The 68,157-nt window shown below is 34.8% G+C and overlaps 7 protein-coding genes and 1 non-coding gene across 8 annotated transcripts; 6 read left to right on the forward strand and 2 right to left on the reverse strand.

Moving 5' to 3' along the window:
* Nucleotides 1–23,118: 23,118 nt before the first annotated feature.
* LOC122605937 (ARF guanine-nucleotide exchange factor GNOM-like) lies at nucleotides 23,119–30,433 on the forward strand. The gene is made up of 3 exons (XM_043778902.1): nucleotides 23,119–23,291; nucleotides 25,751–26,553; nucleotides 26,641–30,433. Exons 2-3 carry the CDS (start codon nucleotides 25,837–25,839, stop codon nucleotides 30,163–30,165), a joined length of 4,242 nt encoding a protein of 1,413 aa, XP_043634837.1. The 5' UTR covers nucleotides 23,119–23,291; nucleotides 25,751–25,836; the 3' UTR covers nucleotides 30,166–30,433.
* An 817-nt stretch (nucleotides 30,434–31,250) lies between these two features.
* Nucleotides 31,251–31,323, forward strand: TRNAA-UGC. Its single transcript has one exon. It is a non-coding gene; the product is annotated as a tRNA-Ala (tRNA).
* A 1,274-nt stretch (nucleotides 31,324–32,597) lies between these two features.
* LOC122603242 (uncharacterized protein At5g39570-like) lies at nucleotides 32,598–35,311 on the forward strand. Its single transcript, XM_043775900.1, has 2 exons — nucleotides 32,598–33,626; nucleotides 34,935–35,311. The coding sequence occupies exons 1-2, from the start codon at nucleotides 32,658–32,660 to the stop codon at nucleotides 35,016–35,018; spliced, it is 1,053 nt and encodes a 350-aa protein (XP_043631835.1). The 5' UTR covers nucleotides 32,598–32,657; the 3' UTR covers nucleotides 35,019–35,311.
* Nucleotides 35,312–36,235: 924 nt separating this feature from the next.
* On the reverse strand, nucleotides 36,236–37,228 carry LOC122605999 (transmembrane emp24 domain-containing protein p24delta7-like). The gene is made up of 4 exons (XM_043778968.1): nucleotides 37,010–37,228; nucleotides 36,708–36,917; nucleotides 36,559–36,635; nucleotides 36,236–36,433 (listed from the first exon to the last, which is right to left on the reverse strand). The coding sequence occupies exons 1-4, from the start codon at nucleotides 37,163–37,165 to the stop codon at nucleotides 36,289–36,291; spliced, it is 588 nt and encodes a 195-aa protein (XP_043634903.1). The 5' UTR covers nucleotides 37,166–37,228; the 3' UTR covers nucleotides 36,236–36,288.
* Nucleotides 37,229–37,824: 596 nt separating this feature from the next.
* LOC122605998 (phosphate transporter PHO1 homolog 9-like) lies at nucleotides 37,825–41,613 on the forward strand. The gene is made up of 10 exons (XM_043778967.1): nucleotides 37,825–38,395; nucleotides 38,885–39,152; nucleotides 39,269–39,317; nucleotides 39,392–39,463; nucleotides 39,545–39,674; nucleotides 39,771–40,150; nucleotides 40,231–40,380; nucleotides 40,475–40,627; nucleotides 41,015–41,293; nucleotides 41,380–41,613. Exons 1-10 carry the CDS (start codon nucleotides 37,825–37,827, stop codon nucleotides 41,611–41,613), a joined length of 2,286 nt encoding a protein of 761 aa, XP_043634902.1.
* Nucleotides 41,614–48,854: 7,241 nt separating this feature from the next.
* LOC122605663 (phosphate transporter PHO1 homolog 9-like) lies at nucleotides 48,855–52,350 on the forward strand. The gene is made up of 10 exons (XM_043778618.1): nucleotides 48,855–49,386; nucleotides 49,571–49,826; nucleotides 49,918–49,966; nucleotides 50,053–50,124; nucleotides 50,204–50,333; nucleotides 50,537–50,916; nucleotides 51,002–51,151; nucleotides 51,264–51,413; nucleotides 51,700–51,978; nucleotides 52,064–52,350. Exons 1-10 carry the CDS (start codon nucleotides 48,861–48,863, stop codon nucleotides 52,298–52,300), a joined length of 2,229 nt encoding a protein of 742 aa, XP_043634553.1. The 5' UTR covers nucleotides 48,855–48,860; the 3' UTR covers nucleotides 52,301–52,350.
* Nucleotides 52,351–55,769: 3,419 nt separating this feature from the next.
* LOC122603830 (phosphate transporter PHO1 homolog 9-like) lies at nucleotides 55,770–59,552 on the forward strand. Its single transcript, XM_043776653.1, has 10 exons — nucleotides 55,770–56,428; nucleotides 56,516–56,771; nucleotides 56,859–56,907; nucleotides 56,991–57,062; nucleotides 57,134–57,263; nucleotides 57,688–58,067; nucleotides 58,148–58,297; nucleotides 58,395–58,544; nucleotides 58,882–59,160; nucleotides 59,253–59,552. Exons 1-10 carry the CDS (start codon nucleotides 55,891–55,893, stop codon nucleotides 59,487–59,489), a joined length of 2,241 nt encoding a protein of 746 aa, XP_043632588.1. The 5' UTR covers nucleotides 55,770–55,890; the 3' UTR covers nucleotides 59,490–59,552.
* Nucleotides 59,553–64,666: 5,114 nt separating this feature from the next.
* LOC122603831 (transcription factor MYB106-like) lies at nucleotides 64,667–66,916 on the reverse strand. Its single transcript, XM_043776654.1, has 3 exons — nucleotides 66,577–66,916; nucleotides 66,204–66,333; nucleotides 64,667–65,616 (listed from the first exon to the last, which is right to left on the reverse strand). The coding sequence occupies exons 1-3, from the start codon at nucleotides 66,707–66,709 to the stop codon at nucleotides 64,782–64,784; spliced, it is 1,098 nt and encodes a 365-aa protein (XP_043632589.1). The 5' UTR covers nucleotides 66,710–66,916; the 3' UTR covers nucleotides 64,667–64,781.
* Between the last annotated feature and the right edge of the window lie 1,241 nt (nucleotides 66,917–68,157).

Below are 68,157 nucleotides of genomic sequence, written 5' to 3' on the forward strand. Positions count from 1 at the left end.
CAAAAAACCGACTTTTACGGTTTGGTTTGGTTTTATTTGTAAAAACCGACTATATAAATCGAGTCGAACCGAAAGTTTAATGATAATCTCAAAGTTTAATTTGCCAATGGCAGCTTCAATATATTTATAAAAAATCTTGCTTGCTTTTACGAACGGATATATGCAAAATATCTTTATTTTGACTTTAGTATGATATTTGATTAAATAACAATAATAATATGAAAAAAACGTTGGTTAAGTAGCGGTACCGTGTTATTACATGAATGTATGATTCAACTCAAGTGTTTCTTAGTCCAGCTCGTCGTTGTTGTCTTAGAGTGAGCTTTTTTTATGTTGATTGATTATTAAATTCAGTAACGCATGTGTGTTTTTTTGGTTATACTATGCGAACAACTTCAGGGAAGGGAATGGACGGGAAGGGACACGCGTAAGTTTTTTTTAAGGGTATTTTTGAAATTTTAGGGATAAAGTGTTTAATGGTAGTATATATTAAAAGGGTAAATTAAGAATTTTAAAGGTAGAGTGTTAAATTTTTTAGGGGTAGTTTGTTTATATAGATAGTATAGATATAGATATAGACTAGAATAATAAAACTGATTATAGTCAATTGGTAAGTATATTAACAAAGTTTTAAACTAAAGTCCATAAAGGTAATTATGTTGTTATTTTAGGGACTTTTATTGTAATTATAGAAAATGAAAAAGACATCAAGTCCTTCGTCTGCTCGCCGCGCGTAACTCCATATTTCCTCCATTTAAAATCTACATATGAGCTTTGATTTTCATTGTTTTTTAACTTACATATTCATAACTAGGTGGTTCACATGCCGCTCAGCGGCGTCGATGTTTGAAGCTTGTAGTCATATTTAGTCGGATGTTTTTAACGGTGGCTTTAAAAAGAACGCAAAAAATTTTAAAAAATTTCATAGGAAAAATTATAAAATTACAAAAAAGTCGTAAAAAATATGTTAAAAAAAACCAAATGTTACAAAAAAAAGTACAAAAGTTATAACAATAACCAAAAAACAAAATTGGCACAAAGTATTAAAGAAATTGTAAAAGAAAACCCAATATTAAAATAAATACAAAAACCTAAAACATAAATGATATAAACAAAAAATAAAAATTTAGAAATTCAAAACCCCAAAAAAAATTTTAAAAAATTTGGGGTTTAATTATATAAAACTAAATTTATATACATAATTTGAGTGGATAGAAAAATTCAAAAAGAAAATAGGAAGGACTGGGAAAAAAAAGGAAAAAAGAAGGAGAGTCAAATTACCAAAAAGGCAAAACTAAAGACAAAAAAAATTAAAAAAATAAAGAGGGGTGGTGGATGGTTTTGAACCCAGCATCTTTCCTTCCAAAGGTGAAGGTCTCAACCACTCCACCATTTTAGTTTTCTGAATTATAATTGCTAAACATATTATATATACTGAAAGTGCAGAAAAGGATAAAACCTTCAACAAAGCAAATCTAAAGACAAAAAAAAAAGAAAAAACATAAAGAGGTGAGGAAAGGTTTCGAACCCAACACCTTTCCTTTTAAAGGTGGAGGCCTCAACCACTACAAATTTCAGTTTTTTGAATTATAATTGCTAAATATATTATATACACTGAAACTGCAGAAAGAGACAAAAAACTACTGTTCACATTCAACTCCTTTTTATAGAAGGTAATCACATAAAGCCATACAGGTGAATTTTTATATGTAAATACCGAACAAAAACCGAGACCAACCCAAACCGAACCACGAAACCGAAAAATCGAACCATTCAATAACTGATTGGATCGGTTTGAAAAAACTGAAAACCGAATTAATCGGTTTGGGTTTCGGTTTTAGGCAAAAACCGACCCAAACCGATCCAAGCTGAGCCCTAATCTTAGGTGTGTTTTAGAGAGAAAAATTGATATAATAGTCAAAACAAAATTATAACAGTTTCATTATAAAAAACGACCTTACATGACTTTATACTAACGTAAAATTATGAACAATATATATATATATAGGAAAAGGTTCAAATGAGAACCCTTTGATTTGGAAGAACCATGAGAACCTTTTAATTATAACTTGGTGTTCATATGTGAATAGTCTATGTGAACAAATTTATGCACATATGAACATGTCAAGTTATAATTAATATTAACTATGTTCATATATGAATGTTTCTCAAATGTATGTGAACGAATATGTTCACATATACCTATCACATATTAATATCAAGTTATAATATAGTGGTTCTCATGATTCTTCCAATTTAAATGGTCTTAATTGAACCTTACCATATATATATATATATATATATTTATATAATAAAGAAGGACCTTTTATCTACAGTACCCGATGCTGACTTCAACTAACGTCAATAATTTCGTCTTATTCCTAATTTGTCTTTTTTGTTTTTTTATATTTTTATATTTTTTTAATTTTTACGATAATACACTTTTAGAGTTTCTTATTTTTACCACTTAACTTTTAGGTTTTATGTAACACCCATCATTTAAAAACAAGGATTTCCAAGAGCTTTCACCTAACGGTGTCAAAGAAAGCGGAAAAACATTTAAAAGTCCAAACCAATAATTTCAGTTTGGTTTATTCATCAAACGGTGTTACTAGCCATATCATTGAAACAAGTCTAAATGGAAATCCATCGGTTGCCCAACATAAAACAACCGATCACAAGTCAATACAATTCATAAATATCTAAACATAAAATTCAAAGGTCTAAAGGAGCAGCCACTATGGGTAAACTATAATCCTTTTCGAACAATCTACCCATGCCTCGCTCTTTATTCGTCAACACTCAAAGCTTTCTAAACCTGAAGGAACAACACATTTCAAGAAACAAGTGTTAGCTAACGAATTAGCTAAGTAAGATAACACGAGCTTATAAAAACATTTGTCCAATTAAAACGTATTAAAAGTCATATTTCATCATTAAGGCACATAACATCTCATATAGCCATAAACATCATTCGTATAGGATTGTTCGTCTTAGATGTGCCTAATCATCTTTTCATCATCACATATAACATCATTTCAGGTGTGACATAAGTCACTCATATCATATAAGGTGTAAGTTTGTGTGTAGGCGGTCAAAAGACCTAACGGGGACCTCACACCCGACTGGATGGATAAGCCTTACGGCGGTCCATCAGTGTCGTTAAGGAATGGCAAGCCAATCCAGGAGTAGTCCGTATGTTCAAGACATTGGTGGTTAATCACGCCACCCGGAGATACTCTAACCACGTAATTATGTTGCAAGGAGCCACCCAAGCAACCATATACGTACTCACCGGGCAAGGGCAAGTACGGGTTAAGCTTAACACTTTCATATCATATACGAGCTCGATTTACATTACATATAGTTCAGGAATCTACATTACCTAAACATAACACATAATCATCTTTTACGTTTGGGCCCTTAACGTGCACGTGACATGGCAACTTAAAGAGTCTAGTGAACTAGATTAATAAGCCATACAAACATGCACCATACAATACATCTCAAAACATATCATATCATATCATTTCATTTCATATCATAGGGACTGCATATCAGGCCTCAAATGTCATTTACATAGCCCATATCACCTCCCATGTATCCCGATTACCCATAAACGATCAAGATATCAAATGGAAACTATTATAAGAAACCATCTTTTGTTGAACCCTCAGCATGTCAAAGTAGTGTATCTTACCTCTTAGAAGCGTACAAAATGATAACGTAAGTTACCGAGCTTTGCAAGTATTCCCGACTACCTATAATCATTGAACGATATAATAAGCTAAACAAGTACCTACTTACTTTTGTTCATGAATCAAGCCTAAGTATCTATAAACATGACCCATTACAAGGCTTGATGCATCGAACATTCGATTAGTACTTTAAAGCTTACAAAACTCGACGAAACTCGACATTCACTCACTATATTAACCTTTCTGGAAACTTGACATCACAATCATCTTTTGAAAACATAACCATTAGAAAGTAGACTCTCTTACGATTCCGTGGATAGCTTATTTGTTAAAAACGGAGTTACGGTTCAAAAGTTATGGCCGTTTGAAAATTCCGTCGCTATTGCGTCGCAACTACTAAGTTGCGTCGCAGCTATGTGTCACTGGTTTCCAGTTGCGCCGCAGCTTAGTAACTGCGCCGCAGCTAGCCCCGTTTCAGCACAAACCTCATTGTTTAACCTCCAAAACTTAACCAAACACACCCCAAACGACCCCAAACCTTATGAACGACTTTTAACCCTCAAAATTCATCATTTTAAGACTCTAATGATGTCATGAAAACAACCCTCAACATCCAATTGATTTGCAACACAACAACAATCATTTTAGGTTACCGAATCGATTAAAACTCACGTTTTTGACTCCAATCAACCCTCTAAAGACCTAGATCAGTTACGAATCGAATCAAGGGATTGAAAGGACATGAAATCAATGTTATTATACCTGGGATACCTGGAGATTACAAAGAGAATGTAGAAACTTGATCAAAACACTCTCGAATCAACCAAACGAAGATGAAATCGAATAAGGAATTGATTATGGCAATGGGGAATGGTTAGGGCTCAAAGAGGAAAGGATAATATGAGTAATTAGAAGCTAATGACCTGCTCCAAGACCCTAATCCCGTTTTTTAGTTTCCACCTATATCAAAACTAGTCCTTAGGCTTCCTTATGGCTCATATTTAACTCAAAACACCTATTGGGAATACTTACAACACATTAAATACTTTAAGCACATCAAAAGACATATAAAACATATCTTAAGCACTTTAGCACATTAATCATTAAGGCACTAAAGCTTGACACATATAACACATTAAACACATATAGTCATTAAATCATGTATAGGCTTAACGGACACGTAATGTTGACTTAACGACTCAGGTCAATTGTTAAATAAAAAGTTTGGGATGTTACAATTACCTCCCCCTTAAAAGGATTCCGTCCCCGGAATCTCATCAGAAATGAACAACTCTGGATACTTCTCCTTCATCACGGATTCCGTTTCCCACGTTAGGCTTTCACCATGAGTGTGCTTCCATTTGATCAACACAAGGTCAATCAATTTCCGGCGTAGCTTCTTTTGCTTCCTTCCAAGTATGGCTACCGGTTCCTCAATCATTCTTTTACTCGGATCAATGCTTACATCTTCAATGGGAATAACACTAGATTCATCCGCCAAACACTTCCTCAAATAAGATACATGAAATGTACTATGAATTCCATCTAACTCAGGAGGTAATTCCAATCGATAAGCTACATCCTTGATGCGTTGGAGTACCTTAAATGGTCCAATGAATCGTGGACTTAGCTTTCCTTTCTTACCAAAACGAATAACTCCTTTCCAAGGGGAGACTTTCAGCATCACCAAATCACCGACTTTGAACTCAATTGGCCTTCTTTTTTATCGGCATACGTTTTCTGTCTTTCTCTAGCCACACGAAGTGCTTCCCTTGCAACATTAACTTTTTCAGCTGTGATCTCTACAATTTCAGGACCCGTAATTTGCTTTTCACCGGGCTCCATCCAACAACTTGGAGTCCTACACCTTCTACCATAAAGCATTTCAAATGGTGGCATTCCAATACTTGCATGATAGCTATTATTATAAGAAAACTCAATCAGTTTCAAATGATCATCCCATGCTCCACCATACTCTAGTACACAAGCTCTCAACATATCCTCCAACGTTTGGATTGTTCTTTCGCTTTGCCCATCAGATTGAGGATGATAGGCGGTACTCAAGTTTACTCTAGTACCTAATTCTCGCTGAAGACTTTTCCAAAAACTAGATACATACCTCGAGTCTCGATCTGAAACAATAGATAGTGGTACACCATGTTTGGACACAATTTCATCTATGTACATCTTTGCCATCTTGGCTAAGGGTACATCTTGACGTGTTGCTAGGAAATGAGCACTCTTCGTCAATCTATCCACAATAACCCATATCATATCATTACCCTTAGGAGTCCTCGGTAACTTAGTCACAAAATCCATAGTTATATGATCCCATTTCCATTCTGGAATTTCCAACTGATGCAACATTCCATATGGCTTTTTATGATCAGTTTTCACACGTGCACAAGTCAAACACCTTTCAACAAAATGGGCAATTTCTCCCTTAATGTTTGGCCACCAATAAATAGGCTTCAAATCCGCATACATCTTTGTAACACCGGGGTGGACTGAATATCTTGACCTATGAGCTTCTTCTAGGATCAATTCTCGGTTACCATCAAGCAATGGTACCCAAATTCGACCTTATACGTTTGGAAACCACGGCTGTTCGTTTCCATGGCAAGATATTTCTTCTTTCCAATACTCTCTTTATCAATGTTATCCTTCATCAAAGCCTTCACTTGAGCTTCCTTGATACGATCAAGTAACCCCGACTTGGCTTGAACAACCATGCTCATCAATCTACAAGAGAAATTCTGCACCTTCCTACTTAATGCATCCGCCACCACATTGGCTTTACCGGATGATATTTAATCTCACAATCATAATCTTTCAGAAGTTCCATCCATCTCCGTTGTCTTACATTCATTTCCTTTTGTGTGAACACATATTGCAAGCTTTTGTGGTCGGTGTACAAAGTACACTTAGTGCCATACAAATAATGCCTCCACAACTTCAAAGCAAACACCACAGCAGCCAACTCTAGATCATGGGTCGGGTAGTTCTTTTCATGAGGCTTCAACTGACGTGAAGCATAGGCAATAACCTTGTCCCTTTGCATGAGAACACAACCCAAACCTGAAATAGAAGCATCACTATAAACAACAAGATCATCGGTACCTTCGGGTAAGGCGAGGATTGGAGCTTCACATAACTTGGTCTTTAACGTTTGAAAAGCCTTTTCTTGAGCTTCAGCCCACACGAACTTCACCCCTTTCTTTGTCAATTCAGTCATGGGCTTAGCTATACGAGAGAAATCTTGAATGAACCTTCGATAGTAACCCGCTAAACCAAGAAAACTCTTGATCTCAGTGGGTGTCTTTGGCTGTTCCCATTTAGAGACAGCTTCAATCTTTGAGGGATCAACTCTAATACCTTCGGAAGAGATGACATGGCCGAGAAATTGAACTTCTCGAAGCCAGAATTCACACTTGGAGAACTTAGCATATAATTTCTTCTCCCTAAGAACCTCAAGGACGGCTCTTAAGTGCCCACGGTGCTCGGTTTCCGACTTAGAATAAATCAGAATATCGTCAATGAAGACAATCACAAAATGATCTAAGAATGGACGACATACCCGATTCATTAAATCCATAAAAGCGGCTGGAGCATTTGTCAACCCAAATGGCATGACAAGAAACTCATAATGCCCATATCGAGTGCGAAAAGCTGTTTTAGCTACATCTTCCTTTTTGACCTTTAATTGATGATAGCCGGACCGTAAATCAATCTTGGAGAAGTAAGAAGCACCATGGAGTTGATCAAAGAGATCATCAATGCGTGGGAGAGGGTACTTATTCTTTACCGTTCGCTTGTTCAACTCACGGTAGTCTATGCACATGCGCATAGAACCATCTTTCTTCTTAACAAAGAGAACCGGAGCTCCCCAAGGCGAGGAACTTGGTTGTATGAAACCTTTGTCAAGTAAATCTTGAAGTTGAGTCATTAACTCCTTCATTTCTGTAGGAGCTAATCGATAAGGTGCTTTTGCAACAGGAGTAGCACCGGGTACGAGTTCAATTTGAAAAGTGACCTCACGGTCAGGAGGAATACCGGGAAGATCATCCGGAAACACATCAGAAAATTCAGAAACTACTTCAACATTAGAAATGGAAGACTTTTCTTTTCGTGCATCAATGACATAGGCAAGAAAATGACTCTTGTTCTGTCGGATACACTTGAGAGCTTTCATCATATTGATGATCTTTATGGTTCCTCTTTTCTTATCACCATACACAGAAATGATCTTACCATCAGGAGTAGGAAAACTCACGATCTTTTGGGAACAAATAATAGTGGCATTATTTTGAGATAACCAGTCCATACCTATCACTACATCAAAGCCAGCAAGAGTAGTAGGTAATAGTTGGACTGGAAAGGCACGACCTTCAATCTCAATAGAACAATCATCGTAGCCCACACATATATCACTAATAGTACCGTTAGCAACTTCTACTTCTATGGAGCAATCAAGAGGAGTAGTAACTCTTCCGAGCTTAGGAGCAAACAACGTAGACACAAAAGACCTATTTGCACCCGAATCAAAAAGAACAGAAGCAGGTTTTGAATTAACAAGAAAAGTACCGCTTACTACCTCATCGTTATCCTTAGCAGCTTCCACTGTCATCTGAAAGGCATGAACTTTTGGCTTTGGAGCAACCGTCTTCTTTCCATCGTTCTTCATCTGAGGACAATCAGCAATCTTATGACCCGTTTCTTTACACTTGTAACAACGAGCCTTGTCTTTACAATCAACTGCAGCGTGCCCCGGACTACCACACTTATCACACCTCTTGGTCTTGTCAGAACATGGACCCTCATGATGGGTCTTGCAAGCTGAACACCATGTGCTACTCTTTTTCTTATCCTTATCCCCATTCGAAGTAGAACTACCTTTGAACCTCTTGTTAGAATTCGAAGACCCATTGAACCTTCTCTTGAAACCGAATTTCTTATCATCATCTTTTGAAGCCATTTTTTCAGACTTAAAATCATCATCCAACCTCTTAGACTCCTTAATAGCGGCAGACAACGTAGTGTGTTGCCTACAAAGGCCGCGATAGCTGGCAGGAAGACCATCACAGTAAGCTTCGATCTGATCTATCTCTCTTGGTACCATACGACCTACAAACTGGAGCTTTTCTGTAAATGAACGGGCATACTCACCTATGGCACCTGGCTTAGCAGTCAAAGCTCTGAATTCCTTCTCGATCAACCTTAACTCACGTGTACCCACATATTCTTCCAAAAACTTTTCCCTGAATGTACCCCAAGGCATAGCAGCAAGCACCTCAGGAGTCAAGGAAACAGTAGTTGATCTCCACCAGTTGCGAGCATTCTTTGTTAACACGCGGGTAGCACATAACACCTTCATATCATCCGGACAGTAGCACGAAGCAAAAACCACTTCAATATCAGTCAGCCATTCCATGGCACCCACTGCATCAAGTGTGCCATCAAATTCCTTAGCACCACACTTCTTAAAGCTTTCATATTTAAAGTTATGGACACGAGGAGCAACCATAACACGAGGCTCCACCCCATTTTCCACACCATTCCCTTCAGCTACCTCATTACTAGGAGCAACCAATGACCTTCCAGCAGATATCTCAACACGATTCGAGCGATTGGAATAGTTTCCATCCGTGTGCTCGTTCCTTTGCAAGCTTGCTTCCTTTTCAGCCCTCAATTGAGCCAATTCCTCCTCATTCCTTAACAAGAGAGCTCGAATAGCCCTCAATTCTTCATGCATTTCAGCTTGAGTAGGAATTTGTTCAAGTACCGGGTTTGCTCGATCAATTTCAGACCTTGTGAGTTGCACACCCGGAAGTGGCCTTCGAGGAGGCCTTTGGTTGACATCATTTCCAGCCCCATTTCGATTCGATTGGCCATTGCTTGGAGCTCTCTCACGTCGACTGTTAGTACGAGTGTTAACCATGATGTCTACAATGCAACGACGTCGGTTAGCAAAGGTTAGAGTGAGAATAAAAAGATTAAGGCTACTAAACATAAATATTAAGAACAACATAACACATATAAGCCTCAATTTGCACTCTCTCTCAACCCCAAACCCTTCCTAAAGCATCTCATTTCAATGGCTAAGCATACCTACTTAAGCCCTATCCTTTCTCATGCAGTTTAAGTCCAAAATCCTATGGTCTTGGTCGAATTTTGGTTCACTTAAACCAATTCTCTGATACCAACTTGTAACACCCATCATTTAAAAACAAGGATTTCCAAGAGCTTTCACCTAACGGTGTCAAAGAAAGCGGAAAAACATTTAAAAGTCCAAACCAATAATTTCAGTTTGGTTTATTCATCAAACGGTGTTACTAGCCATATCATTGAAACAAGTCTAAATGGAAATCCATCGGTTGCCCAACATAAAACAACCGATCACAAGTCAATACAATTCATAAATATCTAAACATAAAATTCAAAGGTCTAAAGGAGCAGCCACTATGGGTAAACTATAATCCTTTTCGAACAATCTACCCATGCCTCGCTCTTTATTCGTCAACACTCAAAGCTTTCTAAACCTGAAGGAACAACACATTTCAAGAAACAAGTGTTAGCTAACGAATTAGCTAAGTAAGATAACACGAGCTTATAAAAACATTTGTCCAATTAAAACGTATTAAAAGTCATATTTCATCATTAAGGCACATAACATCTCATATAGCCATAAACATCATTCGTATAGGATTGTTCGTCTTAGATGTGCCTAATCATCTTTTCATCATCACATATAACATCATTTCAGGTGTGACATAAGTCACTCATATCATATAAGGTGTAAGTTTGTGTGTAGGCGGTCAAAAGACCTAACGGGGACCTCACACCCGACTGGATGGATAAGCCTTACGGCGGTCCATCAGTGTCGTTAAGGAATGGCAAGCCAATCCAGGAGTAGTCCGTATGTTCAAGACATTGGTGGTTAATCACGCCACCCGGAGATACTCTAACCACGTAATTATGTTGCAAGGAGCCACCCAAGCAACCATATACGTACTCACCGGGCAAGGGCAAGTACGGGTTAAGCTTAACACTTTCATATCATATACGAGCTCGATTTACATTACATATAGTTCAGGAATCTACATTACCTAAACATAACACATAATCATCTTTTACGTTTGGGCCCTTAACGTGCACGTGACATGGCAACTTAAAGAGTCTAGTGAACTAGATTAATAAGCCATACAAACATGCACCATACAATACATCTCAAAACATATCATATCATATCATTTCATTTCATATCATAGGGACTGCATATCAGGCCTCAAATGTCATTTACATAGCCCATATCACCTCCCATGTATCCCGATTACCCATAAACGATCAAGATATCAAATGGAAACTATTATAAGAAACCATCTTTTGTTGAACCCTCAGCATGTCAAAGTAGTGTATCTTACCTCTTAGAAGCGTACAAAATGATAACGTAAGTTACCGAGCTTTGCAAGTATTCCCGACTACCTATAATCATTGAACGATATAATAAGCTAAACAAGTACCTACTTACTTTTGTTCATGAATCAAGCCTAAGTATCTATAAACATGACCCATTACAAGGCTTGATGCATCGAACATTCGATTAGTACTTTAAAGCTTACAAAACTCGACGAAACTCGACATTCACTCACTATATTAACCTTTCTGGAAACTTGACATCACAATCATCTTTTGAAAACATAACCATTAGAAAGTAGACTCTCTTACGATTCCGTGGATAGCTTATTTGTTAAAAACGGAGTTACGGTTCAAAAGTTATGGCCGTTTGAAAATTCCGTCGCTATTGCGTCGCAACTACTAAGTTGCGTCGCAGCTATGTGTCACTGGTTTCCAGTTGCGCCGCAGCTTAGTAACTGCGCCGCAGCTAGCCCCGTTTCAGCACAAACCTCATTGTTTAACCTCCAAAACTTAACCAAACACACCCCAAACGACCCCAAACCTTATGAACGACTTTTAACCCTCAAAATTCATCATTTTAAGACTCTAATGATGTCATGAAAACAACCCTCAACATCCAATTGATTTGCAACACAACAACAATCATTTTAGGTTACCGAATCGATTAAAACTCACGTTTTTGACTCCAATCAACCCTCTAAAGACCTAGATCAGTTACGAATCGAATCAAGGGATTGAAAGGACATGAAATCAATGTTATTATACCTGGGATACCTGGAGATTACAAAGAGAATGTAGAAACTTGATCAAAACACTCTCGAATCAACCAAACGAAGATGAAATCGAATAAGGAATTGATTATGGCAATGGGGAATGGTTAGGGCTCAAAGAGGAAAGGATAATATGAGTAATTAGAAGCTAATGACCTGCTCCAAGACCCTAATCCCGTTTTTTAGTTTCCACCTATATCAAAACTAGTCCTTAGGCTTCCTTATGGCTCATATTTAACTCAAAACACCTATTGGGAATACTTACAACACATTAAATACTTTAAGCACATCAAAAGACATATAAAACATATCTTAAGCACTTTAGCACATTAATCATTAAGGCACTAAAGCTTGACACATATAACACATTAAACACATATAGTCATTAAATCATGTATAGGCTTAACGGACACGTAATGTTGACTTAACGACTCAGGTCAATTGTTAAATAAAAAGTTTGGGATGTTACAATTACCTCCCCCTTAAAAGGATTCCGTCCCCGGAATCTCATCAGAAATGAACAACTCTGGATACTTCTCCTTCATCACGGATTCCGTTTCCCACGTTAGGCTTTCACCATGAGTGTGCTTCCATTTGATCAACACAAGGTCAATCAATTTCCGGCGTAGCTTCTTTTGCTTCCTTCCAAGTATGGCTACCGGTTCCTCAATCATTCTTTTACTCGGATCAATGCTTACATCTTCAATGGGAATAACACTAGATTCATCCGCCAAACACTTCCTCAAATAAGATACATGAAATGTACTATGAATTCCATCTAACTCAGGAGGTAATTCCAATCGATAAGCTACATCCTTGATGCGTTGGAGTACCTTAAATGGTCCAATGAATCGTGGACTTAGCTTTCCTTTCTTACCAAAACGAATAACTCCTTTCCAAGGGGAGACTTTCAGCATCACCAAATCACCGACTTTGAACTCAATTGGCCTTCTTTTTTTATCGGCATACGTTTTCTGTCTTTCTCTAGCCACACGAAGTGCTTCCCTTGCAACATTAACTTTTTCAGCTGTGATCTCTACAATTTCAGGACCCGTAATTTGCTTTTCACCGGGCTCCATCCAACAACTTGGAGTCCTACACCTTCTACCATAAAGCATTTCAAATGGTGGCATTCCAATACTTGCATGATAGCTATTATTATAAGAAAACTCAATCAGTTTCAAATGATCATCCCATGCTCCACCATACTCTAGTACACAAGCTCTCAACATATCCTCCAACGTTTGGATTGTTCTTTCGCTTTGCCCATCAGATTGAGGATGATAGGCGGTACTCAAGTTTACTCTAGTACCTAATTCTCGCTGAAGACTTTTCCAAAAACTAGATACATACCTCGAGTCTCGATCTGAAACAATAGATAGTGGTACACCATGTTTGGACACAATTTCATCTATGTACATCTTTGCCATCTTGGCTAAGGGTACATCTTGACGTGTTGCTAGGAAATGAGCACTCTTCGTCAATCTATCCACAATAACCCATATCATATCATTACCCTTAGGAGTCCTCGGTAACTTAGTCACAAAATCCATAGTTATATGATCCCATTTCCATTCTGGAATTTCCAACTGATGCAACATTCCATATGGCTTTTTATGATCAGTTTTCACACGTGCACAAGTCAAACACCTTTCAACAAAATGGGCAATTTCTCCCTTAATGTTTGGCCACCAATAAATAGGCTTCAAATCCGCATACATCTTTGTAACACCGGGGTGGACTGAATATCTTGACCTATGAGCTTCTTCTAGGATCAATTCTCGGTTACCATCAAGCAATGGTACCCAAATTCGACCTTTATACGTTTGGAAACCACGGCTGTTCGTTTCCATGGCAAGATATTTCTTCTTTCCAATACTCTCTTTATCAATGTTATCCTTCATCAAAGCCTTCACTTGAGCTTCCTTGATACGATCAAGTAACCCCGACTTGGCTTGAACAACCATGCTCATCAATCTACAAGAGAAATTCTGCACCTTCCTACTTAATGCATCCGCCACCACATTGGCTTTACCGAGATGATATTTAATCTCACAATCATAATCTTTCAGAAGTTCCATCCATCTCCGTTGTCTTACATTCATTTCCTTTTGTGTGAACACATATTGCAAGCTTTTGTGGTCGGTGTACAAAGTACACTTAGTGCCATACAAATAATGCCTCCACAACTTCAAAGCAAACACCACAGCAGCCAACTCTAGATCATGGGTCGGGTAGTTCTTTTCATGAGGCTTCAACTGACGTGAAGCATAGGCAATAACCTTGTCCCTTTGCATGAGAACACAACCCAAACCTGAAATAGAAGCATCACTATAAACAACAAGATCATCGGTACCTTCGGGTAAGGCGAGGATTGGAGCTTCACATAACTTGGTCTTTAACGTTTGAAAAGCCTTTTCTTGAGCTTCAGCCCACACGAACTTCACCCCTTTCTTTGTCAATTCAGTCATGGGCTTAGCTATACGAGAGAAATCTTGAATGAACCTTCGATAGTAACCCGCTAAACCAAGAAAACTCTTGATCTCAGTGGGTGTCTTTGGCTGTTCCCATTTAGAGACAGCTTCAATCTTTGAGGGATCAACTCTAATACCTTCGGAAGAGATGACATGGCCGAGAAATTGAACTTCTCGAAGCCAGAATTCACACTTGGAGAACTTAGCATATAATTTCTTCTCCCTAAGAACCTCAAGGACGGCTCTTAAGTGCCCACGGTGCTCGGTTTCCGACTTAGAATAAATCAGAATATCGTCAATGAAGACAATCACAAAATGATCTAAGAATGGACGACATACCCGATTCATTAAATCCATAAAAGCGGCTGGAGCATTTGTCAACCCAAATGGCATGACAAGAAACTCATAATGCCCATATCGAGTGCGAAAAGCTGTTTTAGCTACATCTTCCTTTTTGACCTTTAATTGATGATAGCCGGACCGTAAATCAATCTTGGAGAAGTAAGAAGCACCATGGAGTTGATCAAAGAGATCATCAATGCGTGGGAGAGGGTACTTATTCTTTACCGTTCGCTTGTTCAACTCACGGTAGTCTATGCACATGCGCATAGAACCATCTTTCTTCTTAACAAAGAGAACCGGAGCTCCCCAAGGCGAGGAACTTGGTTGTATGAAACCTTTGTCAAGTAAATCTTGAAGTTGAGTCATTAACTCCTTCATTTCTGTAGGAGCTAATCGATAAGGTGCTTTTGCAACAGGAGTAGCACGGGTACGAGTTCAATTTGAAAAGTGACCTCACGGTCAGGAGGAATACCGGGAAGATCATCCGGAAACACATCAGAAAATTCAGAAACTACTTCAACATTAGAAATGGAAGACTTTTCTTTTCGTGCATCAATGACATAGGCAAGAAAATGACTCTTGTTCTGTCGGATACACTTGAGAGCTTTCATCATATTGATGATCTTTATGGTTCCTCTTTTCTTATCACCATACACAGAAATGATCTTACCATCAGGAGTAGGAAAACTCACGATCTTTTGGGAACAAATAATAGTGGCATTATTTTGAGATAACCAGTCCATACCTATCACTACATCAAAGCCAGCAAGAGTAGTAGGTAATAGTTGGACTGGAAAGGCACGACCTTCAATCTCAATAGAACAATCATCGTAGCCCACACATATATCACTAATAGTACCGTTAGCAACTTCTACTTCTATGGAGCAATCAAGAGGAGTAGTAACTCTTCCGAGCTTAGGAGCAAACAACGTAGACACAAAAGACCTATTTGCACCCGAATCAAAAAGAACAGAAGCAGGTTTTGAATTAACAAGAAAAGTACCGCTTACTACCTCATCGTTATCCTTAGCAGCTTCCACTGTCATCTGAAAGGCATGAACTTTTGGCTTTGGAGCAACCGTCTTCTTTCCATCGTTCTTCATCTGAGGACAATCAGCAATCTTATGACCCGTTTCTTTACACTTGTAACAACGAGCCTTGTCTTTACAATCAACTGCAGCGTGCCCCGGACTACCACACTTATCACACCTCTTGGTCTTGTCAGAACATGGACCCTCATGATGGGTCTTGCAAGCTGAACACCATGTGCTACTCTTTTTCTTATCCTTATCCCCATTCGAAGTAGAACTACCTTTGAACCTCTTGTTAGAATTCGAAGACCCATTGAACCTTCTCTTGAAACCGAATTTCTTATCATCATCTTTTGAAGCCATTTTTTCAGACTTAAAATCATCATCCAACCTCTTAGACTCCTTAATAGCGGCAGACAACGTAGTGTGTTGCCTACAAAGGCCGCGATAGCTGGCAGGAAGACCATCACAGTAAGCTTCGATCTGATCTATCTCTCTTGGTACCATACGACCTACAAACTGGAGCTTTTCTGTAAATGAACGGGCATACTCACCTATGGCACCTGGCTTAGCAGTCAAAGCTCTGAATTCCTTCTCGATCAACCTTAACTCACGTGTACCCACATATTCTTCCAAAAACTTTTCCCTGAATGTACCCCAAGGCATAGCAGCAAGCACCTCAGGAGTCAAGGAAACAGTAGTTGATCTCCACCAGTTGCGAGCATTCTTTGTTAACACGCGGGTAGCACATAACACCTTCATATCATCCGGACAGTAGCACGAAGCAAAAACCACTTCAATATCAGTCAGCCATTCCATGGCACCCACTGCATCAAGTGTGCCATCAAATTCCTTAGCACCACACTTCTTAAAGCTTTCATATTTAAAGTTATGGACACGAGGAGCAACCATAACACGAGGCTCCACCCCATTTTCCACACCATTCCCTTCAGCTACCTCATTACTAGGAGCAACCAATGACCTTCCAGCAGATATCTCAACACGATTCGAGCGATTGGAATAGTTTCCATCCGTGTGCTCGTTCCTTTGCAAGCTTGCTTCCTTTTCAGCCCTCAATTGAGCCAATTCCTCCTCATTCCTTAACAAGAGAGCTCGAATAGCCCTCAATTCTTCATGCATTTCAGCTTGAGTAGGAATTTGTTCAAGTACCGGGTTTGCTCGATCAATTTCAGACCTTGTGAGTTGCACACCCGGAAGTGGCCTTCGAGGAGGCCTTTGGTTGACATCATTTCCAGCCCCATTTCGATTCGATTGGCCATTGCTTGGAGCTCTCTCACGTCGACTGTTAGTACGAGTGTTAACCATGATGTCTACAATGCAACGACGTCGGTTAGCAAAGGTTAGAGTGAGAATAAAAAGATTAAGGCTACTAAACATAAATATTAAGAACAACATAACACATATAAGCCTCAATTTGCACTCTCTCTCAACCCCAAACCCTTCCTAAAGCATCTCATTTCAATGGCTAAGCATACCTACTTAAGCCCTATCCTTTCTCATGCAGTTTAAGTCCAAAATCCTATGGTCTTGGTCGAATTTTGGTTCACTTAAACCAATTCTCTGATACCAACTTGTAACACCCATCATTTAAAAACAAGGATTTCCAAGAGCTTTCACCTAACGGTGTCAAAGAAAGCGGAAAAACATTTAAAAGTCCAAACCAATAATTTCAGTTTGGTTTATTCATCAAACGGTGTTACTAGCCATATCATTGAAACAAGTCTAAATGGAAATCCATCGGTTGCCCAACATAAAACAACCGATCACAAGTCAATACAATTCATAAATATCTAAACATAAAATTCAAAGGTCTAAAGGAGCAGCCACTATGGGTAAACTATAATCCTTTTCGAACAATCTACCCATGCCTCGCTCTTTATTCGTCAACACTCAAAGCTTTCTAAACCTGAAGGAACAACACATTTCAAGAAACAAGTGTTAGCTAACGAATTAGCTAAGTAAGATAACACGAGCTTATAAAAACATTTGTCCAATTAAAACGTATTAAAAGTCATATTTCATCATTAAGGCACATAACATCTCATATAGCCATAAACATCATTCGTATAGGATTGTTCGTCTTAGATGTGCCTAATCATCTTTTCATCATCACATATAACATCATTTCAGGTGTGACATAAGTCACTCATATCATATAAGGTGTAAGTTTGTGTGTAGGCGGTCAAAAGACCTAACGGGGACCTCACACCCGACTGGATGGATAAGCCTTACGGCGGTCCATCAGTGTCGTTAAGGAATGGCAAGCCAATCCAGGAGTAGTCCGTATGTTCAAGACATTGGTGGTTAATCACGCCACCCGAGATACTCTAACCACGTAATTATGTTGCAAGGAGCCACCCAAGCAACCATATACGTACTCACCGGGCAAGGGCAAGTACGGGTTAAGCTTAACACTTTCATATCATATACGAGCTCGATTTACATTACATATAGTTCAGGAATCTACATTACCTAAACATAACACATAATCATCTTTTACGTTTGGGCCCTTAACGTGCACGTGACATGGCAACTTAAAGAGTCTAGTGAACTAGATTAATAAGCCATACAAACATGCACCATACAATACATCTCAAAACATATCATATCATATCATTTCATTTCATATCATAGGGACTGCATATCAGGCCTCAAATGTCATTTACATAGCCCATATCACCTCCCATGTATCCCGATTACCCATAAACGATCAAGATATCAAATGGAAACTATTATAAGAAACCATCTTTTGTTGAACCCTCAGCATGTCAAAGTAGTGTATCTTACCTCTTAGAAGCGTACAAAATGATAACGTAAGTTACCGAGCTTTGCAAGTATTCCCGACTACCTATAATCATTGAACGATATAATAAGCTAAACAAGTACCTACTTACTTTTGTTCATGAATCAAGCCTAAGTATCTATAAACATGACCCATTACAAGGCTTGATGCATCGAACATTCGATTAGTACTTTAAAGCTTACAAAACTCGACGAAACTCGACATTCACTCACTATATTAACCTTTCTGGAAACTTGACATCACAATCATCTTTTGAAAACATAACCATTAGAAAGTAGACTCTCTTACGATTCCGTGGATAGCTTATTTGTTAAAAACGGAGTTACGGTTCAAAAGTTATGGCCGTTTGAAAATTCCGTCGCTATTGCGTCGCAACTACTAAGTTGCGTCGCAGCTATGTGTCACTGGTTTCCAGTTGCGCCGCAGCTTAGTAACTGCGCCGCAGCTAGCCCCGTTTCAGCACAAACCTCATTGTTTAACCTCCAAAACTTAACCAAACACACCCCAAACGACCCCAAACCTTATGAACGACTTTTAACCCTCAAAATTCATCATTTTAAGACTCTAATGATGTCATGAAAACAACCCTCAACATCCAATTGATTTGCAACACAACAACAATCATTTTAGGTTACCGAATCGATTAAAACTCACGTTTTTGACTCCAATCAACCCTCTAAAGACCTAGATCAGTTACGAATCGAATCAAGGGATTGAAAGGACATGAAATCAATGTTATTATACCTGGGATACCTGGAGATTACAAAGAGAATGTAGAAACTTGATCAAAACACTCTCGAATCAACCAAACGAAGATGAAATCGAATAAGGAATTGATTATGGCAATGGGGAATGGTTAGGGCTCAAAGAGGAAAGGATAATATGAGTAATTAGAAGCTAATGACCTGCTCCAAGACCCTAATCCCGTTTTTTAGTTTCCACCTATATCAAAACTAGTCCTTAGGCTTCCTTATGGCTCATATTTAACTCAAAACACCTATTGGGAATACTTACAACACATTAAATACTTTAAGCACATCAAAAGACATATAAAACATATCTTAAGCACTTTAGCACATTAATCATTAAGGCACTAAAGCTTGACACATATAACACATTAAACACATATAGTCATTAAATCATGTATAGGCTTAACGGACACGTAATGTTGACTTAACGACTCAGGTCAATTGTTAAATAAAAAGTTTGGGATGTTACATTTTATCACTGTAGTCTAACTTTTTGTGTACAAATATAATTACTTTTAAAGTTTTTAATTTTTATCAAATAACTATTGATTTCAACTTTAATCATCAAATCTTTTTTTTTATATATACTTTTGATCTTCTATTTTAACCCTTCTAACCTATTTTTACCACTTAACTTTTGGGTTTTTTAACTTAAGTCTAACTTTTTGTATACAAACTTAGTTATAGTTTACTTTTAAATTTTTTAATTTTTATCAATTAACTTTGGGTTTCTAACTTTAATTATCAAATTTTTTTTAATTTTTACTTTCTATCTTTTATTTTACGGCTTTTAACTTTTACGTTTTACCATCGAACTTTTGGTTTTGACCACCAATTTTTTTACCTTTGACTCATTATGGTAAGTTTTAAGTTTCCAAACTTAAGTAATGTTGTATGTATATATGTATACATGACGCAACGTCTGAGTTCAAAAAAACTATTTTTAAAATGATTAAGAAACCCATGATCTAAAATTTGTGATTCAAATAATAACGAGATATGTCACCCGGGCGTTGTCCCGGGAGACATTACATTTGTTAACGATTTACTCGTAATAGAAAAGAATTATTCAAAAGATAATGCGTTACAAATAAGTATGCGTTCATGGACCGAGGTTAAAAAACCACAAACTTTTTGAAAAAAACATGTATTATTCAAATAATTAAAAATAAAAAAATGGACATTTGTCAGTTAGAAAATGATCAATAAAAGTTTTGTGTGAGTAAAAGTAGTTCGCATAAAAGTTTAGTCTAAAAGTGTAAGAGGCTTAAATGTTGTGGTAAAATTAAAAGAAAAACAAAAAGTACAAAAATTCAGTGCTAAAAGTGTAGGGGTTAAAATGTTGTGGCGAAAAAAAAAAGAATAAAAAGGTTACCCTTCTTTGCACTTTACAGTAAAAAAAACAGTGAAAGTTTTGTGTGAAAGTAAAAGTACTTCGCATAAAAGTTGAGTGCTAAAAACGTAAGAGGCTAAAATGTTCTGGTGAATATAAAAGAACATAAAAAAGTATAAAAGTTTAGTGCTAAAAGTGTAAGGGATTAAAATGTTGCTGTCAAAATAAAAAGAATAAAAAAGGTACTATTGTTTGCACGCGATAGTTAAAAAACAAACAGTAAAATTTTTGTGTGAAAGAAAGTAGTTCGTATAAAAGTTTAGTGCTAAAAGTATAAGAGACTAAAATGTTGTGGTTAAAATAAAAGAAAATCAAAAAGTACAAAAGTTTTGTGCTAAAAGTGTAAATAGTTCAAATATTGTGGTGAAAATAAAATGAATAAAAAGTTTATTATTCTTTACACGTTTTTTCGTATATTTCTTTTTAATATATATGTTAAATAGTTTGTTGCTAAAGTGTAAGAGGCTAAAATGTTGTGATTAAAATAAAAGATTATCAAAATGTATGAAAGTTTAGTGCTAAAAGTATAAAAAGTTAAAATATTGTGATGAAAATAAAAAGATTCAAAAGTTTACTAAAAATTATTAAATTTTAGTGCTAAAAGTGTAAAGAGTGAAACTATTGTGGTGAAAATAAAAAATATTAATCTTTACACGTTTTCCGAACTTTAGAATAAAAGAAAATAAAAAAGTATGAAAGTTTAGTGCTAAAGTGTAAATAGTTAAAATATTGTGGTGAAAATAGAAAGAATAAAAAGTTTACTAAAAAACATTATAGTTTAGTGCTAAAAGTGTAAAGTTTGAAACTTTTATAGTGAAAATAAATATAATAAAAAGTATACTATTCTTTACTAAAAAGTATTATAGTTTAGTGCTAAAAGTATAAAGATCGAAACTTATGTGGTGAAAATAAAAAGAATAAAAAGCTAAAAGTGTAAAGATTGAAACTTTTGTGGTGAAGATAAAAAGAATAGAAAGTATACTAATCTTTATTAAAAAGTATTATAGTTTAGTATTAAAAGTGTAAAGATTGAAGCTTATGTAGTGAAAATAAAAAAGAATAAAAGAATAAAAAGTATACTATTATTTACTAAAAGTGTAAAGATTGAAACTTATGTGGTAAATATAAAAAGTATACTAATCTTTACACGTTGATTATGCAAGGATTAGGATGGGTATATTGTACCGGCATCATATTACTCATACGTGGTGAGTTGATAAATATTTAATTGTGGTACCGGGGCTAGGATTTCCTCTATTACCCTTATTTTTAAGATAAAAACTTAAAACTTAAAAAAAAAAACTTATAATCCCCAAAAATTTAAAAAAAGAGATAGGTATGGATAAACATTTAAAAACCAAAAAAGTGAAAAAAGATATAGGTGGGGACAAAAAAAAAAAAACACTTAGTTACTAAAAAAAATGGAAAAAGATATTGGTGGGGACAAAAAAATAAAACAAAAACAAAAAAACATAGTTACTCTAGGTTGCATGAATCTCCAAGATTTGTTTTTAAGATAAAAACTTAAAACTTAAAAAAAAAACCTTATAATCCCCAAAAATTTAAAAAAAAAAATGGGTATGGATAAACATTTAAAAACCAAAGAAGTGGAAAAAGATATAGGTGGGGACAAAAAAGAAAAAAAAAACACTTAGTTACTAAAAAAAATGGAAAAAGATATAGGTGGGGGCAAAAAAAAAGACACATAGTTATTGTAGTTTGCACGAATCCCCAAGATTTGTTTTTAATATATATGAGATACGTCATCCGGGCGTTGCCCCGGAAGACATTATATTTATTTTATTTCATATGAGGTAAAATTTATAACATATTTTCAAAAACATTATATAGTGTGAATAACTGAGTTGATATTAATCTTTTAATTAATAATCTATTATTAATCAAAGAGATTTGACGGTATAAAGCATCAAAGGAAATAAAATTAAAAACTAATAAGTATTACAAATTAATAGTCAGAGATGATTACGTGTATATATTTAAAGTGTACCTAATACTGTTATAACGTAATAATTTACGTGTGATAAGATGAGATAATCTTAAAAATGTAACAAACTTTAAAAAATGATAATGTTCAATTAAAATAAGTTATTTTTGTAAAACAAAGATCAAAACATAAGGCCCAAAACTAAAGGTGGACCAGAGAAAATAAAATTGGCCCGTTAATCAAGCCTAAAATTTAAAAACTAAAAACAGACCCAAACTAAAAACAGACCCAAATTAAATGAAAATGACCCGTTAAGAATATAAAAACAGGCCCAAAAAAATTAAAAATGGCTAATTACTATTCTTTACACGTAAATTGATGTTTTGTTTTTAATATATATACCATATATAATATGACAAAAAAATACAAAAAAAATAAAATAAATAAATACAAAAATAAAATCTTAGACAAAGAAAGAGAGAAGGAAGGCGATCTCTGCAAACACATATCTGACATTTTATATTTTAATAGTTTTTATTTGTTTGTTATTACCAACGTCAAATCAAATATCAATCTCCAAAAATCGAAATTTAGAATTTCAATCTGACGAGTGGCCTCACCCGGCGTCGGAATATTTTTCTCACCTACGGTAATTATCTCTTTCCATCCTGCAAATCATATACAATTTACATTTTTATCTATACATCACGTCCAGTTTTTATTTTATTCTAAATTTTGTCCTTTTAATAATAATTATAATTTGTTAGGAACACTGATGCTGTGCGATCTGTAATTATGTACTTTGATAAATTTTTAAATTTTTTATTAGCTTGAGTTAGTAGTTATATAATTGTACCACTAATTAGCTTCAAAATGACATGATTATGCATCTCATACTCTTGTAATTTAACTACATTATATATTATAGAGATTATTTGTGGAAATGTATGTGCTTTGTGGCGGAGAAACACTCGAGTTGAGTTAAATAAAAGCCATTAGGAAGTGTCTTACTCGATGTTGCATTTCGCAGATCCCGTAAAGTTATGCTCCTAAGTTTGTTGTAATATGGTTATACAGACTACTGGGATGTGTTAATTGATCGAGTAATGCCGTTAGCAATGTACTTTACTTTGAAAAAGAAACGTGCTTTTATTAGTTTCGTGTTCCGTTTAAAAGGACCAGTGAAAATCTGTTAAGCTATTTGATTGGCAGTTTTTTAGTTTTCGCATTTGGAACTTCGAAATGCACCAGTTAGCAAAGGGTTGACCAAGATTTATATTTGGGATGTCCTGAAGAATGATTTGAGTGAGTAATTATATTAGTTGAATTGGCTCTAGATATGATTTTAGAACACATTCAAGGAATGAAGGATGTCGTTTTTGTCCTGACATTACAGGGGCGATGGGGAGTTCATCCGTATGTTCATTACCAAGTTAGCTGTGTAATCTTTTTAGGTTTTTTCCCCTGCCAACCGCAACTAGTTGTAGTGAAGAGGATTGTAGCTTTGTCGTGTATATAAACTTTGATTGTAAACTGTGCTTCTAAACAAAGATGGAACTTCCAGATGATGTCGCAGTATACGATTGTGGTCCGTTTTCTTTATTTTTAATAATTTTTTTATTCTTTCTTAACATACTAGGGAACCATATAAACCTAGCACAACATAAAAGTAAATTGTGTACCAAGAAAACTAAACAGAGAGATCCGGAACTGAAACCTGAAGCATGTTTCATGTATTTTGGCTATAGACTTAAGTCATACTGATCTCGTTGAACACTAACCAAAACATTGGTACTAAAAAGAAAGAAGTCAATAAGAATAGAACATTAGATTAAGCTTGAAAGTAACATGATGAAGCAGATGGAAAGGTGGTTGACAAACATGCATATACTATAGTACATGACTAAGCAATCTGCTTACTGTGTCATATCATGTGGTGCATAATGGTACCAGGTCTGGTAACTTGAATTGCACCACCGTGCTTGGTTCTTTCCTATCTCCCATGGTTCCTTTTTTTTGTATCGAATCTGCCGATGCTGCTTTTATTTTTGTAGAAATTAAATTGCAATAGATATTTGATGTTTAATTCCCGTAACAGTAGAACCCTGAGTCCTTGACTTGCTATTATGATGGAATGCCACCAGAACTGAAATTTTAAGTATTTTTACATGGAAAAATGGGCCACATGGATTTGCTCTAGTCAACTCTTTCCATGTACATTTGCTCAGAAACTGAGGATAATGTTACACTTTGTTCAACTCCAGTGCGAGGTTTTAGCTCAAACTTTGAAATTTTGTCCATAAGTTTAGGTTGACCTATCAAAGATATATTATTACGGGTGACATTTAGGTCTGGTTAATGGGTCAAAATGATGCGTGTGTTAAATGGGTAATTTTTGGAAATGGGTCAAAATGGTTTGTGGTTCATGGTTGAAATGGTCTAGTCGGACTAGTTTGACAAATAAGATTTCAACACACATCTGTCTCTTTTTCCCTTCTATTTTACACTTATGTCTTAGTGAAATTTAAAGCTTTGAATTTTGACAAACAAATACGACATGGAAACAAAAAATGCACCCAGATAAGTATGCATTACAAAAAATGTGGGTTGTAGATGGGATATGCAAACTATGAACCGAGTAAACATGTCCATTTTAATACAATAAAAAAATCAACCTGTTTGCTCAGTCTTGCTTAACCCAAACATCAAGCATCATGGGTCAGGCAGGTAAACTGTAAATAACTTATCTTAGCCACCTCTATCTGTAATAGACCTTCTGTTAATAAACTGTTTGTAGACAAGGATTAAAGTTAAACCCATAGTATTCTCATTCCCAACTAAGATATAAAGAACAATGAAAATTATAAATCAAAGGTGGGAGTAACTAATAAAGAATAAAGAACCACAATGAAAAGTATGTGAGTCATTTTATACGAAGACTCCATGAAAATACATCCTAAAAGCTATTGTAACTTGGAAGTGTAGGTGCATTGTAGGCCGCATAAGTTTTATATGTGCCAGATTACATTTTTAAATTCCATGTTCGGTTTTTAATATCAATTTTTCATATTTGATGTTTTACGTCACTGTGCATATTCAACCTTGAAGGTGGCTCTAATCTCCCAAGACTTAATTTTCTTCTAAGCCTTAAAGAGCTGGATGTAAATTCATTGGTAAAAACATCGTCTCATTAAATGCTTGAAAAGATGGGGTGCCCAAGTCAACAATCCGAAACTGTCTCTCTTGCTCAAGGAGCGAAGGATGCGTCCTGTAGGCCACTTAGAACCTCACCAGCGTTTATGGTAAATTCTGAAATTGGTGCAGTTTTATCTGTCATGAGGAGAAACGTGCGGTGGGGAGGTCGGTATCTTGAAGATGAAGATCAATTAGATCACTCCCTCATCCAATCTTTCAAGGACATACGAAGAGAAGTCTTTTCTTGGCAAAAGCAGTGGCATACTATCAATCCAATTGTGTATCTGCAGCCCTTTTTGGATGTAATTCAGTCTGATGAAACCGGTGCACCAATTACTGGTGTTGCCTTATCTTCTGTATACAAATTTGTCACCCTTGAAGTACTTGAACTTGATACTGTTAATGTAGCTGATGCATTGCATCTAATTGTTGATGCTGTTACAAGCTGTCGTTTTGAAGTGACTGATCCTGCATCCGAGGAAGTAGTGTTAGTGAAAATACTTCAGGTTCTTCTTGCTTGCATGAAGAACAAAGCATCGGTTAAGTTGAGTAACCAGCATGTATGTGACATGGTGAACACGTGTTTCCAGATAGTTCATCAAGCAAGCTCAAAAAGTGAACTGTTGCAGAGGATAGCTCGGCAGACAATGCATGAGCTGGTCAGATGTATTTTTTCACATCTTCACAATGTTGGTACCCCACATGCCAATGACGAGGTAATGATATATGGTGTATGAGCTAGTCACTAATTCTCTCCTTTTTATAAATATAAAATGTGAAATATAACCACTCTTCTTTTGCAGGCTGGCAGTAAACAACAGGACAATGGTTATGCTGACTCAAAAATTGAAGTCAAAGCAAGTTCTGTTGTAGAATCTACAAATCTTTCCACAGGCACACTTGTCGTTAAAGAGGATGATCGTATTGGCGAGGTTGGTCAAACTAAGGAGCTCCTAACAACTGAGCCATATGGGGTTCCATGCATGGTGGAAATATTCCAGTTTCTTTGTTCTCTTCTTAATGCGGTAGAGACTGGGGGAATGGGCCCCAGATCCAACTCTTTATCGTATGATGAAGATGTTCCCTTGTTCTCCTTGGGGTTAATTAACTCTGCCATTGAATTAGGTGGAGCTTCTTTTGACCAACATCCCGAGTTATTAGCTTTGGTGGAAAATGATCTATTCCGTAGCTTAATGCAGTTCGGTTTGTCCCCAAGTCCACTGATTCTGTCTACTGTGTGTAGCATTGTTTTAAATTTATACCATCTTTTACGCATCAAGCTAAAACTACAGTTGGAAGCATTCTTTTCCTCTGTGCTTATGAGGATAGCACAAAACAAACATGGAGCTAAATATCAACAGCAGGAGGTTGCTATGGAAACTATTGTGGATCTTTGCAGGCAGCCAACATTTATTTATGAACTGTATGCCAATTATGATTGTGATATTTCCTGTAGCAATATCTTTGAAGATCTAGTTAACTTATTATCAAAAAGCGCTTTTCCGGTCAACAGCCTGTTATCAGCTACACATGTTCTTGCTCTTGAGGGATTGGTTGCCATGATTAATGTTATGTCTGAAAAAACGAGAGGTGAAGTTCCTGCATTGGAACCTGATCTGGATAATAATGAGCCGTTTTGGAAGGTGGAATGTGAGAGTTATGAAAACCCTGATGATTGGGTACCTTATATTCGTAAGAAGAAACACATGAAGAAAAAGTTGATGGTTGGGGCTGATCATTTTAATCGGGATCCTAAAAAAGGTCTGCAGTTTCTTCAAGGTATGCATGTGTTACCTGATACACTTGACCCTGTAAGTGTAGCATGTTTTTTGAGGTACACAATTGGGTTAGATAAGAATCTTATTGGTGATTATTTAGGAAATCATGATCAATTTTGTGTTGATGTGCTACAAGAGTTTGCTAGAACATTTAAGTTTCAAGACATGAATCTCGACATTGCATTGCGTGTTTTCTTGGAAACTTTTAGATTACCCGGTGAAGCCCAGAAGATCCAGAGAGTTGTTGAGGCATTTTCTGAACAATATTATGAGCAATCACCAGATACTCTAGCTAACAAAGATGCTGCCCTGCTATTATCTTACTCTCTAATATTGCTTAACACAGATCAGCATAATGCACAAGTCAAAAGGAAGATGACCGAAGAAGATTTTATTCGTAATAACCGCCGAATAAACGGTGGTAATGATCTCCCGCGTGAGTACCTGTGCGAGCTTTACCACTCAATTTGTGAAAATGAGATTCGGATGACCCCAGTTCAAGGCGCGGTTATCCCAACCATGAGCCATGATAACTGGGTCGGGTTACTTTATAAATCTACTCAATCTGCACCATATATCATTTGTGATTCTGGAGAGCTAATTAACAGCGAAATGTTCGCTATTTTATCAGGCCCGACTGTTGCTGCTTTGTCTGTGGTACTGGATGTTGTAGAGCAAGAAGATGTGTTACAAACATGTATAAATGGATTTCTAATTGTTGGTAGGATCGCAGGCTGTTATCATCTGGATGATGTGTTAGATGGTTTGCTTATCTCTCTCTCTAAGTTTACCACCCTCTTGGTTCCTATGTCTGTTGAAGAATCCATTCTTCATTTTGGCAATGATACTAAAGCTAGAAAGACAACTATAGCAGTTTTTACAATAGCAAATGCATATGGTGATTATATACGCTCAGGTTGGAGAAACACAGTGGATTGCATCTTAAGTTTACAGAAATTAGGTCTTCTTCCTGCCCGCATAGCTAGTGATGCAGCTGACGACGTGGATAAAATCTCAGAATCTGATCCAGAAAAAAATATTTTACTCTCTCCACCAGCACGCACTGTGCTAGCTGCCACTCATATTCGAAAATCATCAGGTTTGATGGGCCGATTTAGTGATTTTCTTTACTATGATGCAGAAAAACCCACTCCCGAACCATCTAAAGAACAGCTTGAAGCACGCAAGCATGCTGTGGAAACTGTTAGAAGTTGCCATGTGAATACCATATTTACTGAGAGCAAGTTTCTTCAGTCGGAGTCTCTCTCAAATCTTGCTCGGGCCCTCATATCAGCTGCCAGTCAATCCCGTGAAGAGGGTGCCGTTTTTTGTTTGGAGTTGCTGATTACAGTCACACTAAATAACCGGGATAGAATTATGCTTTTATGGCAAGGGGTTTATGAATACATTGCCAATATTGTGCAGTCAGCAGTGATGCCTAGTACTTTAGTTGAAAAGGCGGTTTTTGGGCTCATACGAATTTGTCAGCGGCTTTTACCTTATAAGGAAAACTTAACTGACGAGCTTCTTAAATCCCTTCAACTGATTTTAAAACTTGATGCTAGGGTGGCCGATGCATACTGTGAACACATCACACAGGAAGTTATGCGCCTCGTGAAAGCAAATGCAAGGCAAATAAAATCTCACATGGGTTGGCGAACCATCACATCTTTACTCTCAATCACTGCCCGCCATCCAGAAGCTTCCGAACCAGGATTCGAGACATTAGAATTCATCATGTTAGACGGAGCTCACTTGTTACCTGCAAATTTTGTTCTGTGTGTCAATGCAGCCCGACAATTTGCTGAGTCCCGAGTAGGGGACATTACCAGGTCTGTTAAGTCGCTGGATTTAATGGCTGCTTCAGCTGGGTGCCTGGTAAGGTGGTCTCGTGAGACTAAAGAAGCAGTCGGGGAAGAAGCAGAAACCGCCATTAAATTGTACCAAGATATTGGTGAAATGTGGCTGAGGTTGGCACAAGGGTTAAGAAAAGTGTGTCTAGATCCGCGGGAAGAAATTAGGAACCATGCCATTTTGATGTTGCAGAGTTGCTTGACCACTTTAAATGGTGTTCATGTTCAAGATGATTTTTGGTCTCAATGTTTTGATTTGGTGGTCTTTACATTGGTGAACGATTTGCTTGAAATTGTTCAAGAAAAGTCTCCAAAAGAGTATAGAAACATGGAAGGTACCCTTATTTTATCATTAAAGCTCTTGTCCAATGCCTTTTTACATTCTTTATCAAGTCTTTCTCGGTTAGTGTCATTTTGTAAAGTATGGCTAGGGGTTTTAAGCTGTATGGAAAGGTTTATGAAGGTGAAATTTAGAGGAAAAAAGAGCGATAAGATTCACGAAACAGTAACTGAGCTTCTCAAAAACATTCTGCTTGTGATGAAATCTAGTGGAATCCTTGTTCCAACTGACGCTGTTGGTTCTGATAGTTTTTGGCAGTTGACATGGTTACATGTCAAAAATATAGCACCTAATTTGCAGACAGAGGTTTTCCCCGAAAACAAACTCGAACAATCAGTTCCTAATGCGCTAAACTAGTATCAATTTTCAATATTTGAGTCAGTTCAATTTTTGTCGTGGCGATCAAGGGAATGATTTGAACAGATAGTTTTAGGTTTTCATATATTTGTATACTTAGGTTGTATAATTGTCAAAAATGCTTAGAAGGGATTTTCTTTTCATAGTTTCTTTTGTAACCTTTTTGCATATATAGGTTGTTCATGTAGATAGAGATTCTCCAGCATACATTGTTACTTTGACATTCATGAACTGAAGATATTAAAGCCACTTTGGCCATTTGTTGTTATACAAAGTGTTTTCATGAATACTCATGCAGTCATGCTAAGTTGTATCTGCTTTATACCTCAAAGAACTCGGTGGTTGCTAACATGATACTTAAACCCCTTGATCTTGCATTAAAGTGATAGACCATCCGACTATTTTGTTTGACGATAGTGGTACGTTTACTAACCATGTTTATCACAATGACACAATATACCTCTTGATCTCAAGTTAATCTGTTATGTCTAAAGATCCATGATCATTGCATATAATGATGAACACCATTTATTTAACTGTCATGCTTTGGCATTTGAAGCGGTCTCATATTGTTGATACCGTTCCAATCTTCCAACAAGTGATTTCCTTTCATATCGTGCATTGAATACATGATAATTGTGCAACAAACTATACAAACAGATGATGCATTATACTAGTATGTATATGAATTTAGTGCTAACTTTATCCCATATTCAAATTTGAGTTTAAAATGGTAAAAATCTTGATGAAAGAGAGGTGAGGAGATGTAACGATACAAAACAATCGATATGATTTAATATGCTAAATAAGTCCAAACGAAGTGTTAAAATAGTAAACCGATGTATATATGTCACCTAGAGAATTAAATTAGTAACCAATAGACACATGACACACCTAGAAAATTAAACTGTATCATAATTTGAAATTTGTTGTAATACATGGCTAAGTGATGATCAAACTTGTATTACATGGGTTCATTATTTACAAAACAAACTACTGTATAACCAAGTCATAGATAGTCATCATTATGTTTTAGTGTCGTATCTTATTATTATAAGATATTTAGGAACAAGATAATACAAATTGGGGATGTAGCTCAAATGGTAGAGCGCTCGCTTTGCATGCGAGAGGCACGGGGTTCGATCCCCCGCATCTCCATATTAAAAATTCTTTTTTTCATTTTTTATTTTGAAGATGATATATAAAGTTGTGGGTTAAAATAATGCAAAATAGATATAATACTAGAAAATATTTAGAATAGAAACACTTCACATGCTATAGAGTGTTGTAGTAACTTATTCGTATTCAAATGGGATGCAAACGTTCAATCCGTACTTCCATAGAGACACCTTAATTTTCATTTTCATGAGTTTGTTTTCGTATTATATATTTTATCAACTAAATTTTAGTAAATCAAAGGACTACATAAAAGCTTTAATCGAATGAATGTCACTTTGTATTTTTTTTAAACAAATCATTATTGGAATCTTATTAGACAAAGGCAAAATGGGCAAAGAGGAGGGGCTTCAGGGATGGGGATAATTGATATTAGGTATGTAAGTTGTAACCATTAACACTCCCATAGAAGTCAAACAATCTCAGGGGTGGTTGGTTAGATGTATTTAGGGATGGGTAATGGATATGATAATAAAAGAATATGTCTGGTTATAAAAATAGGAGTTAATCAATACTAAAAATGGGTAATGGACCATTAATAACTATCATTACCCATTAATAACTTTTCCCCCACTAAATGCATATTCCGTAATTCTCATTTTTCACTTAACAACACATGATGTAGTTATCAAATTGCTCGTATATATTATACATACCTACATAGGGTAACACTCCGGTAAGAACACTCTTAAAATAAGAACAATGAGAACACCTTAAAAACATAATTTTGATGCATTAAAAGTCCATAAAACTAACATAGTGCATTACTAATTATCTTTATTTAAGTGTTTAACAACACATTCATCCGTTAAAATTGAAATAATCATTTTTTTTTGTTTTTTGGATGCATAATCATCAAAATGATGCATCCAACAAAAAACGTGATTTTTTCGATTTTGATGAATCAATGTGTTATTAAACACTTAAATAATGATAATTAGTTATGCACTATATCAATTTTACAGACTTTTAATGCATCAAAATAATATTTTTAAGGTGTTCTCACTGTTCTTAATTTAAAATTATTCTTATTTAATTGTCTAATTGTTGTTAACAGCATATTAGATATCCCCGTATAGTTTTGGTCCCTTGCCATTTGGGAGGATTGTGTGAATGATAATAAATATTTTTTTTAACAAAAAGTTGAAATGATATTTTTATGTGCCGACAACTTTTAGTGATCCAAGAAAGTCAAAGCGAGTAAACGTCGTCGTATAAGCTCTTATCCACGCGTATACATACATCCCACTTGTAACTATCAAATCCACTCAGAATATACCGCGAAAAATTAGAACCCCTAAAAGCAAGCAGTCAAAATGTCATACTATCCAAAAGGTCACCATTACGAATCCGGCGATGACGTCGATGACTTCGACGACTACGATTCAACTCCATACGACGGTGGATACGACATCGCCCTCACTTACGGCCGTCCTCTTCCACCGTCGGAGGAGATCTGCTATGCTTCCACTTCAACCTCTTCAGGTGGTTTTGATTATGAAGGATCTAATTACTCTTCTCATGCTGAGCCATCTGCTTATGGAGAAGAAGCTCAGGATAATGAGTATAAGAGTTATGTGAGAGCTAAGCCACGTCCTGGTCATGGATATGGAGCTCCTGCTGCTGCTGCTGCTGGTGGTGGTTATGGACGGCGTCCGGAGGAGCCGAGTTCGGAGTATGGATCTGAATATGGACGGAAACAGGAGGTTCCGGAATCTCGATATGGATCTGGTGGTGGTGGTTATGGACGAAAACAGGAGGATCCGGAATCTGAATACGGATCTGGTGGTGGTGGATATGGACGGAAACATGAGGATCCGGAATCTGAATACGGATCTGGTGGTGGTGGATATGGACGGAAACATGAGGATCCGAAGCCGGAATATGGATCCGGATATGGAAGGAGGCAGGAGGAACCGGATTCTGAATACGGATCTGGATATGGCCGGAAACATGAGGATCCGACTCCGGAATATGGATCTGGATATGGTCGTAGGCAGGAAGAACCGGGATATGGTCGTAGGCAGGAGGAACAGACACAGGAATATGGTTCTGAATATGGACGTAGGCAGGAGGAACCGGTTTCGGAGTATGGATCGGGTTATGGCCGTCGGCAGGAGGAACCGGTTTCTGAGTATGGATCGGGTTACGGCCGTAGGCAGGAAGAACCGGTTTCGGAGTATGGATCTGGATATGAGAGGAGGAGTGAGGAAGAATATCCAAAACCTAGTTACGGAAGGCGAGATGACGATGAAAATGAAGGTTATGGTGGTCGTAAGAAACATGTAAGTTTTACCGAAAATTTCTAGTGTGTAATTGCTAAATGTACTTCTGATTTAACTTGTTTAATGTGATAATTATGCATGTAGATTAAGATGTTAGAGTAGTAGCCTATGACTTGAGTATTGATCCGAATTAGTTTTAGAAAGTTAGATTGAATTAGGAACTTCAACTCTGTTTATACAGCTAAAATGCATGATCGTTTACTAAATGCACAGGAGATTGTCTTCGTAGAACATTATAGCTTTTGTCCAGGGGATTATATAGCTCTTTTTTTTTTTGTCTATTGAGCATTGTAGCATCGATGTTGTATGAACTGGGATTTCAAACTACATGAATTACTTATGTCAATTGTGTCATAATCTCAATCTCTTTGCTTATCCTCCTCCAAAGAAGCTTAGCGACTTACTGCCTTGGCCCCTTTTAAATTGGAGAACGAGTTCTCTTTAGTTTCCTAGAAAAAGTTTTGTTGTATAAGACAAATGAAGGGTTAGATAATGTTTGGCACTTTGGCTCAAGGTAAAAGTAGGAGACCCTTTACAATGGAGAAATGTAGACACCTGCAATTTGTTGTTTTCTAAAACGTAGTTATCAAATGGAAAAGCCGGTTTCCCATTTTCTATAATATTTTTTCCTTCAAATCATCTATTTGAACATGATTCTAGCTTTTTCCTTGAAACATTTCCAGAGAGCATTCTTATTTTTTATAACTATAAACCTAATTAATGTTTGAGGCAAGTCGAATACTGATATAGTATATATTCTGCATGGGAAAGTGTGTTACTTGTTTCTTGAGACAAGTCTTTATCGTTATTTGGTTTGCTTCAAATATTATTTCTCTTTTCTTGTATTGCTGCTTACCAGTGTGTACCTTTGTTGTCAATCAAATATATGTGTATGAAGGTTTCTGATGAGATGAGAAAATGTTGGATCGTATAAGAACTGCACTAAACCAAACTAGTGAAACTAGGTCTTCAAAATGCCTTTTATAGGGTCTTGTGAAGGGATATAGAAATTGTGGTTTCCACTTGTGAATAGGTTGGAACTTGGAAGGATTTTGCATCTCCTACCAAATGATATACCATATTTTTGAAATTTGTGAAAGGACTACCTGATCGTGAAATATTGTTGTATAGATAGAAGACGACATTTTCAGCTCATTTTAAGACAATAACATCAGCACACATAGTTTTTCTCTCTTTGATCAGTTTTCAATTTTTGTGTTTTCCATTTGTGTCATCTGCAAAAATAAGAGTCATGAATCATGATAATTGTAATGCTTATGACCTATTAATTACAATGTGAATATGCAGGGAGATGATGGTTCTGATGATGATGACGATGATGAGAAAAAGCGTAGGCACCACCACCACCACCGCAAGCATTACGATGATTGAGAGGAAGCTTGGTTTGTCGGGTTCATTCTTTCTCCATACCATTATGTTGAATAAAGGAGTGGCAATTGGAATGTGTGATGTTTCCATGTGTTGCCATTACAAACAACTGGTTTTTGTCTTTAATGTTGTGTGAAAATCTTCCTTGCATTGTGTGCAAAGTGTCTGTTTTGGTTTGTGTTTTGTGGTTTGTATTAATAAATGTCCCAAACATTTCAGGTTTCTGATCATCAGAAGTATGATTTCAATCTTTTGTATCTTCTCATCTTTTAATACACAATCAATGGTTTCTGGTCTTTGCAAGTATCATTTCATTCCTTCATATGTTTAAATTTTTTAATGTCTATCGAGAATCCATCCAGCTACAGACCATACTAATTAATTAGTTATTCCTGTTATAATCTTAAAATGCATTTATGAGCTAAGTTGTATACGAGCAAATCTGGGTATTAAGTTTCGTTTGCTTGGTGTCGTCTATAAGATTCAGTGAGTGAATGTTAGGTGAGTTTTGACATTGGTTTTTAAATAAGAACACATGGTAACAGCCTGGGACAGCCATGGAAACATTTGGCTTGAGGTAGAGAGCTTTTAACTGCCAAAAGAACTTGAAGCCCTTTAAATTTATGTTTTTGGACTAATTTTTTTTGCAGCAAAATTTGTTTTAGTAGAATGTCCAAAGCTGCTCAACAAGATCTTACAATATAAAACTGAGAATGATTGGATTATCTAGAATTTGAAATTTTAGAAAGGTAAAATGCGTTTGATTTGACTTTTGCTATTAAAACAACCTTGGGGGTATGATTTGTGAGGTGCTAGCCCCTATGTGACATAGGGCCGGTTTATTTGATGCAGTGAGGCCCATTAGCAACAAAGACACTGAAACACTCTAGTGAGAAATGACCCCTACCTCACCGATGTCTCTCTCGTTCTGACTTCTGAGTAGAATGTGGGGTTGTTTGTCAGACTTCCAATAATGAGATAATCTAGTTTCAATATCAAAAACTTGTTAGGAACAACAAATCTGTATAGTAGAACTGTATGTAACGTTCTAGTAAGAAATATATGCAAGTGACAATCATAATGTAAGATCGTTGCAGTTAATTTACAGCCGGAAATAAAAGGTTTTCCTTTTTTGGCAGCTGCGAAATGATCATGTATAAAACTAGGAAATGTGTAATCAAACATGATAAAAGAATCAAAATTGACAGAAAGAAAGAAAGAATCTTCTATGATATGTCAAAAGAAAAAGAAAGTTGAAGTTTGTGGAGGAAAACTAAATGAGCTTCTTCCTCTGGAAAAATGCCTTCAAATGCCATAGTTGCAGAGCAGCTACTGATAAACATATTACAAGGGACAAAAAAGTAAAAGTCTCCATCTTCACGTTAGTCGATGTAATTAGATGTTGCATCATTGCCTCCCTATTTTTTTTACCAACAGAAACACAATTAACAATATTTACAATAGCAAATTCACAGGTTTTGTTTTGTGAAAGCAAAAACAAGCAGTAGATGTTAATAGTGAAGATATTAATCTCGACAATTACCTCTCACGAAGCATGAACATCTCTTCATGGATAGTGATGGCTGAATCGTACAATTTCTTCAACTCAAGTTCCATCATCTGTCATGAAATATAACGTTTACTTTTATCTGCACAGAATGTCTATGACGGATGATAAAGAGAAAAACTTACTTCAACTTGTCCCTTTTTAGCCACTTTAGACCAATCTTTAGCAGCCAAGCCTGATTTCCAATCGAAATCAATAGACAACGACTTTTCTGGAGATTGTTTAGATGCCCAAAAACAAGTCATGTAATCACCAGTCTCACCTGCAGTGAACGCAAAATTACCAGAATTTTTACGGTCTGCATAGTGATAATTGTTCCCAAGCGGCGAAGTTACCTATTTATGAATCATATCACATTAAACCAATGCATAAAAACCTTTTGAAATAATCGAAATGAGCTTGTTTTCTTTTATTTTTAATAATGTACCCTGACAGTAATTCGATCTTCATCAGATAACGGAAAGCCTTCAACAGGGTTAACAATGCTATACTTGCCAACGGTCATTGCGTTGAGTTTAATATCTTCGGTTATGCATTTTGTGGCTCCTGTTTTTAAATCGAACCTCATCCCTTTCACCAACATTGGTGTTGAAGCTAACCCCAATATGATGATCACAATTGTTGTTGTTGATATGTTTAATGATGATGATAATCTACACATTGTTGTTGATTTTGAGTTTACAATTTGATAATATTAAGAAACCTAGATTTTCCAAAACCATAAAAGACATGAAAACACGGATCATTTATTTTGCCTTTTTCTATTTTGGAAAAAATTAACGACCACATAACGAACTTAACCGTATAACGGTGTAGTTTTGTAAAATATTTGGGTCACAGACAATAAGTTTGGGCTTTAAGGTAAGTAATCATGTTTTGGAAAAACAGAAACCATAAGTTTTATAAATTATATTGTATTAGAGGAATACAAGAAGTATTATGTTCACTGTACATTATTCAAAAATTTGTTGGATAATGTTTAAAAGTAACAAACCTTGTTTGAAATATTCGATTGTTTGGCATATTGGAATTAAAAATATATAGATTTCTAATTCTAATTGACATTAGACGGCGGTTAAACCAATTAAGATCTCCAATTTTGTCTTTTAACTTGAAATAATCATTTTTGTTTTTATGTTATAAACTACATTTGTTTTATAAAAGATTCATCACATATATATCGACACCATGTTTATATATAAGTTGTTCTCATTTAATTAAACAACAAAAAACAAAAAAAATATGAAGTTTGGAAAGGAATTTGCTTCACAAATGATCCCGGAATGGCAAGAAGCATACATGAACTACAACCATCTCAAGATTCTCATTAAAGAAATCTTGATTTTCCGGGAACTGCAAAAAAACGGATCATCAACACTCGCGTATCAGCCAAACCCATCGCTTCCATCAAAAGGGTCTTCTAGGAAACGAAAGGTGTCCCTTCACCGAGCCTTTAGTGGACTAACAAAGAGCAATTCTGATAGCAAGGAAAAAGATGATGATGATCAAGTGATCTTGGTTAAATCAATGCACAAGCCGTTGGAGGAGGAGGAGAATTACCGAACTGTTTTCCTTCACTTATCAGAGGACGTTGGAGAGTCTGAGCACAATTTCTTTAAACGACTCGATGATGAGTTTAATAAAGTGATTGGTTTTTATAAGAAGAAAGTGGGGGAGATGGTGAATGAAGCCGAAGAGTTGAGTAAACAAATGAATGCACTCATTGCTCTTAAAATTAAAATCCGGGATCCGGCCTTTTGTAGTTCAACTCCAATATTTTCCAGCACCCGGTTCGCTGAAGAACAAATCACAGGTGGTTGTGACACTAAATTTGTGCACCAAAAGGAACAAAATTGACTGTTTTTTAGTTGCACAAAAAATAAGGGGTTACAATGTCTGATTTTCTAAGAAAAACTTTTACAAAAGAGTAGTAAAAACTAAAAAGTCTTGCATTTTACCAACATTTTTGCCAAAGTATACTTTGAGCAGTTTACTGTCACAAAAATCAAAATTTCTTCCTAATCACTTTTGTCACTATATATATAATGTGTATGTAAAACACATACAATTTTGTGACTTTTATTTTTCAGTGACAATTTACTGTGTTAAAATGGTTGGTAAAATGGGTGGGTTGGCATGTATAATGTGTAAGTGAAACACATACAATTTTGTGACTTTTTTATTTTTTAATGATACTTTGTTGTGAATATCACTTCTACTTTTTGTAATTACTTGACCAAAAACCTTTTTTTCTCTTGAGGTGAATGATAAGTTTTGCTGTTTACCTTAGATGTGATTCAAGATAACAAGATGCATGGAGTAGGAAATAGCCAACGGAGAACAGGAAGCGATCGTATAAATAAAGAACAAGAGATGGTTTCTCTAGATGTCTTAAATCATGTAAAGATCAATGTTATGCCAGAAACTCCATTGTCATCATTAAAAAACGCTTTTAGTAGATCAAAATTAAACTTCTCGTTCAGCAACAAGGAAGTTAGAGAGGCAGAACGAAAGCTGCAGCAGGCCTTTATTGAGTTCCATCAAAAGCTTCGTCATCTTAAAACCTACGCGTAAGCATATCAGCCTTAGTGACGACTGTTTTGTCATAATAAGCTAATGTCTCTAGTGACTCTTTTCAGCACTTGTGACAGTTTGTTTTTTCTTTATTTTTTTGAACTTTCTACAGATTCTTGAATCAATTGGCTTTCTCCAAGATCATGAAGAAGTATGATAAGGTCTAGATTCTTATTTTCGTAGCTAATTCTACTTCTCTATGCAAAATCGAAATCTAACAATTCTGATGTAACAGAGCACATCTAGAAATGCATCAAAGGCTTATTTAGAGATGGTTGAGAAGTCTTACTTAAACCAATCTCATGAGGTATCTATCTATGACCTTTAGGATTGTAGTATTTTTTAGTTTCTTCATAATTAAATGAGTGTATTCGTGTTCACCCTGCAGGTTGCTAAGCTTGTAGAGAGCGTTGAGGCGGTTTATATTGAACACTTTGCCAATGGGAATCGCGGCCTAGGAATGAAAACTTTACGGAATAAAGCTAAAATAGACAGACAGTGTGTGACATTTTTTACAGGTAAGTTTTAATGTCTTTGTTTCTAAAATCCCCCAAACATATTACTAGTATTGACTTGTAAAATAGAATTGAAGTACAAATGCATATTTCGTGCAGGTTGCTTCGTGGGACTATCATTAGCATTTGTCGTGGCAATAATCTTAATGATACACGTTAGAAACCTTCTCAAGAGTCAGGGCCGCGATAAATACATGACTAACATTTTTCCATTATACAGTGTGTTTGGCTATCTAGTGTTACATTTTCTAATGTATGCTGGAAACATATACTATTGGAAGCGTTTTCGTGTGAACTACTCCTTCATATTTGGGTTCAAACCAAATACTGAATTAGGATATCGAGAAGTCCTGCTAGTCACTTCTGCCCTATCATTACTCACACTTGCAGCCGTACTTTCAAATCTTGAAATGGACATCGATGAAAGTGCTAGAAGCTCTAGAACTATAACTGATTTAATCCCGCTTGGATTACTCATTGTAAGAAATTACTCTTTCGCCTTCTCGTACTTTTTCTGACCAAGAAACTGCATTGATAAGTGGTAACACGCGTTTTGCAGGCTGTACTGACAATAGCGTTCTGTCCATTTAACATTGTCTACCGTTCAAGTCGTTTCTTCCTGATAACATGTATATGGCATTGTATATGTGTTCCCCTTTATAAGGTTACTCTTCCTGATTTCTTTTTGGCTGATCAGCTAACTAGTCAGGTAATTAAGGTTCTCAAAGCATTTTATAGGTACTGACTTTTTTGTCAGGTCGCTAACGGGCTGTTTAATTATTGAACTTTTGTGTGTTCATCAGGTTCAATTATTCAGGAACTTGCAGTTCTATATATGCTACTACGTTTGGGGAGACTACAAGACGAGAGAATCCAGCGAGTGTCGTGGAAGTAGCATTTACCATGACATTTCTCTAGTCATTGCTATCATTCCGTATTATATTCGATTTATGCAGGTATATAAATTAAGAATATGTATATACTCCATTCATTCCATTTAAAAATTTCCTAGTTTGACTTGGTGGAGTCTTTCATTCTCAATTTTGACCTTAAGTATTTATGGTTGCCAAATACGATACTTGATGTAAAACATATGAATGGATTGAGTTTCAAAATAGTTTTACCGATATAAATTTCATCAAGTATTTTATAACACAAACCCAAATATATACGGTCAAAGTTAAAAATAAAAGACTGAAAAAGTCAAACTATAACACATAAATTGGAACAGAGGAGTATGCTTTAGAGATCTCCACCAAGAAAAGTCTTACTAGTCAGAAATATAGATCATTATACTAGTAATAACAAGCTAGCCAACTGATTTTAATGTAACCAACTTTCAGTGCTTACGGCGTTTATTTGATGGAGAAGACTCGAGTCAAGCAGTGAATGCGCTCAAGTACTTGTCAACAATCGCTGCAGTTATCGCAAGAACTTTTTACGTTCAAGAAAAAGGGTTAACACTAAAACTTGTGGCGTTAGCTGCTTCAGTCGTTGCCACAGTGTTTAACACGTACTGGGATTTAGTATGCGATTGGGGTCTTTTACGTAGAAACTCTGAGAACCCGTGGTTAAGAGACAAGCTTCTTTTGCCTCGTAGATCGTTCTACTTTATCGCCATGGTATTAAGCATTATTAACGACTTTTTATCTGTTATGTTATCCAATATGTTTCTTCGTGACATGTGTTTTGTGACCCGTTTTTGCAGGTAGTGAATGTGATACTAAGACTAGCTTGGATGCAAACCGTGTTTGATTTCCACGAAGCTCCATTTGTCCATCGAACGGCTTTGATTGCTTTCTTTGCGAGTATGGAGATCATTCGGCGTGGTATATGGAATTTTTTCAGGTTGGAGAACGAACATCTAAACAATGTTGGTAAATACCGAGCTTTCAAATCGGTGCCACTACCTTTTACTTACGAGAACAACAAAGATTTATAATATATTCGGGTTCATTCCAAAGTTAATAATATTGTGAAATAACTCCTGTAATTTAACTTATTTTGAGGTTCCTTTCATTTTAAATTAGATTATCCTGGGAAATATTTGAAAAATGAACATTTTTATTGTGAAAAAGTGTAGCATGTATTTATTATTTCCTTCTTTTCATTTCAAGTATTTTAGTTTGATGATTTTTAAAATATATATTTTTTTAACCTATAAATACTTCCGAATGTAAATCGATGTGTGAATAAAGGGTTTTAGAATTGAATGATTGTATTATATTAAACGATTGGGAATAACCCCAATTTATACAAGAGAAAATCATGAAATAAAGAAACTAAATATATGAGTCGGTTCTTGAATTCTTGGCAGCCAAGTCATGTTCTTCTAAATATGGGAAGTGATGATATCTTTCTGATCCTATTGTCTAACACTCCCCCTCAAGTTGAATAGCGGGATTACCGAAATTCAACTTGCTTAGACATTTATTAAACATGGAAGTACCCACCGCTTTGGTTAAAATATCAGCAAGTTGATCTTCAGACTTAACAAAAAGCAACTTGATAATTCCATTTTCAAGCTTTTCCTTAATAAAATGACGATCAACTTCCACATGTTTGGTTCTGTCATGCTGTACTGGATTTTCTGAAATCTGGATAGCAGCTTCATTGTCACTCATTATCTGGATGCTTTCTCTAGGAGCAAAACCAATTTCAGATATCAGTTTTCTTAACCATAATGCTTCTGCTAAGCCTCTAGCTATACCTCTAAACTCGGTCTCAACACTTGATAAGGAAACAACTTTTTGTTTTTTACTCTTTCATGTAACTAGATTACCTCCTACCATAGAAAAATAACCTGAAGTTGATCTTTGATTACCTTTGTCTCATGCCCAATCAGCATCTGTATATATCTGAATTTTAAGATGACCATTAGCCTTAAATAATACCCCATATCCTGTTGTTCCTTTAAGATATCTGACAATTCGTAGAACTGCATCCATATGATCATCTTGAGGTTGGTGCATAAACTGACTTACCACTCCAACAACATATGCTATATCTGGACGGGTATGAGCCAAATAAATAAGTTTTCCTAACAATCTTTGATATCTATCTTTATCAGCAACTTTAGCTTCTGTCTTCATAAATAATTTTTGATTGATGACCATAGGTGTGTCAGCTGGTTTACAATCAATCATCCCTGTTTCAGCTAAAAGATCCAATATATACTTCTTTTGACAAAGGAAGATTCCACAATTCGACCTTGAGACTTCTATTCCAAGGAAATACTTAAGATTTCCCAAATCTTTCATTTCAAATTCTGCGAATAATGCTGTCTTTGGTCTCTCAATTTCTTTTTCATCATTTCCAGTGATAATCATGTCATCAACATTAATAATTAGACATGTCACTAGATTCCCTCTATGACGAAGAAATAATGTGTGATCTGAATTACTTTGTTGATATCCATACTTCTTCGTAGCAAGTGTAAACCTTCTAAACCAAGCTCTAGGTGATTGTTTTAATCCGTACAAGGATTTCTTCAATTTACAAACTTCCCCGGGTCTAAAATCATGAGAAAAACCTGGAGGAGCTTCCATATAGACTTCTTCTTTTAGATCTCCATGTAAAAAAACATTCTTTACATCAAATTGTTGAAGAGGCCAACCCTTATTTGCTGCTATTGAGAAGAGAACCCTTATTGTATCTAATTTTGCAACAGGGAAAAAGTCTCTGAATAGTCAATGCCATATGTTTGAGTGTATCCTTTCGCAACCAACCTTGCTTTGTACCTTTCCACATCACCATTGGGTTTATATTTAATTGTATAGATCCACCGGCAACCTACCGGCTTCTTTCCTTTTGGCAAATTGCATTTATCCCATGTATTATTCTTACTGAGTGCTTCCATTTCACAATCCATAGCATCTTTCCACTTTTTCAACTTTAAAGCATTCTCTACTCCTGATGGAATTTCTTCCGAATATAACTTTGCTGTAAATGTCTTTGCTTCTTCAGATACATATCCTTCTGCAATATTAACAAAATTGCATACCGGATATCTAGTTGAACGAGAACTTCTTTCAGGAGAATACCGTTTTGCAGGAATTCATCTGGTTGATCTTGGAGGAAGAACATACTTTTCTGGAACTGTCTCTGGAACAACTTCTTCTACATCTTCTTGTTCTTCATTTACTTCACCATGCTCTATATTTTCCTGCATTTCATTATCTGGAATACCGGTTTCATTCAAAGTATGGTTCGGTACAGAAGTTCTTACCTCGGATATGAGGCCTGGACTTATCGGATATGAGGCCTGGACTTATATTTGGGTTGTCACTTTGAGAAACGGACGAGGACTGTAAATCATCTTTATCTTTATCTTCTGAACCAGTTAGAGTAACCTGCATTTCTGATGAATAGCAGAGCTAACTCAGTGGGTCACTTTGTTCCTCCCCCTGACCACTGAGTTTCTGAGAGTAAAAATACTTTGTTTCCAAAAAATCACAATTCATCGTAGTAAACATACGACGAGTTTTTGGATTGTAACACCTATAACCCTTTTGAGTAACCCCATATCCTACAAATACACATTTTTCAGCGCAAGGTTCAAGCTTATTACGATACAACTTTGGAATATGAACAAAAACTGTACATCCAAACACTTTAGGTTGTAAAGTAAGAACCGGTGGAAGCGTATGATATTCGGTGAGAACTTTTAAGGGGGTTTTCATATTTAGAATCTTTGTAGGAAGACGGTTAATCAAATAAGTAGCAGTAGCTAGAGCTTCTGGCCACAAACTTTTTGGAACTAAGGACTCAATAATAAGTGCCCTAGTCATTTCTAAGAGAAGTCTGTTTTTTCTTTCTGCTACACCATTTTGCTCTGGAGTATGAGGACAAGAGGTTTGATGGACTATTCCCTTGGATTGAAAAAAATAGTTCATTTTTGAGTTCACATACTCTCCACCATTATCCGTTCTCATAACTTGGATAGATTTTTGAAACTGAGTTTGAACCATATTATAAAAAACAGTGAATCTATCAAAAACTTCATCTTTGTTTTTCAAAAAATAAATCCAAGTCATTCTGGTGCAATCATCAACAAATATCACAAAATACTTGTAACTATGACCTCCAACAACCGTATTACGAGGAATTTTAACTATAGTATTACGAGGTTTAAAAGTTTGCCTATGACTTTTAGTAAGGATGCAAGTCTCACAAACAATTGGTTTATTCAATGGAAAAAGTTTCGGAAACAAAACATGTAAATGACTAACTGACGGATGTCCCAATCTTCTATGCCATAACCATGCTTCTCTTTCGCTTGTTCCATGAGCAAGCATCACAGTTCCACTTTCAGTAACTTCATCAACATAATACAGTCCATCTCTCTCATTGCCACGCCCAATAATCCGTCCTATCCTGATATCCTGTAACAGACAAAAAGTTGGATGCATGAGAACTGAGCAATTAAGTTCCTTTGTCGCATGACTTATTGATAATAGTTTATGTGATAACGAAGGAACATAAAGACAATTAATTAAATTAATGTTCGAAGAAATTTTAACGGTTCCTCCATTTTTAACATCCATTTTTCCCCGGTTAGCCGTTTCTATATGAGTTTTACCAGGCTTAGAAAAAACTGAAAAATCAGACAACTCATATGTCATAGTATCTGTAGCACCACAATCAAAAATCCATGACCCGTTTAATTTATTATTAGATTGGGCCATAAAAACTTTTCCTTTAATTTTTGATGGGCAAATATTTGTTGGTGGATTTATATTAATTAATGGGCTTACACCCATTCCAACCGTCCCACCCATTCTAGTCGTCCCACCAGAAACACTCCACCCTCTTTTTAATTTATGAGTGCATCTACTTTCACTTGTATTATTTATATATATATGTTCATCGGGAGAATAAAGATAAGGGTTAATACTCCCTCTTTTCTTTCTACCTTCCACCACTTAACGCGTAATTTTGACCGTTGAGCTTAAGATTAATTTGAAGGTTATCGGAAAGTTTTGGGTTTTGTGATTGATTATTATTAGTTTGTATCAAGTTGGCTAGTTGAAGCATTAATTCGGAATCTTTTCCTGAGCCACCGGGTTCACCCATGGTGGCACAGATTTTGATCGGATTTTTCGAAGAATTTACGGTTTAGATGATGAGCCTAACGAGTATGTCGGCTCTGATACCATGTGAATAAAGAGTTTTAGAATTGAATGATTGTATTATATTAAACGATTGGGAATAACCCCAATTTATACAAGAGAAAATCATGAAATAAGGAAACTAAAAATATGAGTCGGTTTTTGAATTCTTGGCAGCCAAGTCATGTTCTTCTAAATATAGGAAGTGATGATATCTTTCTGATCCTATTGTCTAACACATGAAAGTTATATGGATGTAAATTACATCTAAAATCTAAACAAAAATATTTGGACTTTTGGCATATATGTACTCGGAGTACATATCGTGTTTGACAAAAACGTTGACCAAAATCTGTATTTGTCTTCTAATGTATATATAGACAAATATGTACGTGTGATACGTACGTTTGAATCTTAAAAAATATACTGTAGATAAGTATGACTGTATGAGTATAACCTGCCGAAAGTCATAAAAGCATAATGGGCCATATACTTTTCAAAATTTCAAAGCTTGAATTAATCAATTAAAATTTGCATTTAAAGAAAATCAATTAAACGTACAAAATTAATATGTGATTATTTGGTAAGCGTCGCTAGCTAGATAACACACGGTTTTGCTTTATGTGATTACAACGTTTTAACATATATTTCAAACACCGACTAATTAAACAAGTTGGTAATTGAATTTCTAACACCGCTAGCTTCTTCATAAACAAGTTATTGGATTCTTTAGAATAGATTTTGTCTAACACACGTTTAACTCTTATATCCACAAACTAATGTTTTATTCATTATTTCATTTTATTCGAGAGAAAAAAAAAATAGTTTTCGTCATTTTCTGAGTGAATAACAAACTTTATTTTGAAAGTTCAATGAAATACGTACAGCTCATGCAAAAGAAAAAAAAAAGTACAATGGAGACTTTAGTTGGGAAAATCAATGGATCCGTACATCTCAACTTTGATTCTGTTTAAAACCAACTGTGTATTGTGTCGTTGCATACTTACATAAAGGAAAATTAAAAACCATCGTAGATAATGCGTAACTACTATAATTCTATAAAGAAAACTAATTAACAATGCATAAGTTAAAGTTTTTCTTTCCTTAAGACGTTCATGCATGTCGTTTTTTTTTTCTTCAAAGCATGGAAAATGACAAAGGAGGATTTTGTAAGAGAATATATCGGTCATTCATCTTTAATTTCTTTCTTTAATATCTTCACATCATGTCATATCATAAAGAGGGACTAACAACAGTAAAGTATATTAAACCATACACATGAAACCATACACATGGAATGGTTTAATATACTTTACTATATATGGAATCTAACTATATATAATCATTTTTTATTCGAATGCATCTAATTTTTTAACATGGTTTGTACTCAACAAATAAATAAAAATGTAAACTAACGACCTGACATTCGATACGACAGTGTATATGTATAGATCAGTGCTTCGTTAATTTAGTGAAAGTGATGCCATAACGACTTTTTTATGTAAAGATATTGTGTTTAATTCGTTACAAATGTTGTAAAGGACTATATATAGTAATTGCATAATGCAAGTTACCCAAAATATTTGGGTTCTTTTGAAATTGGAAATAATATGTGAAAAAGTAAAATTGATGAGTCAAACTTATTGTCAAAATTTAAAAACAAAAGTGAGTTAGATTAGGGATTACATAGGTTGAGCACCTGTCTTATAAGGAAGAGGTCTTGGGTTCAAGACTTGAAAAGTACATAGGAAGTCTTTCTTTGAAGGTTAGGCATACCCAGGTTCAAGTATGAGGAGGCAGGGTTTACCCCTATTGATCGTCGTGCCTTCGGGAGGATTAGTATGGGGTTTTCCCCCCATCGGGTATTTGAAATAGCATTTCTACTTCGAGGGAGCTCTCTAGCACGAACCTGGTTAAGACAACGTATGTTAGACCTCTCACTGTCGAATCGCGGCACGGAGTTCTCAAATGAAATTCACCTTTTAAAAAAAAAATTAGGGATTAGAGGTTACCTTTAGCAAAATAATATTGACATGGTTTTTATTACTCGTATTATTTATAATACTAGTATAGTACTTGTGTAATGTGGCGATAGTGGAGGCGACGATGACGGTTGATGATGGGCCTAATGACGGTGAATTGGTGGTGGCGGCGTGTTGAGTGATGTAAGTTAATGTAAATGTAATTGGTATAAAAGTGGTAGTGAAAATATTTTACAAAGTGTAAATTAATAAGATAAAAGTTAAGGTGCTGTGTAAGTTAGTTCGTTAAAGATAAACTGACTTCATTAAAAGCAATTGAGTCATACCCAAACTAACATTCGTGTAACACTTTCCTAAGAAAAAAGGAGAGAGAGAATTTTTATAAAAAAAATGAGACTATTATTATTGTTATTTTTAGCTGTATTCATATACTAAATGCAGAGTTTATAAAGGAGTTGATTACTAGGTTTTTTGTTACGAGTATAATATTTGTAGCTAGGTTCCTTTAATAGGAAATGGTGATTGATCACAATCGTGCAGAAAGTTAATTAGCTACTAATTAATTTGTAAATTTGATTGTTATTATATATACTGTATAATCCAGAAGATTCAAGCATAAACTTTTATTTCTACTTAGAGGCCCTTTCAACGCTTTTTTTTAATATTTTTTTATATCATTTTCTCACTAGTTTTTGAAGAATAGTATTGGCAACGGTTTTTCTTGGTGGAGAAAGAGTTTCACATTTTCCGTTGAGAAAAAGGGAGAAAACAGGATGTGATAAAGGGAATGTCACACTTTTTCAAACATATTAGCATATACACAATGCATATTAGATAGAGATAACTAAACAATTAGCTGGTATATATCATTTACTTGATTTATTTTTGGGAATTGACATACGTATGCATGGATACATATATATATATATGTGTGTGTGTGCTACAATTTGTGATTGACCCGCTAACCAAATCTCATTAAAATCATTAATGGCTTGAGTGCCAGCCTTGACATTGGTAGCCTATATATATATCAATTCTTGTTATTTTCAATTTCTTTCATAATCAATATATCTTGTTAATTCTCACAAAACTTAAAAATGAAGTTTGGCAAGGAACTCACTTCACAAATGGTGCCAGAATGGGAAGAAGCATACATTAACTACAATTACCTCAAGAAAATCTTGAAAGAAATCTCAAGTTCTCAAAAACTAAAGCAGAAGCACTTAAATCCACTGTGTTTTTCATCACAAAAAGAGAAATCGTCAAAGAAAATGTCGTTGAATAGAGCTTTTAGTGGACTTACTAATAGGCATGGTAATTACAACAATGACAAAGGTAAAGACATTGAAGTGATTAGTGTGAGTGAGATACAACATGATCATGAGTGCGAGAATTACCAAACTACGTTCCTTTGGTCACTAGAAGAAGGCGCCGAGAACGAGCTGGTGTTTGTTAAAATACTTGATGATGAATTTAACAAGGTGAACAATTTCTTTAAAGCCAAGGTGGAGGAGGTCGCGTTGGAAGCTAAGGAGTTGAATAAACAAATGGATGTTTTCATAGCTCTCAGGCTCAAAATCAATGGTCCACGTTCACAAAGTTCTGTCGTACCATCAAGCTCAGGTAAACATTCATTCGAATACATGTTCAATCTGTCTCAAAATAATTGTTCATGTTTAAAATAATCACACAAAATATCGGATATGCACACTCTAATAGTGTGGTCTTAATTAACTTTTTAGTTAGCTTAAATTCAGTTATATACTTTTGAAAAGCGAACGATAATCTTTTTGGTATAATATTTAAGGTACATCACCCATACCGGAGATTCAAGAGCTTGAAGAACTACCTGAAGGGGACCAAAGTATGGTTTCTTTAGATGTTTTAAATAATGTAAAGATTAATGTAATACCAGAATCTGCAACATCCACCTTGAGAACTTTACTTGATGGGACAAAATCAAAGTTATCATTCAGCAAAGAAGAACTTAGAAATACACAGATAAAACTGAAGCAGGCTTTTGTAGAATTCCATAGAAAGCTCCGGGTTTTGAAAAGCTACTCGTAAGCACTTTTAATCATTTATCAACCAACATATATATAAGATTAGTAGCAAAATTATATTTGTAACTAATAAATTCATTGTTCTTGACAGTTTCTTGAATCAATTGGCTTTTTCCAAAATCATGAAGAAGTATGACAAGGTCTTATTTAAATTATGGAACTTAATTGGTTATTATCATTGTTTGCTTGGTTATTCAAGTTTTGACATTTTTTTTAATTGCTGCAGATCACATCAAGAAACACATTAAAAGCTTATCAAGAGATGGTTGAAAATTCTTACTTGGGCCAATCTGATGAGGTAAAAATTAGATACTATAGTACTTAAGATTTGCAGACTAATTGAAAACAACTTAAAATTTTTTTTTGGGTGATATCAGGTTATTAAGCTCATGGAAAGAATAGAAGCCGTGTTTATAAAGCACTTTGCCAATGGAAATCGCCGTCAAGGAATGAGAGATTTAAGGCCAAGAGGTAAAAGAGACAAGCATAGAGTAACATTTTTTGTTGGTAAGTTGTATAATTTAAAAGGTTACAAACTTCGTCTTCTACTTTGCGTAATTCATTTCGTTTTCAGCTATAAAGCAATGCATATTTAAAGAATGTTGAAAAAAAAAAGGCTCAAGCTTTCAAAAGAAGTTCATTTAGGATGCACCATGGACCCATCCTACCTATTAGTAATTCATTTCTAACTTTACAACTCATGGATACAGGCTGTTTCTTTGGCTGCTCTATAGCACTCGTAGTTGCAGTCATATTAACAGTCCACGCTAGAGAACTTCTTCAGAGTGAAGGTCGTGACCAATACATGACAAACATATTTCCGTTGTACAGTTTATTTGCATACGTTGTGTTACACATGCTAATGTATGCTGGAAATATATACTATTGGAAGCGTTATCGTGTCAATTACTCCTTTATTTTTGGGTTCAATCGGAATACAGAATTGGGTTACAGAGAAATCCTCCTTCTCAGCTCTGCTCTTTCAGTACTCACTCTTGCCGCTGTACTCTCAAATCTAGAAATGGAGATGGATGAAAGAACCGAAAGTTTTCAAGCCTTAACTGAACTGGTCCCCCTAGGATTAGTCACGGTAAGAAATTTCTTGTTTGTCCTTTTGATCATAACTTATATGGAACGAAAAGTATGGTAACTAGTTGTAACATCCATTCTTGCAGGCATTGGTTTTAATAATCTTTTGTCCATTTAACATCATCTATCGTTCAAGCCGCTTCTTCCTCATAGTGTATCTATGGCATTGTATTTGTGCTCCACTTTACAAGGTCACTTTCCCTGACTTTTTCTTGGGTGATCAACTAACTAGTCAGGTATTTGACTTAACATTTTTATTTGGTATTAGTAGTGCTAATGTTCTAAAGGAACCCGGGGGTCCTGGGTCGCTATTTATCTAACAAAAAAAATTTAATTTTATGGTTTCAGGTTCAGTTATTCAGGACTTTGGAATTTTATGTATGCTACTATGGCTGGGGAGACTTCAAGAGACGAACAAACACATGTGAACAAAGCGATGTTTATCAGACTCTTTTTATATTTGTTGCAGTTATCCCATACTGGTTTCGCTTCCTACAGGTACTTAAACTTCACACAACACTTTGGGGATGAAATAAGTCTTTTTTACTGCAAGTCAGACTAGGTTTACCCACAAGCATGTATCTACCGGCCCATTTATAAAATAATGTTATTGGTGATCAATGTGTTACAAAAACAATATTTGAAATTATACTAAATCATAGTAATTTTTAAACAAAAAATGATCATATATGTGTGAATATCGACTGTTCAAGTAAATGGGTCAAAATTGTCATCTATAGAGACAATGCATATATTATTAAAGTGTTTTGTCTTTGTGTACCAGTGCTTGAGACAAGTATGTGAGTTGAAAGACTATGGTCAAGTCCTGAATGGACTCAAGTACTTATCAGCAATCGTTGCGGTTATTACAAGAACAATTTATGTTCAGAAGAGAGGAACTACTATGAGAATCATTGCTGCATCTAGTTCGGGTGTCGCTACACTTTATAACACTTATTGGGATGTGGTAAAAGATTGGGGTCTTCTTTGTAAGGACTCTAGAAATCCTTGGTTAAGAGATAGACTCATTTTACCAAACAAATCAGTCTACTTTGTTGCAATGGTATTATTAGTACCTACCTATATTATGGTCTTGTTAGAGAGTTCATTTCCAGTTTTAATATTCATAATGGTTGATGAATTCGCAGGTATTGAATGTGATATTGAGACTTGCGTGGATGCAAACGGTGTTAGACTTCCATGAAGCTCCTTGGCTACATCGAAGCATGGTGATATTTGTGGTTGCGTGCTTGGAGATCATTCGTCGAGGGATATGGAACTTCTTTAGGTTGGAAAACGAACACTTGAACAATGTTGGCAAATTTCGAGCCTTTAAGTCAGTTCCACTTCCTTTTAGCTATGAGGACGGGGACAAGGAATTATGATAACATTATATAGAAACAGATAGATACATTTGTGTTAATTGTATGATATTGTTTGCCTCTATTTTGTTCTAATACATTATTGTTTGACTATCTAATTCAAATTCTTTTATAAGTTGTCCCTAAACCCGTTACGTGAGTGTTAAATTTAAATCAAACTTTTTATTTGTATATGGCATATTTACCGAAATAGACTGAAATTTGTAGTCATGTTTAATTTTTGAAAAAAAGGCTTACATTCATTATAAAATTTTCTTAACAAAAACTGAGTGCACTTTTAATTATGTGTTAATACACATGTGATTATGTTTATTGACATGTAAACATAATATTTATTTATATGAACTAGTATAATATTTATTTATATGAACTAGTATGTACCCACGCGTTGTAGCGAATACCATTAACAAAGTGCAAATAAAAGAAAAAGAGAGATAGAGATTGAGAGAGAGTTGCGTGTGTGTGAATGGCTACAAATGAAACTGAGAGAGTTTTTTTTTTGAGGGTAGTTTGGACATTTCTTCCCATGTAACTTTCAACATGAGGGGCAAATCTTTTTATTATGTACTAGCATGTTACCCGCACAATGCGACTGTGGTTGTGGCGGCGACGATGTGGTGGTGGGGGCTGATGACTGTCGGTGTTAGATGGGGTTTGAGTGACGTAGATAATTGATGCAAAGGGTTAATGACGATATTTTAAAAGATAAATGGTTAATTGTGTAATTTAATAATTAATTTAAGGGTATAGTGTAGATTAAAATACTTTAAAGGGTGATAAGTGAAAATATAACGTATTTTTTCAACAATTCCAAAAGTAAAATGTAATTTTTTTTTCTATAATATAATATAAAGGTATAGATTATAGATTATGGATAAAAATTTTTTTTAAATAAGCATGTAAAAATACATATTATCTCCATATGTTCATATAAGAAATTTACCTGAAAGCTAATTTTATAGTTTTAACTTTCTCTTTTGTTATTATTCTGAAGATTATGACTTTTCATATGTAAATAGACTTGTAAATGCACATGATTTAATACAAAATTCAAAAGTTCCTATAGTTCCCTAAAAAATAATGATCTCACACTGTTTAATACTTGATATTTTGAGTCTTGCGTCTTGACAAAGCATGATACCATGATTTAAGGAATACGGTCTTATAAAACAAGCCTAGGCCCAGCCCATTTATATCTAAACCCAAAGTAAAAGTGCCCAAATTTTATACAAAATTTCCTTTACAAATATTAATCCAGGTCGCATAGCAGTGCTAGAATTGACCATCCCTGTGTCAAATTGAATTTTTGTTACAAAAATTGTTGGCAAGTGTTACTGGAAAATGTTTCAAACAGGTAACCAATTGCATACTGTTATCTGTTTCAAATGTCAAAAGATATTACCTATGATGCACCGAAACTCCAAACAGGTAAGAGTACCCGTTTCAGAAACTTTATGGGAACGGAAACTCGTACCTAACATGTACGAAACGTTTCCTTAAAGTTTTCATATATACCAAAACGTTTATGTGAAGCTTCCATACCGTATTTGCTTAATATTAAGGTTTCAATGAGCTTTTTCTATTCCAAATGCATACTCCCAAACACAAACCAACTACAATACTACATTATACATTTTGAGATCACCATCAAGCTTTTTCTATTCAAAAATTGATAAGTAAAAATTTAATCCGTGATCATCGGTCACCATCAAGCATATATTATAAAATTATACATATATAATTATATATAATCTCTCAAGTCTCATGTCTTTCTCTATATAAAATCAATATATTTTTATTTTTTCATATTTTTATTGTCATATCTTTGCCCTACCTGTATCCTAAATTTTTTAATTTTGCCGTTCTCTTCCCGTATCGTTCTCGTGCCCCTTTATCGTATCCATTTCGGTGCTACATAGGATATTAAGTTTTGGTAGATAGTTCCTATGTGGTGTTGTTTTGTTGTTATGTTATCCTAGCAAATACTCCGTATAAAGGTATAATTGAGATTTTATTACCAAAGACTTGCATTGATTAGCCATTAAAAATCAAACTTTTTTTGTTTTTAAATAAGAATGGGACAGAAGGTCTAGTCGAGCACATAGAAAGAATATGACTCAAGAAACTGATAAGCTAGGCCTAGAATCAATCATAAAAACAATAATGTCGAGCACATGATAAATACTACACCCGGGGAAATTTATCATAACTGAGATGTGGTGCAGCTTCACTTTAAAAAAAAAAAAAAAAAATCGTTGTCAAGTGACAGTTGGTAATTTGGATTTCTAATTATTTTGGCTTTTGCCCATGACACGTTACCTCCTTGTATGTCTCTACAATAAATTATTATAATCTTTCCATTCAATTTTTCAATCTGAAATATCTATATTTATCTGTTTTTCGCATTCTTTCTTAGTATATAATTATAAAAAAAAAGATTTATCAGAGATTTCAATTCTATACTAGATATCATATACACTAGCATGTATCCACGCAATAACGAAATACAAATACTTCATAATTTTCATAATACTTTGCGATGTTTGATGGTGGCTATTGGGCTGACGTATAAGAGTCGATATATATATTGGCCCATCCTAAGGCAAATCAGCTAGCTAACTTAACTTAGACCTAAGGGATAAGTATCCTGAAATGTAATAAACTTTGGACGAATGTTTATAGTAGAAAATAACTAAAGTTGTGTGTATTATATGTAAACAACTTTAAAAAATGTTTATTGTATGTAAGAAAACATATGTGACAACCATATAGAGGTGCCACTTGTCTGATTTTAATTGGTTGAATACATTTTTCTTACATACAATAAACATTATTTTCGAGATGTTTACATACAATACATACAACTTTAGTATTTTCTACTATAGATATTCATTCAAAGTTTGTTACATTCCAAGATATTTATCCCAAGACCAAAAGCAGTTTTACAACTTTTACTGTCTTCCAAATTTTAATCTCTTCTTCAACTCAAACTCACATGCTAAACAATAATATTGTTATAGTTGAAATCCAAATTCACAAGATGGTTCTAAATCATCTTATATATTCAAAGAATGGGAGTCTTTGATTTATAAATGTATAGTCTAATCAGGCTTTGTGGAATCTTTGATTGTTTTCCCACCTTTTTTGCCGATCTTTATCCAATGAAAATTGAACCGAACACAATGTTATGAAAGCATCAGAGCATCCGCTACCAATTGTGGGTAAAAGAAGACGAGTGATAATCTATCAAAAGGGAATGCCATGATTTTTCAAACATACTAAATAAACAATAAACAATATGTACTATTCTATAAACTAAATTTTAATTTGTAAATGATCGAGTAGCAAAAAGAGAAATGGTAGCATTTATTTTGTTATTTTAATATGGACCACCCATGTTTGTCTTAAATTTTGGAATTGACATTCTTATTAATATTCATGTCTGCTATAATGCCTGAGTCGGGTAAGCCCAATCCTCACTAAATCATCAATGGCTTGGCATTCTTAGCCTAAGTCACTTGTTATTTGGCAAGAAACACAAGTCCTATAGTAATATTCTTCATTTAGAATAGTCAAAAATTTATTTTTAAAAAATGAAGTTTGGCAAAGAACTTACTTCACAAATGGTGCCAGAATGGCAAGAAGCATACATGAACTACAATTACCTCAAGACAATCTTGAAAGAAATCTCAAGTTTCCAAAAACAAAAGAAGAGCCGCCATTCAACTCCACCGTATTTCTCACCACGAAAAGAGAAATTTTCAAAGAGGAAGTCTTTGTATAGAGCTTTTAGTGGACTAACGAATAGACACGGTAATTACAATGACAAAGATAAAGATATTGAAGTGATTAGTGTGAGTGAAATAGAAGAGCATGAGTACAAGAATTACCAAACTACGTTTCTTCGGTCACCAGAAGAAGGTGTAGAGAATGAGCTAACTTTCTTTAGATTACTTGATGATGAGTTCAATAAGGTGAACAATTTCTATAGAGAGAAGGTGGAGGAGGTCGTGTTGGAAGCCGAGGAGTTGAATAAACAAATGGATGCTTTTGTTGCTCTTCGAGTCAAAATCAATGATCCACACTTTTGTAGTTCATCTTTAAATAACACACCTAGACCTTCAAATTCAGGTTATCACTCAACATAGAAATGTGAAACCATACATTTGGTATATATGATGTTCTATTTATAGTCTTACTAATTTTGGAATTTTTAAGGTGCATCCATGTTAGCTGAGATCCAAGAAGTTGAAGAAAAACCAGAAAGGGACCAAAAGATGGTTTCTTTAACAATTCTAAATAATGTGAAGATTAATGTCGTACCACAATCTGCAACCTCCACCTTAAAAACTTTAATTGATGGCACGAAGTTGGACTTATCGTTCAGCAAAGGAGAACTTAGAAATGCGCAGGTGAAACTGAAACAGGCCTTTGTAGAGTTCCATAGAAAGCTAAGGCTTCTGAAAAGCTACTCGTAAGCACTTCTATATTTATCAATAAGAATAAATAAGATTAGCATCAATATATGTTATATTGATAAAAAGGAGTTCATCATTAACAGTTTCTTGAATCAATTGGCCTTCTCCAAGATCATGAAGAAGTATGATAAGGTCTTTAGATAATTAATTAAACTTCATGATTATCACTTTTTTGCTGGTTAGTCAAGTATATATTGACAATTTTTTTTTTCTAGACCACATCAAGAAATGCTTCAAAAGCTTATCTAGAAATGGTTGAGAATTCCTACTTAGGCCAGTCCGATGAGGTAAAGTTAGAAGTTATTGTACTTAGATTTGTAGATCAATAAGCAAGTTTTAAGTAATCTGTTTAGTTCAGGTAATTAAGCTAATGACAAGAGTAGAAGCTGTGTTTATAAAGCACTTCGCCAATGCAAATCGCCGTCGAGGAATGAGGGATTTAAGGCCAAAAGCTAAACGAGAAAAGCATAGGGTAACATTTTTTGTGGGTAAGTTGAATAAACAGATTCATATACTGTTTTGGGTAATGTACTTTGTTTTGACCCTCAAAAAGATGCATCTTTCAAATATGTTACGATAAAAAAGGCTCAAACTTTCAAAAGAAGTTCTTTTGAGGTAGTATCACAGCATACATGGTCAGAAATGATTGCGTGCCAATAACTTCGACAATGTTGACCTTTTGTGTTGTGATGCTTACTTCTTGTGAGAAATCCTGTTAATATACAAGATTTCCCAAAATTATAATATTTGAAAATTTGACCTTTTATGAGTGAAAAACTATGTGCTGCCCATAACAGAAATCAGATGAAAGTTCGCCACTCTTTTAGCAACAAAATTTCCATAGAAAATGTGAATCATGGAAACCCGGCGTACCTACTAATCCATTGCTAACTTTACAACTCATGGATACAGGTTGTTTTTTTGGCTGCTCTATAGCACTCGTATTTGCAGTCATCTTAACAGTCCACGCTAGAGGACTTCTTAAGAGTGAAGGCCGTGACCAATACATGACTAACATATTCCCATTATACAGTTTATTTGCATACATCGTGCTTCACATGCTAATGTATGCTGGAAATGTGTACTATTGGAAGCGGTATCGTGTCAATTACTCCTTCATTTTTGGGTTCAATCAGAATACAGAGTTGGGTTATAAAGAAATTCTACTTCTTAGTTCTGCTCTTTCGGTACTCACTCTTGCAGCTGTACTGTCAAATCTAGAAATGGAAATGGATAAAAGAACTCAAAGTTTTCAAGCCTTAACTGAACTAGTCCCTCTAGGATTAGTCATTGTAAGAAATTCTTAGTTTGTCCTCTCGTAACTTCCATATAACAAGAATGTTTAATAACTTGTTGAACTTCCATTTTGTAGGTTATACTTTCGATAATGTTTTGTCCATTTAACATCATCTATCGTTCCAACCGGTTCTTTCTCATAGTATATCTATGGCATTGTGTCTGTGCTCCACTTTACAAGGTCGCTTTCCCTGATTTTTTCTTGGGCGATCAACTAACTAGTCAGGTAAACGACTTAATGTTTCGTTGGTACTAGTCATACAAATGGTCTAAAGGCACTAGGGATTGTTGTTTTTTACATAAAGCTAGTCCCATGGCCTCAGGTTCAGTTATTCAGGACTTTGGAATTTTACGTATGCTACTATGGTTGGGGAGACTTCAAGAGACGAACAAACACATGTAACCAAAGCGATATTTATAAGACTCTTTTCATATTTGTTGCCGTTGTCCCATACTGGTTTCGTTTCCTACAGGTAATTAAATTACACACTACAATTTATGAGTTGGTCAGGTAACGAGTCAAAATTTATGTTAGGGTTGAAATGAGCCATTTGGGTCAGATTTGGTTGACCCATAAACACATATTTATCTATGTTCTTATAATAACTATATATTAGCCAATAAAAAACTATTAGATTTATAGTTTGTTGTCCACTAACAGAAGTGGATATATATGAATAAATAGTATAGTTTATAGTTTTGAACACAACCCAGACCAACAACTCAAGTGAATGGGTCAAAATGGGAACCTATAATAGAAAGTTAGAAACAATTTATAATCAGTTCATATTTTTGTTGTGCATGTGTTAGTGCTTAAGGCAAGTATGTGAGTCGAAAGACTATGGTCAAGGCATGAATGGACTCAAGTACTTATCAACAATCGTTGCGGTTATTACAAGAACAATTTATGTCCAAAGAAGAGGAATGACCATGAGAATCGTTGCTGCAACTAGTTCGGGTATTGCTACAATTTACAACACTTACTGGGATATGGTCAAGGACTGGGGTCTGCTTTGTAAGGACTCAAAAAATCCTTGGTTAAGAGATAGACTCATTTTACCAAACAAATCAGTCTACTTTGTTGCAATGGTATCATTATCTACCTATACTATGCTCAATTGGTCATGTTTTAGTTTATTGTTAGTTTTAGTATATATTTATGATGCTTGATGAATACACAGGTATTGAATGTGATACTGAGACTTGCATGGATGCAAACGGTGTTAGATTTTCACGAAGCTCCTTGGCTACATCGAAGCATGGTGATATTTGTAGTTGCTTGTTTGGAGATTATTCGTCGAGGCATATGGAACTTCTTTAGGCTGGAAAATGAACACTTGAACAATGTTGGCAAGTTTCGAGCTTTTAAATCAGTCCCCCTTCCTTTTAGCTATGAGGATGGGGACAAGCAACTATGATTCGTCATTTTTGTGGAACAAAAAGATGTTTTAGTTAATTGGATAAGATTGATAGTTCTGTTTTCTTCTCTTATCATCAACAAATTGAAGGTATCACAAGAGAGATAAATACATGGATAACAATTGAGGATCCTTTTAGCCAACCCAACACCATATTTCAGTATAGAAGAAAGAAAGAAAAAAGAGAGTGAATTTACCATAGTCCTAACATACTTATGATTAAATAACACTCAAGACTTCCATCATGTGGGAGATAAACCGAACTAACAATTTGATGAGATCGTGGTTTAACCAATAAAAATTAAGGCATGAGATCTAAACAAGATAGAAGAAATAAACAGGGTTAAGTAAATTGGAGAATTTTTTCTCCTTTAATGATAGAGGTGATGGATGGTACGATCCTCACTGTAAAATGGTAAAGAGGACCTCTAAAAGTGATATATCTCTACCTTTAAGTATGGGTAAAACTATAAAACTGCCAACATCTTACTTGTCTCATAACTCATTAAAGATCGAATTTAGTATTGTTGATTAGATTTTAAACACAACGAGTATCTAATAAAAGGAATGGAATGGGGAAGAATAGAATCAAAGAACAATCTCTTGTTTGTTTAGAGTTGAGAATGGAAAAATAGTAAAAATGAGAATCAGATAACAATTCCCTTTCACATTTGTGCATTCTTTAATAAAAGGCATGGAATACAGGAGAATAAGAAATATAACTATGGGTCATTCTTCATGTGAAAGAGAGGACCACCACAAAAAGACAAATCAAACATCACTCTTTTTTCTCAAAGATTATAAAACCACATATAATATGTACTCCAGCCCCGCATCTCTCAATTTTTTTACTCTGAAAATATCTTTTTCTCAACTTCTTACTTCAAGATCATCTTCCCCAATGTCATTATGTTTACTGAGCTACTTTCAATTTCATGGACATAACTCACACTTGTCGTCGGCGTTTTTTGGAGCTACAGTCGAATCGGGCATTAAATTATATGTATTGATCTGTTCAAAGTTTGTACGTATGCGTAATTAATCTTTGTTCATATTCTTTTTTTTATATCATCAAGAGTAGCCAATATTTGTTGAATTAATAATCAGAACTTTAACATTTTTTTTTTTTTTAAAAAATCAATGTTTGCCGATGAAAAAAATATGTAAAGTTGGTTGCTGGGTTCACTTTATATCCTTTCCATGTGATACAAGCAAACAAGAGAATCATTCTTCCTTATATATCTCAATTCAATTCTCTTTTGGTTCCAAACAAAAGAATATGTTTGATTCCTTCAAGTACATTCTCTTTCTCTTCATTCTCATTCTCTATTACCATTCTATTTTCTATGATTCCTTCCTACCAAACGCCCCCTTAATTCAACTTATTTGACAAAGTTGAAACAAATAAAGATAAAATATAACCAAAATGTCCGACTAGTTAGAGGCATCATAGGTTTTACCCGAGGTCTTAAATTCGATCCTTAGGTATAGTAAGTCTTGAGATTTTTTAGTCCGAATACTTGTAACGGTCCATAGTCAACATCTCGTTGTCTTGGGTATGTGCAAGGCTTCACCATTATACGGTGATGTTTTCATGATATCGCATATCAACTGAAAGTTCGGAAAAAAAATATATAACCAAAATAAAGTGATAACCCAACTTCATAGTCACGTATGTATGACTCTTTTAAATTTCCTAGTTTGATTGTTTGACAACAAGTCAACAAATATAAAATATACATACATACCAATGATACAAAATCACAAATATTGAAATACGCAAATGTTAGAAGCCCAAGCCCAGCCCATCCATGAAAAGTAGAAGCCCAAATAAAAGTGCCCTAATCTCCTTTTCTAGTAAAGTTCCTCTACAAATATCCAGACCACAGATCTTGTTTCCACCATGGCGTCCCAGGAAAGTGTAGGTAAGTTTTTTTGTTTTTTTTTAACGGCGGAAAGTGTTGGTAAGTGTTGTTGGTTTTTAAACATATATATACTATCGTGTTTTATGATGATGATGATGATGATGATGATGCACAAGTACTAAGGCTGCGTAATTGTTATATATTCACAATATATAATAAGGTTTACGAAAGTCTCTTAATTTTAATTGTGCGATATTAATTAATTTGTGGGAACCGCTTTGCAGCCTTGATTATCTTACTGTTCATTGCTGCCTGTAATCCCCTCACATTCCTATTATGGTTTAGTTTATATGAATATAAATATAAATGTGTGTTGCAGGTAGTGTGAGGTTTTAGATTTAAGTTTTGATTCATCCATATCATTCATGAGTTTTTTTTATAAAAAAAAAAAACCAAAAAAGAGAGAGACTTGAAGTTGATAGTTATACTTGCCAAAAATTTCTTAAGATTCACTATCACTAGCTTCAGCCTTTCTATCAACGCCAATGCCCATTGCCTCTTTGTGGTGGAGATGTTCTTGTGTGTTTCCTTTGAGTCGCCCTATAAAACACAACAACAACGGTACTCAATCCGTCAAAGCTTCCGGGTTTGGGTAAGGTAAGATGTAGATAGTCTTACCCCTACACAAAGGTAAAGAGGCTAGTTTGAAGGACCTCCTAGCTAGGGTTTTACCCCTTGTAAAAATTCTTGACGGCAAGATGGAGCCAAGCCGAAGGAGTAGTCTCAATCTCAGATCTACTCTCGATTTTAAAGAGAAGCCAAGAGAGCTCTCAACGGCTCTCTAGAGAGAGAAGAGAGAAAGAGAGGTTCACAGGGTTAGATGATGCTTAACGATAAGTTAGATGATCCTTAACGATAAGTTAACTGAAAACTCCTAATATTAACTAACTAGATTAAACTCATGCGTTGCATGATAATAGTTGTCGTAAAAATATGCTGAAAATAATTAATGTATCTTTAAAATTTAAAATATAAGACTACGATATTGTAACAACGATGTATTCAAATATAAACTTACTTATTATATGTAGTTTTATCCTAAAAAATAACAAATATCCTATTTTATCAGATAAATTAATATGTCACATATAATTTTTATATTCTCCCTTAATTATATATAAAATATATATGAAAAAAAAAGCCCAATTAAGGTATTAAAAGTGTCAGTTAAGTTGGCTCACTTTGGCTATCGATTAAAACTTCAAAAACCCCCGCAAATACATTCATATAATAAAAATCTACATCCCTTTAAGTTTGTTGCTTTCTTGAATGTTAAGTTGATTGATATAATTTCTTATCCATATAAAATCATATATATAATACGGAGTATATAAATATAAATATATTTAATAAAGTAAAAGGTTTACAAAGAGATGAGTATTAAATATTTTTTAATTTTAATATAATTTTTAATCTATGGTATTTAAAGAAAAAACAATTAAGCGAAAATCCTAGTTGTAATCTAAACAAATGTATCACATAGGATTAACTTATCGTCTTCCTCTTTTAAGTTTGTTCCCCGTCAACCCAATATAACTTTTTTTTCTTCTCCATTCAATCGTCTTTCTCTTTTTCAGTTTTTCTTCTCCACAATATAAGCAGGAGTCAATTATCAAATTATCCCTCTTATTATCAAGGGTATGAAAACCAATTAAATGAATAAGTTATAGATTCTTCCGTATTAATTATTGATAGTGGTCGACCAAACAAAACAAGAGAGAAAGCAACACACACACATACATATGTGTGTATAGTGTGTGTATATATATATATATTTGACTACGTACAATAAAAGTATTGTTAACCCAATAACTCTATACCCATCAAAATTTTCTTTTGCAGAAACGTACCCAGACAATCTTTATATTACCATCAGTATCCCAGTTCGAAACGAATGAGAAGAAAAGTATGATCGATTATATAAAAAAATCAATCAACAAATCCCAATAAAAGAGAAGAAAATTTAGATTCATTAAAATTCAAATTATAAACAACAATGAAAACCTAAAAAATAAAGAGTTGAATTTGACAACAATTAACTTATTCAAAAAATTTATGTTATTTGATGTACATGTTTGTGTTTTTGACGAGAGATAAAAATTTTTGAAATTATATAAGAGAAAAGATAGATTACTCTATCTCTGTTAGAAATTGAAAATAAGAATTTTAGAGGGGCTAAATTAAATTGTTTTTTATTATTGGTGTCATGAAAGGGGTTACAGCTACAAATGGAGTTAGACCAAATGGAGAAAAAAGAGCAAAATGTTAAATTGGATTGAAGAGAAATAATATAATTATGATAAAATATAGTTTATGGAGAGATAATTGATTTAACTATGGTTCATGTTAGTTTGTGGAGAGATAATTGATTTAACTATGGTTCATTAATGAGTATTAAATTGTATGACACGGAAGGTCCATGTCATATGCCATGTAAATTAGTATAAAAATATCTGTAAAATATTTGTCATTGTAGCATTATTAGGTTAATTTTTGTCTTATATTTTAAGATTGTTAAAAGGATTATTAGGTTAATTTTTAAGATGATATATTATTTTTTAAAAAAATTAAAAATTTTGTTCCTTTTTAGATATGCACGCCTCCACTGATAACTTACAAGTCTAAAATATCTAACCATTTTTCAGCTTGAAAACTCGCGTTCCACACTTCCACCACGTTGCAATTATACCAATAGGCAATAAAAGTTTTACATAAACAAGAACTACCTTTTAATGAATTTTCGAAGTTTTGACTAATTTTATGAAAGATGGTTTGTGTTTGTACATCGAAAAATATAATGTAATGTAGCACGGCTATTTTACTTCTTTTTTTTTTTTTATAGAAAATGCAATATATAAATCATCTTTTATTATTGCTGTTCCAAAAAAAAAAAAAAAATCACTTTTTATTTATATTTAATGAAGTTACTGTATCTCACATTTTATTCTTACCAACAAGACAAAGGGATCGACTAGTCGTTATAAGTATTTATGTTGATTCTAAAATCTACATTTTGATGTGACGATAATATGGAAAGCCATGTGAAAGATGAAAGAAAGATAAATATAATTACAACACATATATAGAAGCATTAAATTCCATATAAAAATGTCATATTCACTTGAATCCTTTTATCTTATTTTATTATCTTATTTTTTTCAATTGAAAAAAAAGTTTTCTTTTTCTAGTGATTAACATAATTTCTTCACCAACATAATCAACAACACTAAATACATATAATCAAAACATAAAAACTCTACAAATCTACATATTTATTTCGATACACACGTGCAAGCATTTCACAACTCTTTAAAATGACAAACAAAAAAACATGACCAAGTAACAGAGGAGTACGTACATGGTGTTCCTAAAACATAAGAGAATTAGATGGTGAAGAACTTATCAGATTAAGAATGTTATCCCAATAATTCTTGCTCTTATCTTCATAGTAACCTTTATTATCTTCAGTAGTCTCGCTAAATTTGTCATCACAAACAAGACCGATATCTGAATTGGTACTTTTCGTCAACCGGCCACCAATGTTTGAATTACATAACAAAAGATCAGTAAACTGTTCCAAGAAATTGTCATTAATGTTGATTGGTTGCAATGGCTCATCATTAGTCCATGTATTGTTATCTATGGCTGATATGGTCAAGTCATTAAACCCCTCTTTTCCATTCTCATTATCTTTGTATTCCTCAACTTTTTCACATTCTTCTCGTGTTATTTCCTCATTGCGTGACGCTAATGATTTGTTTGCCCCAATGACTAGCTCGTAAAATTTGGTGGTTGAATGAGTTGATGTTGATGATTCCGTATCTCCACTTGCATTCGCGTTATCTAGAACTTTGCTACAAGTTTTATTTGTATCAAGGTGCCTTGAGCCTATTCCAAGTGTAGAGGTTAGTGAATATACCGAGTTCACTTTGTTGGAGAGCGGGCTGTTATTGAAGCGAATCTTAGATTGTTTTGCTAATCTAGCTTCAGCTTCGAGCCTAGCACTCTCCCACTGAGCCATGTGGCTCAAGTTAGCCGTGCTCTTTACACTACCATCATTGAACATAAGAGTATCATTTTTCGGCTTGTGACTCACTGGATCAATCCCCATCTTAATTAGCCGTTTCTTAAGATGAGTATTCCAATAATTCTTGATTTCATTATCTGTTCTCTTTGATAAATGGGTTGCTATGGCCGACCATCTTAGAAAGAAGACAATCAAAACAGAACATAATTAGGAACACACAAACATATAGAAGACAACTTAATCAAACAAACCATAACACTCCTAAGAATCATCAAAACATTATTGCAAGATCTATGTACAAATATTTGGCCTTTTTTTCAATGTCGTGTTTCAAAACCATTTGTTCGTACAATTTTATCAATAATAAGAACTCTGTTTCACTATAGTGGGAACGAATTCAAAGGTAAAAATCAACACAGACATTGGACTCTAAAGGTAAAAACTTTTACACATGCAACACAATGCAAGCTAGTATTTTCAACTATATAAATCTAAGTTCTTTTATCAAAGTATAATGTAGAATTGAATGGAAAATGGACTAATGGTCATATATCAAGATTGGACTCAAAAAGAAAAGGATGAAATGAAATTTCCATTTGGACTAAAAATCAGGCTAGTTTGAAAAGGCCTAAATTAAAATGTAATATACTTGGCTATCATATATCAAGATCTGATTTTATTAATGAGAAAACAAACCTTGAAAATGGGTTGAAAACTCGAGATTATCAAATGAAAAGAATAATTAAGATTATATGAAGATACCTGTTACCCAAAAGAGCATGAAGCTGAATAATGGTCTGTTCTTCTTGAAGACTAAATTTTCCTCTCTTAATATCAGGTCTTAGATAGTTTATCCATCTCAACCTGCAACTCTTCCCGCATCTTTGCAGCCCTATATATGTGTGTGTATTTTTCTCTTTAGTTTCATAAGCAAGAAACTAATTAAGTATGTACCTAATACAAACGGACGAGGTTTCCCTGTTGCAGTTACCCGGGAAGGACAAGTCTTTAACTCAGATGTACACGCAGCCTAATCAGGGTGTCCCAGACACCGTTTCCAAACCATTTCCCTAGCCACCCCGAATATTTATGTACGTAATATAATTAAATTTATAAAAGAAAAAGAGAGTAATACCAGCCTTTGAAGGCAAAGCTCTCCAACTGCCATGACCATGTTCTTGAATGTAAGCCAAGAGCTTTTGATCTTCTTCAGGAGTCCATGGTCCTTTCTTTATTCCCACTTTATCACAACATGGTGATCTTCCCATTTTTCTTGAGTATCTTAATTATTGATTATTCTTTTTTTTTTTTTTTTTTTTTTTATGGCAATATTGGGAGGAAGAACAAAGTAAGTGTAGTGATTCTGGGTATATATATACTTACAGCAACAGTAGTACAGAGAGTTGCTATTGAGGACCAAAGATGGGCAGAAAAGAATTGTCAGCTACATAGATGGGATACATATAGATAGTAGTAACTAAACTTAGATTTTTTTTTTTTTCTGATTTTTTTTATACATATATATATATAGTTTTAAATGAACCCTCACTTACCTTTTAACATTCACAAAATGCAAAAAAGACACATTTTTTACATGTGACATATTAACTTTATATATAATTTCAAGTTACAGTCTTTTTAGCTAGAGGGAAGGTGTGAGACTCAATTTGCCACGGTTTAAATGAAACCGAGTGGGAACACGTACCATTTCCTACATTTTGGTTTAAGCTCAGTTTGGGTGTGTTTGGTTTCAAAAACCGATTGTCATACCATGTGAAAATTGACCGTTTGATGCATTAAATGATGGTGTGGATTAGTATATCATGACACCTTGTAAAAAATGATGGATTTATAGGTTAGAGCTTACACCATGACTTGGTAATAGGCTATTGGTGGGTGGCGTTGCTTAGTATGGATTGGTGTATCATGACACCTTCCACCCTTTTAGGAATTAGGATATTATCTTTACATAATTAACCATAATTGTGCAGCTAATTAGAATTTAATTAACCATAATTGTGACATTTACGCCCCTAAGCCCAAGAGGGCGGAAATATTATCTCGCCCAAAATTTTGCTTCCTCCAAGAAAGTGGCCGTTGAACGGCTAGTTGGTTTTTTTAAAAAAAAAACTTTTTACCTTTAAAATTATTTACCATCTATATATACACACTACACCACACCATTGTTCTTGTCTCTTTCTTTCTTTCTTTCTTTCTTTTCTTCTTCACTTTTCTTTAGATTTTTAACAATGTTTTCTAATAATAATAATAATAACTTTAATAATAATAACCTTTTTAATAATAATAATAATAACCCTTTTAATAATAATAATAATCGTTATGTCCGTCCTAATCAAAATCAACAAGACGTCAACGATCATAATATGCTATCAAACGCGATGTTGTTCCAAATGATCCAACAAATGGGTTCTACGCCACCACAAATGTTGGGGTTTACACCATTCTATGCGTCATGACAAGATGGTTTATACGGTTTTGGTGGGATTACGCCACCACAAAACACGTCTGGTTCATTTTTTGATAACTTTTTATATTTTTCGGTTATATATATATTTTTATACATATATATTTTTTTCGGTATATATATATATATTTATACATATACATATTTTGGTATATTTATATTATTTTTTCGGTATATATATACATTTTTATATTATTTTTTCGGTATATATATATGTTTATATTAATTTTT

The sequence above is a fragment of the Erigeron canadensis genome, chromosome 6 (assembly GCF_010389155.1).
Source record: "Erigeron canadensis isolate Cc75 chromosome 6, C_canadensis_v1, whole genome shotgun sequence".
NCBI lineage: Eukaryota > Viridiplantae > Streptophyta > Magnoliopsida > Asterales > Asteraceae > Erigeron > Erigeron canadensis.

Excerpts from the sequence above, each read along its gene's own strand:
- LOC122605937 (XM_043778902.1), top strand. The coding sequence starts at position 25,837 with ATGCTTGAAAAGATGGGGTGCCCAAGTCAACAATCCGAAACTGTCTCT. Across the intron at positions 26,554-26,640 it reads CCCCACATGCCAATGACGAG|GCTGGCAGTAAACAACAGGA; the intron begins GTAATGATATAT and ends CTTCTTTTGCAG.
- LOC122603242 (XM_043775900.1), top strand. The coding sequence starts at position 32,658 with ATGTCATACTATCCAAAAGGTCACCATTACGAATCCGGCGATGACGTC. Across the intron at positions 33,627-34,934 it reads ATGGTGGTCGTAAGAAACAT|GGAGATGATGGTTCTGATGA; the intron begins GTAAGTTTTACC and ends GTGAATATGCAG.
- LOC122605999 (XM_043778968.1), bottom strand. The coding sequence starts at position 37,165 with ATGTTGGTGAAAGGGATGAGGTTCGATTTAAAAACAGGAGCCACAAAA. Across the intron at positions 36,918-37,009 it reads AAGATCGAATTACTGTCAGG|GTAACTTCGCCGCTTGGGAA; the intron begins GTACATTATTAA and ends ATTCATAAATAG. Across the intron at positions 36,636-36,707 it reads CTAAAAAGGGACAAGTTGAA|ATGATGGAACTTGAGTTGAA; the intron begins GTAAGTTTTTCT and ends ATTTCATGACAG.
- LOC122605998 (XM_043778967.1), top strand. The coding sequence starts at position 37,825 with ATGAAGTTTGGAAAGGAATTTGCTTCACAAATGATCCCGGAATGGCAA. Across the intron at positions 39,675-39,770 it reads GTGTGTGACATTTTTTACAG|GTTGCTTCGTGGGACTATCA; the intron begins GTAAGTTTTAAT and ends TATTTCGTGCAG. Across the intron at positions 41,294-41,379 it reads CGTTCTACTTTATCGCCATG|GTAGTGAATGTGATACTAAG; the intron begins GTATTAAGCATT and ends CCGTTTTTGCAG.
- LOC122605663 (XM_043778618.1), top strand. The coding sequence starts at position 48,861 with ATGAAGTTTGGCAAGGAACTCACTTCACAAATGGTGCCAGAATGGGAA. Across the intron at positions 51,152-51,263 it reads GTGATCAACTAACTAGTCAG|GTTCAGTTATTCAGGACTTT; the intron begins GTATTTGACTTA and ends TTATGGTTTCAG. Across the intron at positions 51,979-52,063 it reads CAGTCTACTTTGTTGCAATG|GTATTGAATGTGATATTGAG; the intron begins GTATTATTAGTA and ends ATGAATTCGCAG.
- LOC122603830 (XM_043776653.1), top strand. The coding sequence starts at position 55,891 with ATGAAGTTTGGCAAAGAACTTACTTCACAAATGGTGCCAGAATGGCAA. Across the intron at positions 58,068-58,147 it reads TCCCTCTAGGATTAGTCATT|GTTATACTTTCGATAATGTT; the intron begins GTAAGAAATTCT and ends TCCATTTTGTAG. Across the intron at positions 58,545-58,881 it reads ACTGGTTTCGTTTCCTACAG|TGCTTAAGGCAAGTATGTGA; the intron begins GTAATTAAATTA and ends TGCATGTGTTAG.
- LOC122603831 (XM_043776654.1), bottom strand. The coding sequence starts at position 66,709 with ATGGGAAGATCACCATGTTGTGATAAAGTGGGAATAAAGAAAGGACCA. Across the intron at positions 66,334-66,576 it reads AGCTTTGCCTTCAAAGGCTG|GGCTGCAAAGATGCGGGAAG; the intron begins GTATTACTCTCT and ends ACACATATATAG. Across the intron at positions 65,617-66,203 it reads CATGCTCTTTTGGGTAACAG|ATGGTCGGCCATAGCAACCC; the intron begins GTATCTTCATAT and ends CTTCTTTCTAAG.